Below are 69,148 nucleotides of genomic sequence, written 5' to 3'. Positions count from 1 at the left end.
CCCCCGAAGCGCGACGGGCGGCGTATTGGGAGACGCGCTCCGAGACGGAGAGCGGAGGAACACGGAGGGGGACGGAGCTGAGCGGCCCCTCCCCCGGGCAGCCCCCGCCGGGTGCTGTGACCCCCGATGTCACTCCCGTCAAGTTTGGGTAGGGGTGCATTTATGGGGGATGTTGGGTGGGGGTCCAGCCGTTGCATGGGGTTCAGGATCCCACATTACGGTGTGGAACTCCAAATTGTGCATGGGGGAAAAGGGAAGAGGGCTGGAAGAAAGAGGTCGCCATTCCACTGCCAGGGGGTTGAGGACATGGGAGGGGACAGGGGCAGCGTGGGGGATGGGGGGGGGGGAGGACAGTCCCTGGAGGTGACACAGGTCCTTAAGGGGAGGACGCCAATAGGGCCAGATGGGAAGTCACCACATTTTGTTCTATTCCTTTTTGGGAACGGTTTGAGGGAGAGTGGGGGCTGCTGGTGGCTGTCAGCCTTCCCCCTTCCCCCCCCCTTATAATAAAACTCCTCCATCACCACCTTTAGTGACACCCTACTCCCTTGGGTCCCATCGTGGTGGGGGGCAGACAGGGGATGGGGCAGGGACTGAGGTGGCCCCCAATGTCCCCTCAGCTCTGAGAGCACCCGCTCGTACCGGCGCATCAGCGGCGTGGTGGGCAAAGCCACCCCCCCCCAGAGCCCCGAGGACCCCACACCCAGCAAGGTGCCCCCCGTGCCCATGCCTCGACGCTTTGCTCCGGTAGGTGTCACAACTTGTGGGGGAGGGAAGGGGATCACAGGGGGTACAATAGACGGGGAGCATCCTTGCTGCTCTCTTTCGTGGATGGAGGGATTGGGGGGGGTCTCATCTAATGTGGATGTAGGGTGGGGGTGCTGCTGCCCCCTCCCCCTCACTGACTCCGTTCCTGGTGCAGGCCAAGGGGAGGCAGAAGAGGGTGAAGGCAATGGTGGACTGCAAGGGGGACAAGGCACGGGAGCTGACCTTCTCCAAAGGGGAGGTGATCGTGGTGACACGGGAGGAGGATGAGCAGAGCTGGGTGAGCACTGTGTGCCACGGCCCCCCCACCCCGCTGTCCTTGCATTCCCTTCCTTCTGGAGCATGCTGCTGGGTGATGCCCCATCTAGGGGGTCACCTGGATGATGGCTCTCTCCCTGTGATGCACAACGTGACCCCCACCCTCCGTCCCCCCCTCTCTGCGCCCCCAGGTTGGCTTCATTGAAGGTGACGGCTCCCGCACCGGTGTCTTCCCCGCCAGCTTCGTGCACCTCCTGCAGGACTGACTGCATCCCCATTGCCTTCTCCATCCCCGCAGGGTTGGTGGCACACAGGGTGGGCTGTGGCCATCCTCAGTCCCCTCTCTGCTGCCATCCTCTCCTCTTGGCATCGGGTCCATGACATGGCACCGTGCTGGATGCTGCCCTCCAGGGGGACTTGGGGACCCCTGTGTTGGGAAGACCCCTCTGGATGGCGGTTTTGGAGAGCCCGAGGGCTGCCACCCCCCCTGTGGCTGTCGGGCAGAGAATGGAGAGGCTTGCTGCACTGGTGGCATAAGGTTTGTGGGCTCGGCCCATCCCAGGGCTGCAGGGATTTGGGGCTGGGGGCTGCCCTTCACCCTCCTTTCCCTGAGGGGGGAGATGGAATGCGGCCCCCACTCCCCATCCTACAGGGGGCAGCTGCCGTGTGCCACCTCTGCCATAACTGTGAAGTGGTTGCAATTGGTAGGAAACAAGATAAGGCTTTTCTCCATCATTTTAGGGATTTGAGGGGGGGGTGAGGGGGGGTTGCAGCTACAGCCTGCCTCCATCCCCTGTCTCTGAGAGCCCTCCAGAGCAGCAGGGCTGGAAGTGCCTTAACACCTCTCCAAAACCCCCACCAACCGTCCTTTAGGTGGGTGCTGGTCACCGCCTGGCTGTGGGGATGTCAAGGTTGGGGGGAAATGAGGGGTGCTCCATGGGGGCCCAGCTGCAGCTGCTTTCTGGGACCAACATTCCCCCATCCCTGTGATTTATCCTCATCCCCCGGACGTTTCATCTCAAAGAAAGAAAACTTCCTGTGTTTGTTTGTTTGTTTTTCATGTTTGCTCTCTCTCATTTCTAATAAAACCATCATTTTTTAATAAGTGCCCTGTGTGCAGCCCCCTGCCCCCCCCCCCCCCATTGATGATGTCCTTCCATCCTGATGCTGGGGTCCCTATTAGGACAGCAGGGGTGGCAGCAGGGAGCCGGGGTGCGCAAGCAGCACCAATGGCTGGCCGTGTGTCTCCATTGCAGCAGCATCCTTCCCTCCCAGCTCCCTGCTCTGCCTTTGCTCGGTGGATGGACTCTGGGCTGCGGAAACACCAACAGCACCTCAGCGCGGTGCTGCGCCATCCCTGCAGCTCAGCCCCAGCCGTGCTTCCTTGGGGCCGTCGGTGCCTCAGGGCAGCGCTGCCACGGGCTGAAGTCCAGGCTCTCCGCACGGCGCAATGTTTGCAGCAAGTTGCATCAAGCCTGCGTGGCTCCGGGCGGCACAGAGGCCACGTCCCAGCACCCTCCCAACGCCAACCCTGTGCTCCGGCACCTCCTGGAGCCCCCTGAACCTCCCGGCCCCAAAGGGCGCAGCGTCCCCATCGCATCGCCTCCCCCAGCACGGCAATCTTTGTCCCGCTTTGCTCTGGGCTATATTTAGCCCTGCCCCGTGCTATTTCGCTTGCCTGGCAGGAGTTTGTAACTGGTCGGGGCAGCCACACCTCCTTTCTGCTTTCCTCCCTTGCTTTCCTTCCTTCTCTTTTCCCCTTTTCCTCTCCTTGCTCCGCTCCGTGCCGCTGCCCCATGCCCTCTGCGCCCACCTCGCACCCGCACCGCGGCCACCAGCTGCAATTTGCTCCTGCAACCACCAAAGCCTGGAACGTTGCGAGCTCCCAGCATGGGGCCTGCTGAGGAGCTGGTCCGGATTGCCAAGAAATTGGATAAGATGGTGGCCAGGAAGAGCACGGTAAGGCAGGCGAGTGCAAGGTTTGCACAAGCGTGCAGCCCTTGTGCGTATTGCAACGGTGTTTGCGCAGGTGTGCAATATTTGCACCTTTGTGCCTGTTTGCACGTGGGTGCAAGATTTGCTTGTCTTGCCTATTGGGACACGTGTGCAATCTTTGCAGGCTTGTGCGAGCGTGTTTGGAGGGTGCAGCAAGGCTTGGGATGAGGAAGGGAGGAAAAGCACAGGTTTCCCCAAGGCGGGGTGGGAGGAGGAGGAGGAGGAGGGAGCTTTGCTCTGCCTCCGCTGCTGTTGCTCACAGCACAGGGAGTGCTGAGCACCCCAGGGTGCTGCCCAGCACAAGCCTGTGGACCTGGAGCAGGCATCCATGGGTGCACCCCATTGCTTGAGGTCATGGGGATGGGGTGTTGGGGGGGGGTGGGGGTCCTGGGTGAGGACTGGTGGCTCTGAGCACCCCTTGGTGTGGGAGCAGTGTGGGTGACAGGTGCTTGGAGCCCAGCCACCAGCACCCAGGGCTGGCACCGCGAGCTCAGCAGTGTGCAAAGAACTGAACAGGGGGTGGGAGCAGCACCTCAAGTGCAGCTGTGCCTTTTGTAACCATGCAAAGGGAGGAGGCTCCCCTGCAGCCCAGGGGGTTTGGTGCCATGACCCAGCCGTGCTCCCTGTGCACCAGGTGAGGACCCAGTGGTGATCCGGTTCCATGGGGGGGGAGGAATGGAGGAGAGCCTAGCCCTCAAGGTTAATATTTGACTGTTCCAACCGGACTTTGCCCTGGCAAGGCACGGGCTGCCCTGTGAGGCTCATGGCAGTGCCATCCCCCCAAACCCTGTGCTTTTGGGGATGCTAAAAATGCAACAACTCAGACTCCTTGGCAGCCACGTGGGCAGTTTGCTCTTCCTTTTGCAATTGCCCTTCTCTGCAGTTTGCCTTGCTGGAAATGACCCCAGTGCTCACAGGTGACCCTGCCCAGCCTCACGCTGTGGTTTCAGCCCCCCAGCCCTCCTGCTTTAGCCCACTTTGGGGACAGGACAGAGCTGGAGGACAGCATGAGGATGTCCCCTGAGCCGGGAGCTCTGAGCAGTACAACTCTGCCATGCTACCTGCACCCTCCATCTGTTCCTGCAGCTCTAAAAATAGCGGGGAGGAAGATGACTCCATGCAGAGCCATGCTGGGATATATATAACCCCACAGGCACCGTGTGCCCGAGGGCCAGGCTGGGAACCTGGTGCCATGTGGCCCTTGGGGGTGCACTGCTATCCCCAGCCTTTCCCATGGGTGCAGGTTTGGGTTTGATGGGAGCGTCGCTGGTGGTGGACACGCAGTCCCAGTCACTCCAGGCACCCCTTCGGTGTCTCCACTTTGATGGTAGGTCCTCTATGGGTCTTGTGTTCCTTCCCCTGCCGTAGGAAGGGGCTCTGGACCTGCTCAAGTCTCTCACCGGTTACACCATGACCATCCAGCTGCTGCAGGTGAGAGGGGTCGGGGGATCCTGGAGGGATGGTGGCGCTCATCCCAGCACTGCCACCTGGGGAAGGTGACCCTAGAATGTCCATCCCCAGACCACGCGCATCGGGGTGGCCGTCAACTCGGTGCGGAAGCACTGCTCGGATGAAGAGGTGGTGGCCTCTGCCAAGATTCTCATCAAGAACTGGAAGAGACTGCTGGGTGAGAGGGGCAGAAAGCCCCCCCCAAATGCCCGTAGTGGGGTCTTGGTGCCCCCAGCCCCACATCCCACACTGGGGTGAGGTTTGGTGTGTGCTGTGCCTGTGACCCCCACTCCATCCCCAGAGTCCTCTGCCCCCCCAAAGAAGGAGAAGGACGCAGATGGGGAGAAGGAGAAGAAGGAGAAAGAGAAGAGGTTGGATGTCCCCAGTCCCAGTGAAGGGATGAACTCCCAGCCAGCAAAGCACCACAAGAACCCGACCGAGAAGCACAGAGAGAAGCACAAGGAGAGGTGTGGGGTTCAGTGCATGGTGCAGTGCCACAGAACCAGGATTTCCCTTTCCTTGTGCCAAAGTGGGGGCTGTTCTGGGGCTGTTTGCTGAGCCACCCCACTCTCTCTGTCTGCAGGAAGCCCAGCAAGTCCAGCTCCCACGCAGCCCCCACAAAGGGCCACCCCTCTGACCCCAACCCAGAGAGGTACCTACCAACCTCCCCCTGATTGTTGGACACTCTGGGGGGGCTGTGGAGCACTTTGCTGATGGGGCTGGGCAGGACCTGGTGACACGGGGGTGCCGGGAGCTGAGAGCATCTCTCAATTTCCTTTTGTGCTTCGCCTTGAAGGGAGCCCAGCGCCGGGCGGAGCCCCACTGCACCCTCGAAGAAATCACCTCTGGATGGCAAGAAGGAGAGGTGGGGGCCCTGGGTTGGGCTGGGGGGGACTCCAGACCCACCACTCGGTCCCTATTGCTGTGCACTGACACTGGGCTGCTCCTGCCAGGAGGGACTCTGCCGACTCGCGGTCCTCAGCCGCATCCTCTTCTTCCTCCCCGCAGAAGAGACCCTCAGGAGAGAGGTACGGAGGGGGCACCCCCAGCTCTGCATCTCCCAGAGATGGGCTCAGGGGTGGGCGCTGTGGCGGTGGTGGCTGCCGGTGCCAACCTCCCCACGCCTGGCACTGCTGGGGGTGCTGTGACCGTGGGACAGGTTTGCACGCACCATTGCTGGTGTTACCGCTGCCGTCCCCCCCATGTCACCCCCAGGAGACCCTCAGTGGGTGCCAACCCCTCGCCAGCTCCCAACGGCTCCCGGCGCAGCTCCAGCGACAGCAATGGAGACAGGTAGGACCCATCCGTCCCCCCATCCAGAGGCTGCCGTGCCCCCAAGCTGTGCGGGATCCCAAAACCTCCCCATGCCTCCACAGAGCCAACAGCAGCAAGGGCAAAGCGGAGACACCACGGACCCCCAGCAGCCCCTCCTTCTCATCCAGTATCTGCCTCCTGCCCCCCTGTTACCTGACCGGGGACTCTGTGCGGGACAAATGCATTGAGATGCTGACGGCCGCGCTGCGCATGGATGGTGAGTGGGATGGGGGGTGAGGGGTGTTTGGCCCCAAAAGGGAGGAAAAGGAGATGCGGGGGATCTTGGTGAGGGGTCTGGATGTGGTCATTGGAAGGGGTTAAGTTTTTGGAAGGACAAAGTCTTGGGCAGAGCCCCCGATAAGTTTCCATTGAGTTTCCATTGACTTTCCCACTGTGTGTCCCATTGGGTGCCTGTTGGGTGCCCTATTGTGTGTCCCATTATGCGCCCCATTGGGTGCCCCATTGAGTTTCCCATTGAGTTTCCACTGGAGGTTCCCCATTGGCTGCTTTGTTGGAGCTCTGTGGGTGCAGGATGAGGCCCTTCTGCTTCCAACCCCATCGTCACCCCCTTCCTCTCCCTACAGATGACTACAAGGAGTTTGGTGTCAACTGTGAGAAGATGGCATCCGAGATAGAAGACCATATCCTTTGTGGTCCCCGGGCTGCTGCTGCTGCGGGGTCCTGGGGTGGGGGACAGGGACAATGTGGTGGAAACAGGGACAGGAATGGAGACAGGGACAAGGACAGGGTGTGAGGAGCGCTGCCAAGGCCTGCCTGGCCCCGCTGCCTGCAGAGGGAGCCCGGAGCCCGTACTAAAGGCTGACGCTGAGCATCCCCAGCCTGCTCCATCCCATATGATCCCACCCTGGTGCTGCACGTCCCAAATCCCTCTGCTTGGGGACCTGTCTTTCTCCTTAGGGAATGAAATAAGCGCCCCTTCCCAAGCCCAAGGCATCCTTACTGCTGTTGGGTGCCGGCTTCTGGTCCAGCGCAGCACCGGGCTGTTCCATTCTACTGGGACAGGGCCACCTCCTGATCACCCCCAACTTCATGCTTTGGGGTCTCCCCCTTGGCCACAATCAACCCCACAGACCATTCCTCCTTCAGAAATTTGCTTCCCTTGACTGGCCCCACATATCTTCCACGAGTTGAAGAGCACGGACATGAAGTATCGCAACCGGGTGCGGAGCAGGATCAGCAACCTGAAGGACCCCAAGAACCCCAACCTGCGGAGGAACGTGCTGTGCGGGGCCATCGCGCCCGCCCTCATTGCCCGTATGACCGCCGAGGTGCACAGAGCTGTAGGGTTGAGGATGGGGTGCTCGATCCCCTGGGTGGGTTTGAGTCCTTCAGCAAGCGCAGAGCACGGGATCGGGTTGGATATTAGGAAAAACCCAACGGCAGTGCACTGGAATAGGATGCTCAGGGAGGTGGTGGGGTCACTCTGGAGTGTTCAAGAGCTGTGGAGACATGGCAGTTGGGGGCATGGGTTCACAGAATCACAGAATTGTAGGGGTTGGAAGGGACCTCCAGAGATCATCGAGTCCAACCCCCCTTGGTTGGGTTGGTTGGGTTGGACTGGGTCATCTGGGAGGTCTTTTCCAACCTGAATGCTTCTACGAGTGGCCACGGTGGGGACGGACTGACGGTTGGACTTTATGACCTTAGAGGTCTTCTCTGATGGCCCTCAGCCCAAATCCCGCAGAGACAGGAGGATGAAGGCCTACAGGGGTTGACACCCGTGGGTGGTGACCAAAAGGTGCTGACCTGGTCCCCTTATGGCAGGAGATGGCCAGCGATGAGCTGAAGGAGCTGCGCAATGCCATGACCCAGGAGGCCATCCGTGAGCACCAGATGGCCAAAACGGGCGGCACCGTCACCGACCTCTTCCAGTGCGGCAAGTGCAAGAAGAAGAACTGCACCTACAACCAGGTGAGCCCTGAGGCTCCTCACACCCAGGGAAACCCAGAGATTTAGGGGAATCGTCAACGTCTGCTGACATGGCTGCCTGCTCCCCCTCCAGGTGCAGACACGCAGTGCTGATGAGCCCATGACGACGTTCGTGCTGTGCAATGAATGCGGGAACCGCTGGAAGGTGCGTAATGGGCTGGAAGGGGGGCTCAGCATCCCCCCCAAACCTCCCCTGTCTCATTGTAGGATGCTGGTCCCCCTCGTTGCCCCCCAAACCCCATTGTGGGCAGTGATGTGGTGCGGCCACCGTGTGCTCACAGGACCCCAAAGCGGGGGTGGCAGCACCTCCCCAGCACCTCCCAGCAATGGGACCGGCTGCCCCCAACCCTGGGCTCTGCTTCCTTTGCAGTTCTGCTGATGACGCCCAGTGGGGCTGGAGGGGGACGCGACATGGATGGGACGTGGTGACAGAACATTGGGGTGGAAATGAGAAGCAATGGGGTGGCCCCAGCCCCCCTCCCCCCCCCCCCCCCCACTCCCCATCCCATTGCACTGCGTTCCCTAGAGCCTCCCACTGGTTTGCTCGGGAAGAACCCAATGAGTTTGAGCCTTTTGTACTGGGAACCTGGATTGGTGTGGTTTGGTTTGGGGGCAGGAGGAATGCTGCCCCATGGATGTAGGGCTGGGAAAGGGCCCCAAGCCTTTCCTTCCCCTTGTCCTATGGAGTGCAATGGGAGGACATGGAGGTTGCTGCATCCCTCTGCTCCGTGCCACATGGACTGTCCACCCTGCACCTTGGGAAAGAAGAAAGGATGGGAGGAGAGGAGTGGAAAGAAAGACTCCAGCTATGGCAATAAAAGCATGAGCTGCCTCTAGCACCGAGTGCTTTCTGAAGGGAAAATCAGTGCCTGTGCCTCAGTTTCCCCCAGTTGCTCCTCTGCCATGGGGAGGAGGTGACGTGGGATTTAGCTCTGCATTGGGTTTGCATGGCCAGGGGCGGGGGGTCTCCATGGGCAGAGTGTTTGTGGGAGGGGAAGCACATCCCCAAAGGCTCAAGGATATTTATTGCCAGATTTGGATGCTGTTACCCCGTTCTCCTGCACCTTGGTGGTTCTGAGAGGAGCCATGAACCTTCACAGCCCTGGGAAAACACCTTGGGCATTGGTACTTGTTAGCATACCAAGGTCATTAGTGAGCCAAGAAGGCAATTAGTTCCACTTGTGAAATGTGGCTGCAATTAAGGAATACGGCGGATGAATAAAACATCGGTGCAACTAAGAGCACTACAGAAAGGTCCAATCCATAGCAGGGAAAGCAAAGCCCCAGCACCCACCTGTGTCTGTCTGTCCCAAAGCAACGTGAGCGTATGTCCTGCCAGCACAGGGAGGTTGGGAACAGGTGATGGATTTATTGCTCTGCTCAGAATTCCTGCGCGGGGCTGTAAATAGCCACGGGCAGCTGCTGTGGGAGCTGAAGGGTGCAGGGGTGTCATTGGGCAGGGGGCAGTGAGAGTCCCTCTGGCCACTTGCAGGGGTTGACGTGGGCTCTGGGCAGCTCTAGGGGTTGAGCCTCCAACCCATCCCATGGGGAGGCTGTGCACACCTGCGTGTGCTGGAAAACCCAGTGCCCAACTGCGGGTTTCCAAAGCAATGGCATTTGGGATCTGATGTTTGGGGTCTGTGTCACCCCCTGAGGCCGTGCAGGTGACATTCCCAGGGCTGTGCCCACACAGCTGGCAGCCCCCTCACCTGCTCAGCGTCCCCCTCCTGCTCAGGAGGTGACTAAAATGTGTTGAGTTCCCCCTCAGGGCTGCACCTGCAACATCTCACTGCTATGTACATCGAGGCCCTGTGGCTCCCAAAAAGTACCTCTACAGCATCTCTCTCTCCTCCCTCCCTCCCTCCCTCCCTCCCTCCCTCCCTCCCTCCCTCCCTCCCTCCCTCCCTCCCTCCCTCCATCCATCCCTCCTTCCATCCCTCCATCCCTCCATCCATCCATCCATCCATCCATCCATCCATCCATCCATCCATCCATCCATCCATCCATCCCTCCACCCCATCCTCCATCCACCCATCTATCCATCCCTCCATCCCTCCATCCATCCATCCATCCATCCATCCATCCATCCATCCATCCATCCATCCATCCATCCATCCCTCCATCCATCCATCCTTCCATCCCTCTATTCATCTCTCCATCCATTTACCCATCCCTCCACTCATCCACCCACCCCTCCATCCACCCACCTATCGTCCATCCATCCCTCCATCCATCTCTCCACCCATCCATTCCTCCATCCATTCCCCCATCCATTCTCCATGCATCCCGGCAGTGATGCTGCCCTTCTCTCCCACTCCTCCATCCTTTTTTTTCCCCCCCAGTCTTGACAAAAATAAGCAAATAAGCAAATAAATAAATAAATAAAATCAGTGCTGGCAGTTCGTTGGTTTCCATGACAACCCCATTTCCTGGTCCTTTCCCCTGCGGTCCCCAAGGCTCTGCAGTGATGGGTGGCCATCACTGGGGGGGGGGGGTTGCACGCTGTGCAGTGCAGGGACACAGCTGCTGTTTACCCACACCTCCATCAGCAGTTTTTCCTCTGTCCTTAAAGGCCGGGAGGCTCTGAATTCGGGGGATGCACGACGTGAAGAGCAGACCCCAAAGCGCCCATCCCCGATCCCAATGCAGCCATGCTCCTTGTCCTCCCGACGAGATTTCCTCCACCTGGAGCTCGCAGGCATCATTTCCACACAGCATCCCCTCTTGCGCCCCCCTCCTCCCCCTCTCCCCATCCCCGTGCTGCACTGCCAGAGAATGGGATTCACACCTCTGGACGGGGACAACAGCACTGCGCCCATCTTTGCAGCACATGATGTCCCTTCTTTGCTCCTGTTTGAAAATCAGGGGGAAAAAAAATAATCGGTTTGTCACCTGCAACCTTTGTGAGGCGCTGGCGGCAGCGGGCTGAGCAGCAGGGATGCCATCCTGCAGTGCCACCCCGTCACCCCCCACCCCTCCCTGGATGATAAAATGCATCTGCTGAGATAACCCCGACCGGGAGCTTTGCTTGGAAGGGTGAAACACATGGAAAATTACAGGATTTACGGGATGACAGAAGGTTTGCTTTCCCAAAAGCAGACCCTGTGTGGTGATTCCCCTGCTTTGCTGACTCCACACAGCCTCCCCAGAATCTCAGCTTCGGCTCTGCCCCCAAATCCACAAAGCAGCCGCCCTCAGTTGGGTTAACCCCCATCCCTGAGCTCTGCATAGGGGTTAGGCGACCTAAATAATGATGGGGGAAAGATTGCAGCAGCGTTGGCTTCCCCACCTGACGCTGTGCTCCTCCCCACCAGGAGCTCTCAGGCACTCAGCAATTAAGAGCAGCAGATTGATCTGTGGTGATCTCATGAAGCACCAGGCAGCTTGAGGGAGCTGTGTGTGCCCCCATTTATTTACTGGGGTTTGCCCTGCTCTGGGCTGAGGGCTCACCCTGAAGTCCAGTCCCTCTGCATCCCATCTGTGCCATGCACACAAAGGGAAAGGATTTGTGCTGCACGAGGGAAACGTTTGCGTGTTTTCCAGCCTGCCCGCATTGCCCCCAAAGCAGCATCTCAGCACACCTTGGCCATGCACAGCCAGCACAGCACGGCCCACGCTGACCCTGCAGCTTTGTTTTGCTCCCTCTGCACCTCGACTCCATTCCCCCGAGCTCCGGATGAGCCCCGACACGGGGCTGCACCGCCCAGCACCCGCCCTGCCTTCCAAACCCAGCTCAGAAACAGCTCGTCCTGCAGCAAACCCGTTACCCGCAGCAGCTCCGAGTCTGGCAGGGTCAGCAAGCGCCAAGGATGCAAACGTTAATTAATTGCACTCTGCAAAGCAGCCTGGCCGTGCAGGGTGCGTAATTAGGGAGCGAACCACAGAGGGCTGTGGAGCTGAGCTCCTGCTTTTGGGGGGGGGGGGGGTGGGGTTGGTTTGCGGCCCCAGTGTCACCTGCTGGGCCGGCACCACCTCGCTGCCCTCCACCTGGCAGCAGGACGTGGCATTTCCCGAGGGCAGAGCGATGAGTGCGTGCGGAGCGGAACTGCTGGCGAAGGGCGATGCGGAGCCGCGGAGCCTCGGGGGGAATCGTGCGCTGATGCTCTTACAGCGCTGCTGCCGCCGCCGTGACTCATCCCGGCCCGCCGAGGATGCGCTTGGATACGGAGGAAAGGAGAAACACCAGGAGAGAGAATAAACGCTCTGCTCAGAAGGCGCCTCCGCTATGGAGAGGGAAAAAAGTCCCCCTGCCGACTGCCCGTGGCTCCAGCCCCATGGCCACGTGCTGCCAGCCCTGGCCACGTCCCCCAGTGCCACCAGCCCTCCTCCAGGCACAGACGCACCGCCCCACAGCGGCATCCAGATCCTGAGCCCTCTGTGTGAAGGCTCTTCCCAGTGCCCACCCTGCAGTCTGCCCCGGTGCAAGTGGAGACAGTTCATCCAGGTGATGGGTTGGTAGAACTGTGCTGCACCCATGGGCACAGCTCTGCACCTACATCTGTGGGTACTGCTCCTGCATCGAGGGGTTTCACCCCTACATCTATGGATACAAATCCTACACCCATGGGTACCACCCCTACATCCCTAGGTATCACTCTTACACCTATAGATACCACTCCTGCACCCATGGGTGCAGCTCTTACATCCATGGGAATCACCCCTACATCTATGGGCATCACTCCTGCATCCGTGGGTATCATTCCTACACCTACAGGCACCACTCCTGCATCTATGGGTACAGCTCCTATATCTATGGGTACCACTCCTGAATCTGTGGGTGCTGCTCCTGCATCACTGGGTGCCACTCCTGCATTGCATCCATTCACCTGCCCACGTTTTGCTGCACATTGGTCATGCAACCTCAGAGCCATGGAATGGGTTGGGCTGGTAGGAACCCAGCTGCCTTTCTGCAGGAGGAAGGGCTAAAAAAAAATGATGAAAACCCTTGAATCAGCATCATTGCAGCTAAGCCCGTGGGTTCCCATGGCTCACCCGTGCTGCTGGGTGCATTGGAGCTACAAGAAGGGCTTTGCACATCCAACACAGCCTCCCCAAACCGCTGCTGCCGTTAAAGCCAGCCGGGACTGCGGGTGCTCCACATTTCTGCCCAAACTCAACTCACAGCCAAACACTCCCATGCTCTGACTTCCCCTTCTCCCCAAGCCAACCCCATCGGTGCAGGGAGAACAGCTGCAGGCACATGAATAAGTAAAGGGGAGAGCCTGGAGTGTGGGGTGGAAAATGGGATGGGAACAGAGCGCAGCTCGACGGGGGAGCAGTGGGGATGGATCTGGGTTAGTGCTGACCTGAATTCCCCACATCAAAGCCCACATTCCTTCCTTCCTCGGGGGAGGTGGGTGCGTGGGCTGAGGCTGCGGGGACCGAGGAGCCACAGCTGAGCATCCTCGTGTCTGGGCATCGGGGTGGGGAGGCAAAAAGAAAAAGGGAATGCTTTGTATGCCTTCCCCTGTGAGCAGGAGAGGGGTGAAGCCGGGGGTCTGACAGGTCCCCCATGCTGGGGGCAACGCACGGACATACAGCCTGTGTGCAGCCAAAGGGAGGCAGACACACAGCTGTGGTGATGGCCTTTGGAAGCTGTGCCTCTGTCCCCCCCCCCCCCCTTGGACGTCTCGCTGCCCGATGACTCACTGCATGTGAATGCTGCAACGCATGGAAGCAGCGCGGGGGGGGGGAGCAGCTCCCCAAATCTGGGCAGCCTCTGCCAGTGTGCAATCAGAGCTTCATTGTCAGCCTGAAAGGGGGGGGGGGGGGAGGGAAGGGGGGTGTGAAAATACCAAAATAAGCGACAATCAGAGAAAAACAAATCCGATGGGTGCGCAGTGCTGGCGGTGCCCTGCGCCCTTCCCTGCTACGGGGCCAGGCACGATGTTGGGAGGGGTGGGGGGAAGGCTTGATAACCCCCACTCTGAAGCAACCGCCTTCATTTCAGGCTGATTCTTAGGTGTTTTTCACGGGGATGGGCTGTTGGCAGAATCACCGATGCATCCTGCATCGGGGCAGGCTGGCGATGCCCACTAGGAGGTGAGAGCACCTCGGGGACACGGGCGGCATCGGTGACACCACCGCCATCTGCAGCAGCAACGCACCGGGCGGGGGGTCCCCGTGCAGCCCCCCGACCCCAAGCAGCTCCGGAGGGCTTTGGATGCCCAAAGATACCGAGCGAGGCAGGGAAGGAGCTCAGCTGCTTTGGTCTCCCCTGACGCCGGGCTTTGTTCTCTCCCAGCAGCTGCCCCGAGAGGTAGGAGAACACTCGGAGCTGTTGACGTAGGAAAACAAACGGCGGAGCTCAGCCCGTGTTCCTCCTCAAGGCTGAGTGCCGGTGTGGGAAGGGCTCAGCGGCTGCGGAGCTCCTCAATGCCTTTCCTGCAAACCCCAAAGCATCCCGAGAGCTGCGGGGTGTGGGGTGGTGTGCTGCTCCCACCCCGGGTCCGACCCACAGCCTGCAGAGCTTTGGGGGGAGCAAATATCCCCACCAAAACGAGCTGCACCCTCAGCTGGGCGGCGTGGGGTGCCTCCATCCCGCTGACCTCTGGGGTTCCTCACACCCCGCGAGAGGAGCACAGGTCCCCCAGCACAACCCATTGGGTTCCCAGACCTGTTGGAGCACCGATCCCATTTGGAGCCCTGATCCCATTCAGAGCTCTGACATCATTTGGAGCCCCGACCCCACGTGCAGCCCCGTTCCCATTTGGAATCCCGATCCCTTTTGCAGCCCCAGTCCCGTTCAGACCTCCAACACCATTTGGAGCCCTGTTCCCATGGGCAGCCCCGGTCCCATATGGGGCCCCCAGCTTCTCTGTGGGGACAGGGGCAGTTTGCCCTCCCCAACTCATTCCATCTCCTCTCCTCCCCCCCCCCCACCCCCCCCCAGCCTTCTTCCAAACAAAAGAAAACCGGATCAGTATCGCAGTTTGCATCGAACCCGATGTCCCCCAGCCCTGAGACCCCCGGGATGTTCGGGGTCCCTCAATGACTTCGGAGGAAGGCAGCAGGGAGTGGGATGGGGCAACAGGGAGCGGGTGTGGGGACTCTACAGGAAGAGGGGGAGATGCAGCAGGAACCGGGGGAGATCCGGGAGGGACGAGGTGATGTAGGGAACCGGGATCGGAGGCAGCAGGGCCACGGTGTGGGGGTGCAGCAGGGATCGAGGTGGGGGCGGCAGGGACCGGGATGGAGCAGGGACCAGGGGGGAGGGGTGGGCTGCGGCAGAGGGCAATAAAGATTCGTGCTGGGAGGGGTCTGGGATGCAGGTAGGGACCAGGAGGGTGCGGGGGGAGGCGGCAGAAGACAGCAGGGCCGCCCCCGGCCCCACGTGGCTCGGAGCACACGGCGGCTCTATAAGGAGACCGCGGGAGGCGGCGGCGCCGGGCGGGAGCGGGACTCGAACCCGCGGCTTTGGGTCTGCGCGGTGCGGGCGCTGCGGGGCATGGAGCTGAACACGGAACTGCCCACGGAGCCGCTCGCGGTGTGGGATAACAGCACAGCATGGGATGCCCTGCCCGGAACCAGCGGCAATGAGACGGGACCGCCGAGAACCAAAAACGCCACTTCCATCCTGATCGCCATCGTCATCACCGCGCTGTACTCGGTGGTGTGCGTGGTGGGGCTGCTGGGCAACGTGTTGGTGATGTACGGCATCGTGCGGTGAGAGCGGGGCTGCGGGAGCGTGTAAAAGGCGTAAGAGTGCGCGGGGTGTGAGAGGGCGATGAGTGCGAGAGCAGCGGGGCTGTGCTGCGCTCGAGGGGACCGCGGGAGCGCGGCTGGGGGCGCGCCGGGTGCGGAGAGCCCCCGGGGGCGCCGAGCTGGGTGTGATGCGGCCACGTGTGAGCACACACGTGTGTGCAAGGCGCGGAGGTGAGAGGGGGTGCAGAGACAGAGCAGCTGTGTGTGTGTGTGAAGTGGGGCTGCGGGAGATGGTATCCGGGGGTCCCGTTCCCCTCCCTCCTGCAGGCGCGCTGTAGGATCCACTTGCTGCCCTTCATGGCTGGGTGGGACCACAGAGCCGTGCGTGTCCCCCCCCCCATCCCTACAGAACGGGGCAGCTCTGTGGAGCGCAGGAGCCCTGCCAGCAGCTGGGGGTTGTGTGGGATTCCCCGTTTTGTCCCGTTTCCCCTCCAATCCCGGCACTTCCATTGCACGGGGTCAGCGGTGTGACCTTCCCACCTGGCTCCCGGGGCCCCCAGAATCGGTGATGTGAGAAGGAACGGCATGCAAAGCCAATGGCAAAGCTCAGAGGAGGGACAGCATCCCCGTGGAACAAAGGCAGCTCCTTCCCTCCCGCAGCCCTGTGCCGGGCGGGGACTCAGACACAGTGCCAGCAGGAGTTTTTCACCCACCCAAAGCAACTGTACAGTTGACCCTGGAGAGAAAAAAAAGCAGAAATCAAGGGGAAGCACGCAGTGAGGGATGCACATGGTCAGCCCCCTCCAGCTGCCTGGAGCAGGGACGGCATTTTGAGATAGAAAAAGCCTGAATGTGCAAACAGCATCCTCGTCAGCAAACTCATATGGTCACCTCATTGCTGCCCGTGCTTAACGAACGCAGCCTGGTGCAGCAGCCAGAGCACATAGCCATGGTTTCAGGCCCCCCACTCCCTGACCCAGACGCTGTATCTCTGGGGGATGGGAGTGCATTGCCCTCTGAGCCCCTCTGATGGTTCTTGGGGGGCTTCTCTGGGGTTTGTTGCATGAGGTGGGGGCTCAGCCTTGCAAAACTGAAGGTCTCAAAGCTTTTGGCATCTGTGTGCATTCGGCAGAATGCAGGCTAAGGACAGAGCAGTTTGCTACATGGGCGGGTTGCTCTGCGTTGGGTAGGATTTATAGGGGGAAAGCTGCAGGGGATGGGGCTGTCAGTGGGATTGCAAGCACAGTCTGGGTCCAGATCCCTCTGCAGGGGGGTCTGTGGCTGAAGTGCACCAGCAGGGCTTGGGGACATGGGGACCCGGGGATGTGGAAACACGGGGGCCCCATTCCCCAGTGTGCTGTGGGTAGCGGTGATGAGCACATGCAGGACCCTGTGCACAGCCCAACACCTCCATCCCTCCACCCTGGAGCCCATCCAAGCCAAAACCCAAAGCCCAGAGCAGCCAAAATGGGAGCCCACATCCAGCACCCAGCCACCATCCAACAGATCGCATTGTCTGCAGTGTTTAAGCCCCCCCTTGGAAGCACTGGTGGCACTGGCAGCCCGGAGGGGAGGCTCACCACCCTGGACCCCCCCACTGGGCTGAATCCTTCCCCAAAACCCTCTGGAGGAGGGGGCACATCTGGCAGCAGCTGCAGAAGCGCTTACCCAGCACTGCGCTGCGCAGCCCAAGTCGCACGTTTGTCCCCTTTGTGCAAAAAGCAGAGACCAGAGAAGTGTGAATCTACCTGGAACGGCTATTTTTAACCTGGGTGAGCCAAAACAAAAACTGACAGCAAACAGAAATCCTCAGCTTTTTGTTTAACCCAGAAGGAGACGTTGCTGAAACGCGCATTCACCAACAGAGCAATGGCACGGGAAAGGGAAATGTCTCAAGGAAATTTCAAATTCATGTTGTGCTTAAAGAGCAAATTCAGATTAGATGTTCTTCCCTCCCTGCCCTTCCCCAGGTGAGGGGCTGCAGCAGGAATGCGCTCACTGCTGTGCAGAGCCCCATTTCTGCAGCTCCATCTCTGACAGCACAAACCTGGGGCTGCATCCCCCCCCCCCGTGGGGTCTGATGGTGGATGGTGGGGAAAGCCAAAGGAAATGGAGCCCTGCCTTGCCCCAATTTGCTCCTTGCATGATGGAGTCATTCTCTAAGCTGAGCCCCAACAGCCCAAGGATCATCTCCCCCCACGTCCCAGAGCCAAATCCGTCATCCACAGTGCAGCACCCTCCCCCAGTTCTCAGCCTGACCCCCTATGGATGCTGCGAGCAGCTTTATCCACGCACAGAGATGCTTTGCTAATCGATTAGGGGGCACCTTAATGAGCTGGGGGCTGCAGAGGATGCTCTGAGATATGGGGGATGCCTGGGAAGGAGCGCATGGAGGGGATGGAGCTGCAAGCACAGTCCTGACCCCAGCGCCCCACAAACAACCCGGTGGCCTCCCAGAGCACTGTGACCTTTGGGGACCTTCAGCTCTCAGCACCGGGTCCAGGCACTGCTCCTATCACGGCGTGATGAGGACCAGAGCTCAGCAGCAGAGCCAACGTCCCCATGTCCCTGTGCCATGCGTGGGGCCAGCCTTCCCCAAGGGCTCCCGTGGAGCAGCTCTGGCCGTGCTGATGATGCTGCTGATGGTGCTGCTGATGGTGCTGATCCCATCTGGCCTCTTTCCGGGGGTAATCGATCCAATTTCTGCAAGGAAACTCGACAGGGAAGCAGGCTGGATAATCACGATTTACTGGGTGGAAAATCAGATAGAGGAGGTTTCAGGAGGTAAAGGACATTGAGCAACAGATTCGGGGAAATGGAGTAAATCGATTTAATTGGAAAAGAGACTGATCTGAAAAGCTCTTTGGAGTTGCTTTGATCTCCAAGTAGAGGCAGGCAGATGAATGAGCGTTGTTTCCCTGGCCAGGCGTGTGGGAGAAGCTCCTTTGGCTTCACCGACACAGCAGCACGTCCCCAGCCCTTCCCCAGATGGGCACATAGAATCGTTACAGTTGGAAAAGACCACTAAGAACATCCAGTCCAATCTCAACCCACCCCCCCTGTGCCCACTCATAGAATCACAGAGTCATTCAGGTTTGAAAAGACCTCCAAGATCCCCGACCCAACCCCACCACCACCCCCTTCAGTGCCACATTTGCTCAGCGATTCTCCCCACCCCACTCAAATTCGATAGGAAACCAAACCAGGAGGATTTCTGGTTCCCTGAGCGCCCACCAGCCCCCACCTCTGCCCTCCCCTTCAGGTACACCAAGATGAAGACAGCCACCAACATCTACATCTTCAACCTGGCGCTGGCCGACGCGTTGGCCACCAGCACGCTGCCCTTCCAGAGCGCCAAGTACCTGATGGAGACCTGGCCTTTTGGGGAGCTGCTCTGCAAGCTCGTGCTCTCCATCGACTACTACAACATGTTCACCAGCATCTTCACCCTCACCATGATGAGTGTGGACCGTTACGTGGCCGTGTGTCACCCGGTCAAGGCGCTGGATTTCCGCACACCGGCCAAGGCCAAGGTCATCAACGTCTGCATCTGGGTGCTCTCCTCTGTCATTGGGGTGCCCATCATGGTCATGGCAGTCACCAAATCAAAAGGCAAGTGAGCTTTTGAGGAAAGGTCCCATCTGTGCTTCCTGGGGTGACACTGCTGAGCCACTCGGTCCTGTCCGTGTTTGTGCTCTGTTGGAGGTCATCCCTCCATCACGACCGTGGTGGAAAACCAGCATGGTGCTGTTTTCCATTTTGGTTGCAGAGGTTGGAAACAGTCCCAGGTGTTCACTGCCGGGGTGCAGATCAGGTGCCAACGCCAGGGCTTGGGGTATGATGGGTATACTGGCTATATAGCGAAATCCCCAGTGAGTCTGCAGCTCCTGTTTGGTGGCTGCTGGGAGAAATCCGGGCATCCTGCAGAAGCAATCAGTTTCAATGGAAGGTGACGGGGGATGCGCTCAATGCAGGGGTTGGGATGCTGCAAAAGGCTCTGCAGAGAACGATCCCCAGTTTGGTGGCACCTCCTGCGTCCCACAGGCACCCCACAGAGCACCAGGGCAGTCTGCAATGAGATGGCACGTGGGCACGCATCTCCTGGTGGTTTTAGCACGGGTGGAGATGCTCTGCCACCACGGAGCAGAAGCATTCAGTTCCCAGCAGACGCTCCATCTGCTCTCCCTTGTTTTCATCCCTCTTCCAGCAGATGGAACAGTGCTGTGCACGCTGCAGTTCCCCGACCCTCCCATCTACTGGGACACGGTGACCAAGATCTGCGTCTTCATCTTCGCCTTCATGGTGCCCATCCTGGTCATCACCATCTGCTATGGGCTGATGATCCTGCGCCTGAAGAGCGTCCGTCTGCTCTCAGGCTCCAAGGAGAAGGACCGCAACCTGCGGCGCATCACTCGCATGGTGCTGGTGGTGGTGGCAGCCTTCATCATCTGCTGGACGCCCATCCACATCTTCGTCATCGTCTGGACGCTGGTGGACATCGACAAGAAGAACCCCTACGTGGTGGCCAGCCTGCACTTCTGCATCGCGCTGGGTTACACCAACAGCAGCCTCAACCCCGTCCTCTACGCTTTCCTGGATGAAAACTTCAAGAGGTGTTTCCGCGAGTTCTGCCTGCCCTTCCGAGCTCGTGTGGAGCAGAACAGCTTCTCCAGAGCTCGGAACACCACGCGGGAGCGCGTCTCCACCTGCGCCCCGTCGGACGGCCGCGGCCAGCCGGCATGACTAGGCGTGGGTGAGCAGCGGGGTGCTGGGGATGAGCCGCGCTCAGAGGTCACCCAGGAGACCACCACAGAGCTTTAGCCCTGCTGGGACTGAATGCAGACAGACTGCGGAGAGTTTTCTTTTTGGTGGGGCTCGTTGAGCCATGAGAGGACGCCCACTGCACGCGTAGGGCTTGGGCTGCCTTTCTGCCTATGGAAAACCCATCGGTGAACCATCCAGTAAACCCATTGGTTTACTGGAGACCTCCAAGCCAACTCTGGCCCCAGAGAGGACTTTTGAGTTGATACTACTGCTGTGTTGTTGGGATCTCACTGGCAACCCTGCCCACGGGTGCAAAGCTGGCAATGCGGGCGCAGCATCCCCAGCCCCACGGCAACGCTGCATTCCTGCATCCCACAGGGCAGCTCCCATCCGTCTGCTGCCAGAGACAGCCAGCCCGAGGAAGATCTCATTACAGAGCAATTGGTGGGGACTTGAGGAGTTTCTCGCAGCGCTAACGCGATTAGGACGGCGCATCCATCCCTCGTCCTCTCCAGCACTGACAGTTTATGCACTCGCAGCCACGCGAGGCAGAGCCCAGCCCAGGGCTGGGGTTTTGTGCTCAGCACCACGCCGATGGAGCCCCGTTCTCCAGCAGCACCTCGATGGGAGTTCATCTGCAGCAGCCATCAGCCCTGGGGCTCTGCACTGCATTACCACCGCTAAACAGGGACAGATGCATCCCTGGTGCCGCTGACCTTCCGTCCCCTCCACCTCCTGCAGCAGCTCTGTGCCCATGAGGGCACACAGCCCACGGAGGATGGGGCTCAGAAGGAGCACTAATGGCTTTTATTGGACAAATTGATGGTGCTGGAGGAAGCAGGCGGGCGCGCGGGTGCACCTGGGGCGCGTGGGCTGGAAGGAGAGGCCGCCTCTTGGCTCTGTTTTTTTTCCAGTTGCATCAATCGAGCCTAATGAAGGTCGTTACCTCTCCACAACGGCCTTACCTTGCTGCAGAGCTGCTGGCGATTGCAGCCTGCCCCTTTGCAAGGCAGAGCTGACGAGGCAACGGAGACCAATTTCTTCTTTGAAGGGCCAAACGGAGCAAAATTTTGGATCTCAAATCAAGGACCACCGGGGCACTTTTACAACCTGTCTGCAGTGCATCCCTCCCAGCTGAGCAACGCCTCAGCGCTGCAAAGCTTCGTCTGCTTGTGCCTCCCACTGGGCTGAGCGTCAGCCCCGTGTGGGGTTTGGGGTGTCCTAAAGGGTCGGGATGTGCCTGTATGATTGGGCTGTCCTTGTATGGTTGGGATGCCCCTGTAGGGTTGGGGTGTCCAAATAGGATTGGGATGTCTCTGTAGGGTTAGAATGTCCCTGTAGGATTGGGGTATTCTACAGGATTGGGGTGTCCTGCAGGGTTGGGGTATCTCTGTAGACCTGGGACGTCCTGTGTGGTTGGGGCATCCTGCAGGCTTGTGATGCCCTGCAGGGTTGGGGTGTCCATGCAGGACTGAGGTGTCTTTGCAGGGTTAGAATGCCCCTGTGGGATTGGGGTGCCCTGTGGGATTGGCATGTCCCTGTAGGGTTGAAGTACCCTGTAGAACTGGGTCTGGTTGGGTTGGGATATCCTGGTGTGGTTGGGGTGTCCCTGAAGGATTGGGATGTCCCATAGGGTTGGGATGTCTTTGTAGGTTTGGGATGTCCTGTGGGGTCGAAGTGACACAGGACTGGGGTGTCCCTGCAGGGTTGGAATGTCCATATAGGATTGGTGTGCTCCTGAAGTGATGGAATGTCCCTGCAGAGTTGGAATGTCCCTGTGGGATTGAGATGCCCTGTATGATTGGGGTGTCCCTGTGTGGTTGAGCTGCCTGGGGGCTCTGTGTACTGCAGCACAAGGGACACGTGGGGGAGGTGACCCCACCACCACAGCTCCATCCATGAGGCCACAGTGCTGAGGACCATTTCCCACCCCGCAGGGCCCCGCCGCTCTCTCAGCCTGCTGGAAAATGTGCTGCAGTGCCCTTAAAGTGGGTTAAAAGGCTCTTGGTCATTATTTTTTAAACTCACCCACGCTCCGGCAGATGCAGGAGGGGAAAGAGAAAGCAGAGGAAAAACTTAACCCTGCTTCCACTCCAGTCAGGATGCTGACGGGGAGGGCGCCCTGCACGCTTATACATACCTTTATATAGATGTACATGGCTCTATCTACAGGCAGACCCCGCGTCCCCATCCCTGTCCCCTCTGCTGTGTCCCAGGGATGGCACTGCTGCCCCCAGCCCTCGTCCCTCGGTGCCATTGCTGTACAGGAGCTGCACCTGCTGGGAAAGAAAAGAGAGCCGAGAGCTTCCAGCGCCGCTTCCATTCCCCACAGCCGAAAACGAGATGGGATGCTTTGAGGGGGGGGGGGGGGATGCGAGGGTCTGTGCCCCCCCAGGGCCGCCGTAAGGGGGATCTGAGCGCACAGCGGCACCGATGGGTCCTTCTGTGCTCATTATTGCAGCGGCACAGCACCCAGCCCGAGTAATCTAAATGCAAATGAGGATTTAGAGCAGGAGCGAATGGAAACGGGCGTCGGAGCCCGCGCTGAACGAGACGTCGGGGTTTTTTTTTCAAGCCTTTATCGCTTTCTGTCACCTCAATGGGCTCAGAGATGGGGAGCAGCAGAACCCGGAGCGCTCGGGGGGGGTCCGGGGGTGTTGATGGAGGAGCAGAGGCTGAAGGATGCAGCGATGGCACGGCACTGAACGGTGCTTCCCCACGTGCACCCAGCTCCAGAGGACAGCATCTGCAAATCTGCAACCCGAGGAGACGTTTGCTATTTTTTTTTTTTTTCTGTTTTGCTAATTAATCCATTAAATAATGAGCCCTCATGCAGCACACTTGATTCCAACGTGTGTGATTGATGACGCGGCCGCTGGGTTCTTTGTCTGCAGCAATGCCATAATTGCATTATTACGCACATGGCCATGACTTCGCCATGCAGATGCAGAGCTCTCCCACCCCCCACAGCAGCCCAGGCTGCATCCCTGCTCTCAGAGACAATCCTGGCTTCACTTCGAAACCCAAATGGTCGTGAACAATGACTGAGGCTTTCCGTTTTGTCTCCCTTTCTTTTCCCAGCTGCAAACCCTGCACAGCAGCAGCGCACGATGGCACAGCCGTGTGCTGGATGCGGTGGCTGCCTTCTCCCCCCGGTGCCACGCAGGGGGCTCAGGGAGGCGATGCTGGCTGTGCCAAGGCTGAACCCCACGGTGCAATGGATGCACGTTTCTGCCTCTGCTTTTGGGTGCAAGCCCCAGCTGTGCTCCAAACCCAGACCCCATATCTGCTATAGGGCAGAGGCTCATCCCCCCTCTATCCTACCCCAGTGCCCAAATTCCTCCTTCTTCATCCCCCCACACAGCAAAGCCACGCTAATGAGACGTTTCCCTTTCCTCAGTTACGCTGTTTTCCTCCACCCTCCCCATCCTTGGAGGCCCATCCTTCCCCAAATCCCGCACGGCATCCCACTGAAGCATCACTCCTGCTCCCAAGACAACGCGAGTTGATTCATCGCTGCTGATAAATTTAAACTCTTTTGTTTGTGCCGTTGTTCTCCCCATCCGTGTTTTCCTCTCTTTCTCCATAAAGCCCCCTCACTCTGATGAGCTGCAGGCTCCTCGCTGGCTGGGGACGTTCCCTGCCAGGAACAGGATGGGAAATGCTGGGGTTTGTTCCCAAATGACTGCAGCAGCTCTGGACTTGGGGTCCATGTAGGGCAGTGGCACCAGCCCAGTGCTGCACGTGCTGCAATCTGCCCCCAAACAGGGGCTTGGGGTGTCCAAGATGCCGAGCTCAAGCCCTCACCTCTCGTCCTTCCTAAGAACATTTGCCACCTTGTCAAGAGGACAGCACTTCAGAGGCATTATCCTCTTTGGGAGGCATTCACACCACCAAGGAATGCGTCAGGAATCCAAACCCAGGTTTATCGGTGACTTAACCCAACCCAATCCCATCCAATCCCAAACCAAATCCCATCCGACCCCATTCTGTCCCAACCCCAACCCAAATCCCACCAGACCCCGTTCCAATCCCAATCTCAACCCCAACCTCCTCCCATCCCAACACAAATTCCATTCAACCCCATCCCAATCCCACCCCCAACCCAAATCCCGTCTGATCCCATCCCAATTCCAACCCCAATCCGTTCAGACTCCATCCCATCCCCACCCTAAATCCCAACCCCAATCTCATCCCATCAAACCCAAATCCCATTCAACCCCATCCCAATCTCACCCCCAAACCCATCCCAATCTCCAACCTAAATCCCATCCCATCCCAATCCTAACTCAAATCCCATCCAATCCCATCTGATCCCATCCCAATTCCAACCCCAACCCACCCAGACTCCATCCTACCCCCAACCTAAATTGCACCCTAACTCAATCCCAACCCCAATCTCATCCCATTCAACCCAAATCCCATTCAAACTCATCCCAATCCCATCCCCATCTCAATCTCCAACCTGAATCTCATGCTATCCCACCCTAATCCCAACTCAAATCCCATCTGACCCAATTCCAACCCCAACCCCATCAGACTGGAGCTGCCTCCTTCACCCCCTGCTTCCACGCACCCTCCTTCCCAGCACAGCCCTGGAGGATCCCCACGTCTCCCTCGATTACATCCCTCCACATCTCTGAGCTATTAATAGGGGCAGTGAGGTGACGCAGGCAGACGCACACGGGAAGGAGCCACCCAGCCCTGTGTCACAGCAGCGTTAGCGGGCGCAGAGAAGGGCTGCAAAGCACAAAGGGGGAGGGGGGGAGGGTTGCTATTTTTGCTGGAAAGGGTATAAAAATAACAGTGCTGTTCCCCCACCGGGTCACGCTGGGTGATGGAGGAGCACTGAATGGAGGGTGATGGGTCCCCAGGAGCAGCCTTAGGTTGGGGTGAGCGCTGCTGGCTCAGCCTGTGTTGGTGGTGATTTGAGATGATGCGTGGGTCAGACAAAAACCTGCTCTGTGATGGTGGGAGAGGAGCAGAGCTTCGTGCTCAGCCCCTCATTGCACCTCCAGGCTCATCCTTCCCAGCCCAAAACGTGCAGAGCAAATGGGCAGCGAGCATGGGGACAGCATCCCACCAAACTCCCACCCCCAACTGGAGCCTCATTAAGGAACCTGCTCCCTAATGAACACCCAACAGACACCAGAGGTTGGGGCCACGCCGCGATGCCACCCATCACCTTCGACACCTCAACTCCAGCCCCTACCAGGATCCGTTCTGCCCCAGCTCCCAGTGGCGTCAGGGACAGCGTGGGGTCAGCAGGACCCCCTGGGGACCCTGCCCTCCTCACTGCCATCCCCGCTGCTCCTCGCACTGCTGCCATCCAGCGGCAGAACCCCACAGCTGCACACAACAAGTGCACTGCCACGCACTGCGCCCTGCCCTGCCCAACGCAGAGGGAAACCCAGCACTTATCAAAACTCCATTTATTCCAAACGTTTAGAGGTTTTCTTCTTTTCCCCCTCCCTCTCTTCCTCAATCGACCAAAATACTTTACATTTTCTTTAAAAAAATTCAACGTTAGCCACTGTACAGCTCCCAGGCTCCTGACCAGCCCCAAGCACACACAGCTTCCCTCCCCCTATTGCTATAACTTAAATGTATAAAATCCACCCTCGCAGTGCCTCCCTTCCCAGTGCAGCTACCTGGAAGGCAACACGGAAACAGAAGACGGGGCACCTGAGAAGGCTCTGGGAGCCCTCTGCCTTCCCTCGCCGTGGTTTGGGAGACAGCAGAGCAGGGAAGCAGCTGCCCAATGTGGGGCTGGTGGCAGGAGGAGACGCCCGTGGGCCGCGCGATCCCACTGCGCCCCAACGGAGTGATCAGCTCCGTGCCTTGTCCTTGACCAGCAGCACTGTGTGTTGGCCTCCGCTGGACACAGCCAGGACCAGGCGGTTCTCCAGCTGTTTCCCTGTCATCTCCACGGGGCTCCAGACATCCTCCTCTTCGCCCGTTCCCAGCTGGTGGTTGGTGCCCATTCCCCATGCGAATGCCCGTCCTGCAAAGGAGGTGATGTGAGTTTGGGCTTTGGGTAAAAACAGCATCTGGAGCTGGGCAAAGGGGGGAAGCAAAGGGTTCCAGAGGGGCAGGCGGGGGGGGGAGAGAAGGGAGGAGGCATTTGGGCTTCCCATGGAGCAGCGTTTCATTGCATGGACTGCCTTAAAGCCAGCACTTTGCCCCCAAGGAGCAATGCAAACACACCAAGCCTGTTCTCACGCCACAGCAAATCCTTCCTGCAGCTGCAGATGCTGCACACAGCCCACAAAGAGCTCCCAAGTTCACAGCTCGGTTCTCTGACCAGCCCCGCTGGGTCAGCACGCTCTGACAAACCCCTCTGTCAAGTGCCCACAAAAACATGTGAGCAGCTGCTGCCCCTGGGCTGCAAAACCGTGGGGAATGGGCTGAGTCCCAACCCAGTGTGTGATGGAGCTCCTGGAAGGGATGGGCTGGGCAGAGCCCCGCAGGGGTGGATGAGGGTAGAGGGCAGCTCCTGAGCCCCCCATGGCAGGGAGGCCGCAGCACTCACCATCACTGCTGACAGCATAGCCGACCGACGCGCCGCATGCGACGGAAGAGATGCTGGGGAGGTCTGGGATGACAGTGGGTGTGCTCTTCTCTTCTGCCCCTTCCCCGAGGCCCAGCCGGCCGTACTCAGCCCTGCCCAGGCTGTAAGCCTTACCTAGGGCACAACAGAGAGCAGGAGAGGTGAAGTGAGGAGGGCAGAGACCACAGAAAGCTGGAGCCAGACCCTTCCTGCCCCAGGTCTGACCCTGGAGGAGCTGGGAGCATCACTCCTCCCCACCACATCCCTCAGCAAACCCTCGATCTGACCCTGGGCTCCCCAGTGGGATACAGGACTCTAGGAGGGGGGTTTCTGTCATCATCCCTGCTCTTTGTTTCAAATTTGAGCCACCTTTTCAACAAGAGTACATTTCTGCAAAAGCCAAACAGCCCCTCCAACAGCTCATCACAGACACAATCGCCATGCTGCCTCAAACACCGAGGACTCGGCGCGTTTCAGCCTTTCACCCTCACCCCAAAATCTCCCCCAAAGGACTGGGATCCCTGGGAGCCCCGCTCTGCTCGGCAGCCCCTCCATCCCACTGGTGCTCACCCTCTGAGTCCACGCACACGGTGTGGTGCTGCCCGCCAGAGAACCCGACCCAGGACTTGGTGGAGTTCTTGAAGGATGTCAGGTTCTGTGGGGAGAAGCAGGGCTCGGTGCTCTGGGTCCCTGCAGGGCGAGATGCACAAAGCCCAGCACATCAGGCACAGCACTGAGCCATCCTCACAGGGCTGACCCCGCTGATGGCAGCCCAGCCCAGCCCTGCTCCCCCAGTCCCAGTTATCATATTTCTCCTCACATCCAGCAGCTGAAGGGGCTGGGAATTAAACCCAGAGCCCCAAGCGCAATTTCCAGCTCCCACATGTCCTGCAATGGGCACTGGGTGTGCAGGGTGGGCTCAGGGCATTTTGGAGCTCCAGTAAAGGCAGGAGGTCTGCAGGGACACAAACAAATCTCACCCAGCTGGTGGTAGTTGGAGAGGCCGAACCCATAGATGTGTCCTTCCCGTGTGATGGCAAAGGTGAAGTAAGCCCCACAGAAGGCATCCTGGAAGCGCATCTTGCCTTTGCCTCTGACAGGGACACGCTGGGGGACCAGCAGGCGCTCTGGGCACAAGAAACAAGGCATCATATGAGAGCTTATGATTTACACTCTTTTCCCCTCCTCTCAGTTGCAAATCATCAGATTTAAGCGACCGATTTACAAACAAGCCCTCGAGTTGCCAAGGAAGAGACAGAGAGCCTCTGCTCCTCAGCAAAGCTGTGCACAGAGCCCAAGTTCACAGCCTGCCTGCCACAGCCCCGAATGTCTCTGAGCACCAAAGCCACTCACGCAGCCCCTTCCGTCCTCCTCTGTTGGAAAAGAGTGCAGGCACCCTGCCCAGCTGGCCCTGCTCGCCGCAGCCACACGTGAACAGGTCGCCATCCACCGTCAGCATCACCAGATGGTCGTTCCCTGCAAAGAGGCACGGGAGGTGAGCGCGGCTGATCCCACTGGGGGGGGCATCCCGCCCTGAAGTCCCATCTGTCCAAGCTTTCCAGGATTCTGTGGCCTTTGGCAGCTTCAGGATCGCTTGACACACCTAAGATCTCTTCTTGGCAGAGGTTCCCCATTGGAAAGTTTCACTGCATGGTTCAGAGGCACAGGAGGCCCCCAACCTCACCTGGATCCTGGACAAACTCCCTGGCTGCTCTGCTTGGCTTCCCCGTATCTAGAAAGGGCGAGTGCCCTCACCCTGTGGAGTGACAGGGCACGAACTGCAAAGCATTTTCAATCAACTATTAAGCTAAACTGTAGAATAACTCTTAACTAACTGTAAAACATGTTACTATTTGACCCAATCTGAGTTTAAACTAACACTAGGGCTAGATGACCCAGTGAAGCCCATCCTTGCACCCAGCTCAGTGCAGCGAAAAGAGGAAATAGGAAAGGAACTCTCTGGGTTGATAACAGCAGAACAAGGGGAAATGGTTTGAAGTTGAGGGAGGGCAGATTGAGGTTGGATGTCAGGGGGAAGTTCTGTGCTATGAGAGCAGTGAGGTGCTGGAACAGCTGCCCAGAGAGGCTGTGATGCCCCGTCCATCCCTGGAGGTGTTCAAGGCCAGGTTGGATGGGGCCCTGGGCAGCCTGGGCTGCTGTGAAATGTGGAGGTTGGTGGCCCTGCGTGTGGCAGGGGGTTGGAGCTTCGTGATCCTCGAGGTCCCTTCCAACCTTGCGATTCTGTGTGACCTTCACCCCTTGCCCAAGGCTGAACAGCCTGCCCTCTGAGTGCCCTTTGCTGACCTGAGACAATTTTAACAACAGGTACGTTGAGCTGAAGCAGCGCAGGAACGGTGCTCTTCTTCATGGGCTCCAGCAGCCCGATCACTCCGTTGTTATCCTGGGTGGACAGACGGGTGCACAGAAATGAGTCACAGACGCCGCCCAGCCACCACCAGCAGAGCTTCCAGTGATTTTCCAAACAGCCAACGTACCCGGAAGGAGCCCCAGATGAAAACCCTGCCGTCATCCGTCAGCGCGGCCGTGTGGCTGTCCCCTGCAGAGACCTGCACCACCTTCTCCTGCAGCTGCACAGGTCCTGGGGTGCACTCCGACCCTTCCTCCGAGGTGTCGCGCCCGAGGGCGCCTTCGTCATTGCAGCCAAAGGTGTAGATCTGTAAAGAGAGGGCTGCGGTCAGGATGGGACACAGGAGCTCCACAGGATGCTCACGGAGCCACGGGACAGAGACCCACCAGGCTGAATTATCCCTCCACACCCCAAAAATTCCCAGGTCCACGGCACCATCTGGGAGCCGGGGGAGGGAGACTGCAGCCCCAGCACCAGCACCAGCACCAGCCACAGACGAGCAGAGCAAGGCGTGATTCAAACCCCGCTCCAGGACACAGCCGAGCTCCCTATGCTTGCAGGGGCAGCTCAACCCCCCACCCAGCTCCCCCCAGCCCCCAGTGCTCACTCACTTTGCCCGTCTCGCTGAGGCACACGGTGTGCATCCCTCCTGCCTCCACTTGCACTATCAGCTCCGGCAGCTGCACCAGGGCCGGCTTCTTCCTCTCCATCACGTCCTGCCCCAGGCCCAGCTGCCCGACGTCCCCCTGGCCCAACACGAGCACCAGGCCGGGCTGCGTGCGGTGCGACGGGTGGCTGACTGAGGGCAGAAAGGACAGATGGAGCCGGAGGGAAAAGCACAGGGAATTACGAACCTGCCCAGGGAGTTCTCTTACTTTTAAGCTTCTTCCTTTCAGGTGACTGCTCCAACACGGGGCTTTTCTTGGCAGCACGTTTTCCAGACATGTTGGTTGTGATCTGAGCAATGAAAGCTGCTCTGTTCAGGCCTGGCCCAGCCGGCAGAGCGCTGCAGTGCTGCGGTGCAGCTGTTGGTTGGCCTTCCTGGAGACAATCCCTGCGTGTCCCCTCTGCTGCAGTCTGGATCTCACTGAAGGCACTGCTTTAGGACTCAGACACCGATCTGTCCTCCCGCTTTGAGAAAACACAGGTCACTTTTTCACGTTTTATCCCATTGCACTCGTGCAGAAATGAACCCCCTGCACTCTGCACCACAGAAAGCTTGCAGAGCCAGGCTGCGCCCCAAGCTTTGGGACTTTGAGCGCCCTGCCCCCAGCACACAGCATCCCACCCGGCCCCACCGCACGGCTCGGGAGGCGGAACGACCCCCCGGGGGGCCCCGCACCCCGTTCCCATCAACCACACCGCCCACATCACACGGGCTGCCGAAGGGGCCGGGGGGCCGCGCGGCTTTTTGCTGCCAACCACGCCGTGCCCGCACCGCGGGAAGCACCGAGGGCTCCGCTCCCAGCCCAGGAACGCGCGCGGAGCCGCGGATTCGAACTTCCCGCTCGCCCTCCCCCCACCCCAAACTCCACCACTTCCCCTCCCCACGTGGGGCAGCGCAGGCCCGGCCTTTCCCGAGCACGAGCGGACGGACCGAGCGGCTCCGGGAGCGGCACGGCCACGCGGACCCCTCTCCACCCCCACCCCGTTCCAACCCCCTCCTCCAGCCCCGCTCCGTGCTCCCCCCCTCCCCGCCCCATAGCCGCGCACCCACCTCCGCCGCTCCGCCGCCGCCGCTCCCGGCCCCGCGCTCCCCGCCCGGAGCATGCGCCGGGGCACGGCGGGCGTCACAGCGCCCCCTGGCGGCCGCGGAGGTCCGGGACCGCCTCCGCAGGGCACGGGAGGCTCCGTCCCTCCCATCCCGGGCCGATCTTCGCAGGAGGAGCCTAAAAATCCCCCAACACCTCGCGCTAAGACGGCGAACGTCCGTACGGCGCTTCTCCCGGCTCTCACCTGATCTCGCTTTTTGCCCCCGGAACGATCCGGAGAACCGCAGCGCACCGCCGGGATCGGCTCCCCATCCTCCCCCACCCAAACCCTTCGGCAAGAAGCCCTTCGGGTCTTTCTCCCCACCCCCCCGGCTCAGCCGTCCTCCCCTCCTACCAATTTCCCTTTCCAGAAGCCCACCACATCCCCCTTTCCCAGCACCACAGCCGGGCTGTTGCTCCCCGAACCACGTGCAAGCGTTCCCATAAAGCGAAGCTACTTACAGTCCGATTCCAAACGTTCAAAGGTCCGATAAAAGCAGCCAACGGGTATAAAAGCAGCCTTTAAGTCCTTCACTTAACAGAGGGAAACAACACCTAAGTATGCTTACCAGCAATGACAACTTCCATCCCTAAAACAGGTCCAACGCTCCCCTCCCATCCCCAACGACCCACTCAGCCCTACACCAGCAAGCAGTTCTGGTCGCAAAGGGCACAGAATCACTGCCTGCTGGTACCGGAACACACGGAGCATCAACGACCGCAGAGCTGCGAGCTCCTGCGCCAGCTCCGAGTGCCTCCCGAAGAGGGGTGGGCAACCCAACCCCACAGAGCTCTGAAATCTTAAAGGCTTTGTTGGTTTCTTGAGCTCCAGATGACCCAGCAGCTCGCAGCCACACCACAGAAAATAACCACACAGCGGCGTTTCAGAAGTCGTTTATTTGTCAGGCACTGATGCAGATACATCTCACAATGCTCACAGAGCAAATTCAGACCTCCCCAAACGGACACGCAGCACCTGCTGCGCCCATCTTGCACAGCATTCCCACTGCAGCCCTCCTCCCCAGCACCGGTTCTTCCTCAGCAGCTGCCTCTGCTTCTCAGCCTCCTCGTTGGGTGGAGGAGCACACGGTGCTGCTCAAAGATCTGCTTCTCCCAGCCGGTGTAACGAGGCACCCACCGAGCCCAGCGGCTCCTGCACACTCTGCTCACACACAGCTCGCTCACTCGGGCTCAGACCCCGCTGTGTTGGACCACGCAAACCCCAGGTGCAACAAGGGGCACCTCTGTATCAGCACTGCTTGAGGTGGGGGCGAGGAGCAGCGTGAAGCACGTGGTCTGATACCCCCCAACAGCCCCTTCCACGCTGCTCCAAACTCCACAGCCCAGGCTGGATCGCACACCTCAGACACATTCATCTTTTTGCCACCACTCACACCGCTGTGCTCAATACTCACCGTCACTGCAGACACAGCTGCTGACATTCAACTACAAACCTTCAGCGTCTGCAACAACAAAAGCATCAAGGAAACTTAATTACTTAAGTCGCAAATGGATTTTACTACTTTTTTTTTTTTTTGCGTGGCAGGAAGCACACGCTCCATTCTGCTATCCCAGAGATGTGCTCATCGGTTACAGCACAGCCACGGGCTCCCAAGTGCGTGCCCACCATCCCCCCGCCCCTGCTCAGCCCCGATATCCCAGCACTACGCTCCATACAGAGCGCGCAGCGCTGCGGGGCTCACCCACAACCAGCGCTGTCCTTATTCCTATCAGCAGATGAGCTCTGCAGACCCCAAAACTGCTCGGCAAGGATGTGTTTCCTGCATGGTTTATCTCCTCTGTCATTGCCCGAGGGCTCAGAGAAGCAGTAGGAATATGCAGGCTGCAGGCACGAGGCCCGGCTTGTTCTCCAACGACGTGGAAGGGGAATATACGTCTCGGGCCCGAAGGCCTACGCTCCCATGCGCCACACGGACAGAGCCGAGAGAGAGCTACTTCTCCGGGTATCCTCGTTGGGTCATGGCCGTGTGCCTCCCCCCCTCCGGACAAATGGAGTGCAGCGATACTCACAGCGGCAGCGGGTGGGGCTAGGCCGCGAGGCAGCACGACAGGCCTAGGGGAGAGGAGAAACGCTTGTGAGAGCTGGCGGGACCCGGAGCGTTGGCCCCAGCAACCCTTAAAGCCTCCATAGCACACACAAGTAGAAAACAAAGCAGAAAATACAAACTACAAAAGCAAGACCAGAGCCAACAAGACCAGGCCGCGCCTTTCCCACCCCCCACCCCCTCACCTGCTCACTGCGCCGCTCGCCGCGAAAAAAGAGCGAGCGCTGGTCCGCGCCGGTATTTATAGAACCAGTGGGGGCGGAGCCTGATCGCGCAGGCGCAGTGAGCAGAACGCAGAGGACCGTGTGCAAAGCGGCACGGCGGAACGGAACGGGCGGATTGCGCGTGCGCAGTGGGAAGGCGGGAACGGCAGGCGCGCATGCGCAGTATGAAGGCGGGAACTGCGGGCTCCTCCGTGAGGGGCGGTAGCGTTCCTGAGGCAGCCCCAGAGACACACGTACACAAAGGTCATCCGTAAACGCAACCGCGGCAGCAGTTTAAAAAAAAAAAAAAAGAAAAAAAAAAAAATCCTAAAATACTTTTATTCAATAATTAAAATCTGTTGAGGAGACAGATATACAACGCAAATGATTGTAGGCTACAGCCGTGCTGTACGTAGGGAAGCTGTGAGGGCTCAGCAGGGGCTGAGCCAGGCCAGGCCTTCCCCTCCCCACAGCCCTGCAGTGCTGTGATCCTCCCTTCACGTCAGTGCCATCACGTTTATGTTGTGCACGATAACTATTTTTAAGGTCACTTTTCAAACCTCCTGCCTGCACAGTGATATCATCAAGTTTCCAGTAGGTTTTGCTGTAAAAATGAGACAAGGCAAGTTCAACCCTGATTTGGGAAAGGAAGCAGCAGTAAAAAGCACTGGCTGCAATCACAGCTTCCTCAAATTAAAGAGTTTGTAAAAGGCAACAGTCATTTCCCGGTTCTGTCACTTGTTAAATGAGCACAGTGATCTCAATACGATCCATTAGCATCACAGCGAGTGTGAGAGAGTGGGGAGGGAATGTTTTGTATCTTTGTGTTTTCATTTTGCTTGGGTTTTTTTTTTTTTGTAGATTTTTTGTGTTTTTTACCAAAAAAAAAAAAAAAAAAAGACGCAGCATATGTTAATATCTATACAATTCCCTTCCAGGACAACAAACCGTTGGTCAGTAGTGATTCAGAACATGAAAGGTAACGACAGACGTAAGCAAAGCCAAAAAACAATGAGTCTGATGTCAGTTGTTTGCCAGGACAGCGTCTGCACACAGCAAACACACACACGTGTCTCCTAGCACATCTCCATTCCTCAGCTCTCCAGCACCAGAGCTGTTTTTTCTCCTCTTGCTAAGGAGGAGGACACAAAGGGGCTGCTCCTAAAAGGAGGATGTGCAGCCGAGAGCTGGGCCTGGCACCGCAGCAAGGCAGCTGGGGAAGGAACCGTTTGCTCATGTGTGCACGGTCTGGCAGGGATGCTGGAGCCAGAAGAGAGGCGTATTGCTGAGCTGCACGAGGTATAGTGTTCAGTTCCAGCCTGATGGCACTCGAGACGTGTTTGTTCCAGTGAAATGCTACATTCAGACAGGATCCCCCTTCCCTGGCTGAAAGCCCTTTTCTGGATTCGTTTGGAAGGCAAATCTTGGAAGGGTCGAGGTTCTGCCCTCGCTGTATTGCCCAGGAGAGGGATGCAGAGAACTTCCAGTCCTCTTGGCTCTCTTGTTCCCCTTTGGAAGGTTAAGGTCGGTGGTACCTAAAAGCCAAGTGAAAAAGCCAAGTGTCATCCTTGGAACTTTGGGTTAAGCAGTTACTGAAGCACTATAGATCACTGATAAGAATAAACTGAATTATCTGTGAACTTTCAGCCGTCGGTGAAGCTGTTAACATCCAAGTTTTCATCTCTGCCTTAGAAAGCTCTCATGCTCTGCAAACACAGCTCAGCCACGAGGGGCCACGATACACAGGTTACTTCTGTCTAGGGAATATTGTTTTTCCTAGATAAGCAGGCAACATGGAGCCTAGAAGCAGAAACTCAGCACTCCGTGAACCTTGAGGTACAGTGCACCCTGCTAGGGTTGATACCATAGGCACCACAAGGGTTTGTGCTCACTCACCGTGTGAACTGCTTGCTCTCCTCGTGGACTTCCATTTCACAGCTCTTAAACTCATTTAGCTCCTTCCGGATGGCAGCCTGCATGAGAAGAGAGAGAGCTGTTACCTCCTGCTAGAGCACACCACCCTCTATCCCCATTTTAAGTGAGCTTTAGGCATGGGAAGAAGGCACTGTGGCCCTGCTCTGGGCTGATACCATCTTTTAGTGGTAAAGTGAAGAGTAACAGCAGATGTTAAACATAAGCCCGAATCCCTCAGCATCTTTAGGTAGAGGAAGAAGCTCGAATTGCAGCAGCCACCCCACCTTTCGCAGTCACTTCACAGCTGTTTAAGCTGCCCCACCTCCTCCGCACCCAGGGCTGGGCAGTCCCCACAGGAGGCCAGGGAAGGTGACAACAATCTTCCCTGCCAGCTTGCCTAAGCCTGCTTCAGCCTGCGAGGAACCGCACTCCTCCAACCAACACCCAGTACCCTGCATCCTCTTACATCATCACTCAGAAACCACTACAGGGCAGACGTGCAGGCTTGTGTCCCCTTGGAGGGGACAGGAAGCAGGGCTGAGGCCAGCATACAAGGGCGAACGTGCGCTGCTGGCAGTGGGTGGGTGCCAGAGGAGGAAGGAACAGAGCAGTTCACCTTGGCTCTCACCCTTTGTTTGGGACATCCGACTCCCCCCCCTCACTGGGGCCAGGTCCCTGTTACCTTGTCAGCAGGTGTCAGCTTTGTCCATGGCTTATCTGCTCTCCGGTCGTAGTCCTGAGCATCTGTTACTTCCACATACTCGTTAAACCTCAGGATCTTCCTGGCCTGCAGCTCTGCCACTGTAGGCCTTTGGCTAAGCTGAACACAAGAACGACAACAGTTTGTGCCTTGTCCCCGGAGCAGCTCAGGACCATCACACAGCAAAGAGCAGTTCCCTCACTGGTCCTGAACCACAGACACTGAGTGACACTGGATGGATGGGAAGCTTTTCCCCAGCACAGCACTGTGTGACCCGGGCGCCACAGCTACAGCAGCCGCTGCTCTGCACAACTTCTCTCCAGCTGTTGTTACTTTGGAAATGGATTTCGAGGAGCCTGATGTGGACATCGCAGCCACTGAATTATGGTTCTACAGGCAGGCCGCTTTCAAGTGCCAGCTGCCAAATTTAGATCCCATCTAGCCTGTTACACTTGACACCAGCTCCGATCTGTCCGTGCCAAACCTGTTTGCGGTGCCAAGAGCTCTGACAACCCACATTCCAAAGTCGCCGCGGTCAGAGGGCGCTGGGGACAATTACACAACAGCCCCGTGACTTCAGCCACAGCCAGGCACCTCACGGCCACCACCGACCCCCACAGCCCTGCCAGATGGCCATCGCGGCACGGCAGCCTGCAGTACCTTTCTGGTGAGCCGGCGTTTGATCTCTCGCTTCTCAGCCTGACGGTCAGCTTCATTTTTCGCTGCCAAGTGGAAAAAACAAACAAACGTGGGGTTTTTTTTCCCCCCGTAAGCATCACAAGCTTTGAGAAGTGCCTTCTGTCCATACCCTTCCTCACCAGCAGCCCACTGAATGCCAGTGGTCTTGTGGGCCTTAACACGGTGTGAATGAGTCATTCTCTCCAGCTTTCTGTGTATTTAAGATTAACGGCCATTCCCTCAAAACCACTTTGCGGACTGCTCCTCCCCCAAGCTATTATAGTAATAGTTGTGAAGAGAAAAGCAGTGCGGATAAATATTTAAAACTTCCTGAACTAACGTTTCCCTTTCCCCAATGTGTTTATTTAAAACTTTTGCAGAACAAGGTATGGCCAAAAGAAACAGCACTCGCTGAACGATGACCTTTTTGGATCGTGCAGTACAATGCTGTAACGTCTGGGCCACAAAGAGAAGGCCAGCCCAAACAAAAACTCTGCTGTGCAACTTCAGAGCAGCCTTAACCAAATCTGCACACCTTTCCCTGAGCTGTCAGGCAGAGGATGGGCCTCTCCATAATGCAGTGCTTTGAACTGCAATGTGTTTTATCCCTGCCTCGGTCTGATTTTCACCAGTCAGTAGAAATCAGCAGAACGGCTCTGCTACAGTGATACAACCAAAGCACAGGCCTCTGTTGCTACGTTTCAAGCAGACTCCACACACACTTGGACTAAAATGTCAGATGAAAGACAAGGCAGCTTTTATTTTCCTACTCAGAGCCACTAAGAAGCGCTACTCACGCTGAAGTATGTTCCTCTGCTCCAGTTCTTCTGCTGTGGGCCTCTGACTCAGTCGCCTAAAGGAAAGCATGGCAAGAGCATTGTGTGTTATCTGCTCATCAGTGGGGCACAAAGACCAGCAGCCACTGCTGTCCTGCCTGGGGCTCTCCTCCCCACCACTCCATCAGCAGCTCAGCCACAGGCCCAAGCCAGGAAGGCACTACAGAAGCTCATGGATAACTTGTCAGTGCTGTCAAGCAGATAGGCTGGAATATCAACAGCCTGAGCGTCAGCACGCAGCCTGCAGCTGTTCACATCTTTATATGCCAACTGGATTTTATAGCTTCTGTAGTCCTTGAGATTCTCCCCTCCCAACACATCTAACATCTGTAAGCAGCATTGTTAGGAGACACTGCTCAAGTGCTCCGCTCCAGGGGAGACTTCCAGCCTTGGTAACTGAGGGGAAAGCAACACTGAGCCTGCAGCCCAGACCCAGAAGCCCCGCCCAACCTGCCCAGAAGACCTGCCATGCTGCAGCAGAGGCTGCCTGGACAAGCAGCAGGTTTGCCCACGGTTCAGGCACACCAGCCTCCTCCGTTCCTTTACCTGATCAGCGTCGTCCCGATCTGCTGCCGAATTTCATTCCACTCCTCTTTGCTTTTCCGAGGGAAGACAATCTTTTCTTCCTGCACCGTGGTGGCGTTTCCCAGCTTTATAGCCAGCGTGTCTTTCCTCTTCACTTTGTTAGCCAGTGTGCCTGCGGGGAGGGAGAGGGATGAGATGGGACTGAAGACTGCAGTGCCTGAGAGCAGCAAAATGAGCCACTGGCAGCTGTGCTTCCCCTAGGCCTTGCTCTCCCACTCACTACAGCTCCCAACTTGCTGGGTCTGATCACTACAGCAACAGCCAGCATCCCTGTGCGATGCCCCTCCAGCTGACGGGGTGGGACAGCACAGGCTGCCTGCAGCTGGAGAGGGATCAGCAACCTGCAGCCAGAGGGGCAGCATCTTATCAGATGAGCACAAAGGTTTGGCTGCTATAGCCTTTGAAAAGGTAGGGGAGAGGACACGCGGTGCATCAGAAACCAGGAGCAGCTGCTTCGAAGCTGTGTGAGCTGCTCGCTGATACCGAGCTCAACACAGCCGGGCAGAAGCTCAGCAGAGAAAGAAAAGGCCAGCTGCAATGTCAAAGCCTTACTGTTATGGCTTTCATCTTCTTCCTCATCCTCCTCCTCGTCTTTGTACAGGATGGGCCCCTCTGAGTCAGAGTCACTCATCCCTTCCTCTCCCTCCTGCTCCTCCGGCAGGACCTGGGGCACCAGCATTGGGATGACGGTGATGGACGGCGCCTCCCCGATGTACACACGTGGGCCTGAATTCTGCTCCTCTTCCTGGTCCTCCTCTTCCTCTTCCTCATCGTCTGGACTAACGAGAAGCACACTATTACATCTCTTTGCACACCCCACAGATGATGCCCTGTTGGCTCCGCTCTGAAGGCTGGACGGTGAGGAGCCCAGGAACCCGAGCAGGAAGAGCAGCCCAGCCTCGCGATGCCCCACCATCCCCTCTCTCTCCAAAGCACAGAGTAAAGGCCAGAGACACTGCAGAAAAACTGCCCTCTCACTACCCAGCCTCGAGACTTCCGAGTTCAGCTCTGTTATAACGCATGACAGTCCTCCTCCCATTTCTGTTTTGCAAAGAACAGACTAAGCAGGCCACAAATGGGCGAAATCCAGGATCTTGTTTTGTCTCAGCGCAATTAAAGCCAGGCCAGACCCCTGGCACCAGCCCACATTTGTACTCTGCAATACATTTCCCTTTGCGAGTGATGAAATTCCAGGATCAGGGTTCATTTCCTGAGAAGACATATCAGGTTCCTAAGAGGCTGAAACGCATTCAGCCAACGGGCGAAAGGGCTGCAAAAACGCAGCACCCAGCCCAGCGCACGGCCTCTCACCATCACGGCCCAGCGCTGTGCCTTGCTGAGAACCACCACCACGCGCTGCAGCTACTCACACTTTCAGCATCTCGATGGTGACCGGCAGGGATCTCGTCCTGCCCATCGTGCCGCTGTCCTCCCCAAGGCCGTCGTTCTCAAAGAGCAGGGAGTGAGCTCTGTGCGAGCCCTCGGCAGGGGGGGTGACGGGCAGGGGACTGGCCAAGGCCTGCTGGATCCGGATGTGCAGAGGGATCTGGGGCAGACGGGGCAGCCCGGGAGGTTCAGCAAAGCCTTGCTCTGCCGTCCGCTTCGACGCCTCCAGGGCCCTGAAGTCCTTGGGAGGAGGGGGGGTGTCCTTGGGCAGGTCCAGGGAGCGCGGGGCGTCCAAGATAGGGGTGGAGTTGGGCAAGGGCATGCGTGGAGGCTCCGGAGGGATGTGTGTGGGCAGCGGTGGGGATGGCGAGGGCGGTGGGTAGGCGGGCGCCGCGTGCAGCGGGAGCAGTGCGGGACGGCTTGTTGACACTGTCCAGTCACCTGGGGGCTTGGAGGGGAGGGCTGCCTCCGGTGGGTTGGTAGGCAGGAGGCCTCTCTTCGGTGGGAGAGGAGGGGAAGGCTTGGACAAGCCTGTGCCACTGTTTATTGCTTGAGAAAGTTCCGCTGAAAACAAACAAAAAAACACAACACAAAGGGTGTTTGCCAGATTCCCTTTGCTAGCGTGGAACAAGCACAGGAAAGTACTCAGGTGCCAGAAATAAGCAGATTGCAAGCCTCTAGTTTGTTCTTCCTCCAGCAAAGGTGAGACTTGGGAGAGCAGCCAGAACCAAGCAGGCTGGGAGAGGTCTGGGCATCCTGATGCTTCGGAGAGAACAGCAGCAGCCCTCCAGTGACAGCAGATGGAGCTCGACCTGATCCAGCCCTGCCTCAGCCAAGGTACGCAGAGCACTTTGTGGCTGCATTCACAGCTCTGTTCGCAAAGGGATCAGAGACAACCACGGCAACCCGGACTCCAGCTGTGTCAACAACTCCCTCGCACATTCAACAGCTTTGGGGAAATCTCACCTGAAGGCAACAGTCAGCAGAACTGCAGGCAGCAAGATGCTCTCCACCTTTTCCCTCCCCTGCCGGACCCAGCCCACGGACACCGTGCCACCGGCAGGCGGCGGACAGAGCGGCGGCCCTAAGCAGGGGCTGGAGGAACCTGCAGCCCCCGGCACCACGAGAGGGTGCTGCGAGCCGGGAGAGCTGCGCTGAGATAAGGCTGCATAGCTGCAGAGAGGTGAGCGCATTTTTGGGATGTTTTGCATTTTTAGACTTCCCTCTTGTAGATTAAGAGTCAGATTGTGCAAAACACCGAATGCCCTCAGCTCCTATCAGCCTCAGCCCGGAGAGTTTCAGGATGCCCTCAGCAGCGCTCCAAGCCTGGTGGGGCCAGGCTCGAGTCACTGTTAGGAAAAGGCAGACAGATTTTGAAAGGGATCGGGCGGTTGGCAGAAGGAAGAGGAGACGGAGAAAGGTCAGGTGCCACTCAAACATCCCCTCCGTGAGAGGGGGGTCCCTCAGTACCGACTGGCACAGCTGCTGCCCCAGCCCTGAGCCTTGCTTTCAGCTCCTGCATGCCTGGAGTCAGAGAGCGCATCAGAGACCGGCAGAGAGCTCACAAAGCCAATTCCACTGCTGCTGCTTATCCACAGCAACAAAACGAGGCTTGCACGGCAGTGACAGCACGCATGCTGCAGTTACAGCCCATCGTGCAGGGAACGCACAGCCCTGCAGAGAGAAGCAAAACCTCTCTGCATCTGCATTTGCACCCAGGGAAGATTGCAGGGCCGGCTGCTCCCCTCCGCATCCCTGCAGCCCTGTGTGGGAGGGGGCTGGGGCTGAGCACAGGTTTGACAGACTGCTGTCTTCAGCCATGTTTTCTGTACCACAATTCCTCCTGCAATTAGCACCGGGCATTTCAAACACCACCTCTGATGTGTGCAAGCAGCTTAAAGAAAACAAGAAAGTATTTCATCAAGCGCTCAGGCACGGTCAGACTAATCAAGCTGGTCTGGCATACAGGAGTGTTTAATGCCATACCAAGGCTGCTTGCAAAACCTGCTAGAGCAAGAAGCCCCAAACAGAACGGAGCGATGCAGCCCGTGCTCCAAGCAGTGGCTCGGGCTGCTTCACACAATGCAGGCTCCCAGCCTCCCCAACCACACCTGGGTCACGCCTCCAGTTTCTGTGATAACAGCGCAGATGTGTCTCACTGATTGGCTCAGGAACCTCCCTAAGTGACCCAACCCAGAGGTCAGCAGGGCTGTGACACGCAGCAGCTGAACACATGGACTGAAGTTGTCTCATTTATCCCAGCAGTGCTGCACCTTTAAGGCCTATAAACATCCCGAACAGAGCAGGACCTCGCTCTGCTTTCAGAAGCTCTCCCCAAATCACCTCCTTGGAAAGCTGAAGAATTAAGTATCTCCAAGTGTGAAGATTAAGTGTGAGGATTCAGCTCGAATTACACAAGAGCATTCACCTGTGGGACGGTCATAGGACTCGTGACTAAGATGGCAGTGCTCTGTCACAGAGCTCAGAGGAGGTGCCTGACTATAACCAGGAAGTGTGAACCACCCCTGCCAGCACGTGGCACACCAGCCATAGCACACCAGCCATAGCACACACTGCTCAGCACGACGTGGATTTTTGTTTAACTGATGCTAAAAGCATTGATTCTCACTGCACAGCTCTGCACAGCAAAAACGTCACATGCCATCTACCACTCCCAGCTGTTCACAGATGAATCCCAGCTCTGAGCGAAGCATCAGCTTTAAAGACAATCTTAAAACGCCTCTCCTTGCACCGCTCCAAAGCAGGCAGGGGTTCCCTCCTGCAGGTAATGCTGGAGGCGTGCATGTCTGACACACTGGATGGCTTATGGCAGGATGCTCTGATAATGACACCGTCCCAGCACACGTGTGCCCAGGTTAAAACCTTTCAAGTGGAGGCTGGGCTGCTTTGGAGAAAAGCTGCCCCAAATCCACACCATAATAAAGGAAGAGATTCTCAGAGGCATGAGAACGCCCACTGCAGCAACTCTGGAGGCACTTACCTATGACGGAGCTGCTGTTCCTGTTGGTGGGTTTGGGTGGGGGGACGGGAGGCTGTTTGGCAGGGGCTGTGCTGGTGGAACTCATAGGAGCAGTAGTGTTGGCACTGGTGAGAACGGGGGGCAGAGTCCTGGGGGCTGAGGAGGGGGCAGCTGTGGAAACGACTGTCTTTGCCACAGCGGGGGCTGCGGTGGAGGGGTCAGTTTTTGCAGCGCTGCTGGCGGGTGGGGGCTCCTTTCCTTGCAGCTCATTTGCCTCCTGGGAAGTGGAGGGAGGTCTTTTGGGAGGAAGCAGAGGCTGGCGGGGCTGTGGCTCCTGGGGCGGCTCTGATTCGGAACCAGGATGGCTGCTGGATGAACCTGCAAAGAGATACAGTATAAGAGACCAGAAGGCAGCGAGGAGGCGAGAAGAATCAGATGAGAATTCAAAGCCAGCGCTACAAGAATCCCATCTGGCATGCAGCCGGTTTCTCACCGTGTCTTTTCTTCGGTTCCTCGACCAGAACTGACTTCCTAAGGCTGGAGGACCTCGTGGCCTCCTCTTCCTGGCTGTGCAGGTTACCGACCCCAGGACCACCGATGGGCACCGTGTGGCCATTCTTCAGTGCAGACGGATTCACCTTGTCTGGTTCGTCACCATCTGCAAGGGGTGGGAGGGGAGAAGCAGACAGAAAACATTCAGGAAGCGCAAGGCAGAGGAGACACAGCTGAGCTGAGCTGTTATCGACCCACACCGGTTTCTCCCTGGTTTCAGGAACAGACCTTCAGTCTGCCTTCTGCAGAGGAGAGCACAGCGGCAGCAGCTGGAGTTGGGCTGAGAGCTCTTTGTTTCACTAGCAGCAAGCAGAATAGTGCAGTACTGTACCCCAGCAAGCAGGGCTTTCTTCAGCAGCTCCTTAATCTCCCACCTTATTTAGAAAGAATGCCACCACACTTAAAAACCAATGCAGTAGGAAGCTGCAATCACAGCTAACCTCCAGCAGCTTCCACACCAACCCACCTCAGGAGCAGTCACACATCCTGTGCTGCAGTACAAAATCCAGCACTAGCCAAGTCACTGCACACGAAACAGCAGATGCTGACAGTGCCTTAACGTGTGTTGAAGCACCTCCTCTTTCCTTACGATTCCAACCCCGCATTCGGCACAAAGATCACGTTCTGCTCTTTGCAAAACATCCCACCTCCACTCTGACGGGGCAGTGCCTGTTCTGACTGTTGGATGCCTGTCTGGGCGTTGTAGTGAGGGATGTGGGGTAGTGAGGGAATATTGGTGGTAGGTGGACGATTGGATGGGACGATCTTGGAGGTCCTTTCCGACCTTGGTCTTCTATGATTCTGTGACTACTTTCCTTCTCAAGAAAACTTGAGTAAAAATGAGTTTGATTAAAGAACCTTGGCGTTTTCAGCCTGCCATCTCTCAGACAATTACAGCTCAGCATCAAGTGCCTGCCAGGTGCCAGACCTAGTATGTGCCATTCCAGCTTTGCACTGATTCCCCAGACCTCCTTCCCCACACCAAGGTGTTACGCAGGAGCTGAAAGCTGAAAGCTCGCCAGGTTTTCTTTTCTGCAACAAAACAGCGCTGGTTCCTGCAAGGAGATGCAGAGCAGCTCTGCCCTGAAATGCAGGAAGCGCAGACAGCAGCAAGAGGGAGTTTCCTCCCCAGCCGGGGCTGAAACTCAAGAGATGAGCTGCAGCTTTTTATAGCAGTAATTGCCTCTGGCAAAGCCGAAGCTTTCAGCAGGGGAGGCAGACCAGCAGGATCTTGCTTCCCCTTAGTCATTCACACCTGGCGTGCCCTTCTCAAGCAGAGCAGGGTGCTCCTGCTGCCCTCCTCACACCATTTCACCCTGCACTCCCAGGGCCTCCACCAGGCTCAGGAGCAGCAGCAGCACAAGTCTCCTCCCTAAAGGTTTCTGGATTTCTTGTCACTACCAACCTGCCTAAGAAAATTAACCGACCTCATATGAGCAGGTTTTGAAACTGCAAATAGCATAACCTACCTCCATCATCTTAGGACTGCCCTGCTGTCTAAAAAGCATGGAAGTGAGGGATTAAGATAACGCGCTTCCTAATCTCGCCCTCCTGACAATATCGATTGCTCCCTCGTACCTTGGCTTTATGCTTTATTCAGATTATAATCATCTTCTGTTTCTTAAGCCCGACCAGACGACTGAAAGCAGAAAGTTGCCCCCCCTTGCAGCCACGCTTCTGTTACACCCTCACAGTTTGGAAGACCTCTCTTCTGCCACCACTGGCTGGAAGTTTGTTGCACAAAGCCTTTGATCTCTCTTCCAGTTTCACCCCATGACCTCACATGCTTTTGCACCACAGCGAATCCTTCCTGCAGCCCATCACTTACACCCTCGGGTTGCTGTAGGTGGCTCTTATTAGAGGGCAGCTGCAAGCAACCCTGTCAGTTTTAACTCCAGCGTTCCGTAGCTCGGACTGAAAACCACTTTTTCACTTCCACTTTTGTATCTTCCTTAGAAGAACCCTAACATTTGCATCAGGTTAACTCTGCAGCGTGGCTTTCGAGGCAGTTATGCACTGCTCTGCTCCACAGGCCACGCTGCCACCCAAAGCAGTGCCCAACACCTCCCAGCACAGCCAGGTGAGCAGATCTGCTTGAAAAGGTATCCTGACGGTGTGGCCCCAGCTCAGCCATCGAGGATGGCAGAAAGCAGGGAAGGTTTCTCTGAAGGCAGGGAAATCTTAGCTGTGATCAGCTGTACCACCGCACCACAAAGGTTCCCATCTTCAGCCCCTGGAGGAAACTCCCCTGCCCAGGCAGCCCAAAGACATCAGCTGGTTTCTTTTTCCAAACCTGGAGCCTGCAAACCTGAACTCTGAGGTTTGTCTCTCCTGCAGTGGACGGAGTGCAGCTTGGAGCACGGTCAGAACAAACCAGAGAGGCTGAGCCCGTGGTGATGGGGGCTGGGCAGGAAGGGACAGAGCAGCTGGAGCAGGACAGGCACGAGAGGGACAGGATGGGGTGACACAAGGGACGGCCCTGCCCTCCCCACTGGCAGCAGGACGGGTGCTGCACTCCCTCAGGAACGTCCTCCTAACTGAGCACACTGCCTTCCTGACCAGCACAGTCAGATGAGAGAGGTATTGAAAAGGGTGAGACGGACAGACAGGAACCAGACCAGCACAGAGCCCTCAGATTCACCTCTCAGAAGGGCTGAACGGTGAGGTTTTGCCAGAGGAAGGTGAGCTACACAGAACACAGACAGGTGAGGATAAGTTGGTTTGCACACTCACCCTGCTCAGGGTCTTCCAATAGAACCCCTCTTTTTACCAGCTCCTCTCTTGGCTTTCGCATTGAAATCTTTCGTTCTAAAACTGGTATTAAATTAAAAGAAAAAAAAAAGCACTCAGAAAACAGGGCAGGAGAGAAGTTCAAGAAGATACGGCTTTTTTTTCTTTTTTTTTTTTAAAGATAGGTCCTGCAGAGGAAATAAAAGGGCTTCAGGTTTCATTGTATGGTACAGATTAATGAGAGGGCGGGGGGACTGCGCGCTCAGGCCTGAGCAATGCCTCCCTCCCCACAGCAGCCTGGGGAGGTTCCTTCCAGGAAGGAATTTGTTTGTCTGAAACTACATGGCAAGGTGTTCAGGAGAGGCTGCAGGTGCCGGCCCACCACCGATCCCTGCTCTGCTTCTCACACGTGCCAGCCCTCAGGCCTCCTCGCTAGCTGCAGGTCTCCCAGGTGGAAAAGGGACCCTCCCACCCCCCCTTTACCTTCTGAAGTCTCTTTAAATTTATCACTGCTTTTCTTTTTCCTCCACTTCCAAGGTTTGAAGATCTTGCCGAAGCCTGAGAACTTGCTTTTCCTCTTGGTAGGAGGTGTGGTGTCGCCCGATTCCAGCACGTCGACCCCCATACCCGCATCACTCGGGGGGTGATCCACCTCTTCAGCTGCAGGGAGAGGAGCACAGCGGTTACCCAGTGCTGCACACAGCTGCTGCCAGCTCCCAGCCCTTGCGCAGGGGGCAACGGCGACGTACGCTCATGCAGAGAAGGTAGCGAGATTCCATGCCTTCACATAACCATCAGCAATTGGCATTCGCTCGGGGAGACAAGGGGGGTTTCCCAAGTTAACAGCACAAGGGTGGCTGACAGGCAGCTTCCTCCCGAACCAAGGACCCGTGTCAGTCAGCGGTGTGACAGCTTCGCCCAGGAGCACGCATGGCTTTGCTGCAGTTGCAAACCTGGTGCGAGACACACCGAGCAACACGAGCACGGACACCTCGAGGCCCATCTCCATCTGCACACATGGAAGCTAGCAGCCCCGCTGCACCAGCTGCTGGTGTTGGACTGAGCCTCGCTGCTTTTTCTTCTAGAAACACAGCCAGCATCGCTGGCCAAAAGCAACAGCTCCACAGGAAAGCAGCACAATGCAGCCTGCGCTCCACCTACGGCGCGCGAGGTCTCTGGAGAGCAGCACGAGAAGGACACACAGGCAGGAAGGGATGCACACAAAGGAAAAGTCCAACTCGCTGCAGCAGAAAGCTGCTAAAGAAACAGCCTGCAAAGCAGAACCGGAGCACAAAACCCTGCGCTGGTGGCTGTTCATGGGGTGTTCGATGCACCGTAAGGGACTGCTTGCCATCAGCAGAACCCGGGGCTGCCTGCAGCAGACATCACAGTGCCCACAAGCAAAGCGACGCCAGCTGGTGGCCTCAGTTTGCAGAGTGAGAACCCCACAGCTTCAGCACTGCAGAAGCACCACGCTCCATCCAGGAGCGCTCATGGTGTGCAGAACAGGCTGGGACTGACTGCACTTGTGCATCTCGTTTCGGAGCCTTCCAGCCAAATGCTCTGCAGTTTGCAAGCCTTCTGGGATCACAAAAGCCCTTTCAGTCGGTCTCAGGCAAAGCCTGCACGGAGTGCTGCAGAAAAGACAACACCCCCTGGGCCACACGGTGAGGTCAGCCAAGAATCCCTTCTCCCAGGGCTAAGAGATCGGGAAAGGAATTCTAGGGGAAAGCCGTGCTGCATGCAGAACAAAGAGCTAGAAATGTATTGTTGTATCACATAAATATCCACCGTGGAGATAGGCTCCAGTGTGAAAAGGCAGCTCCCTGTCAGCACAGGGAAGAGCAGGCCAAGGACAGGAAAGAAACCAGGAAAGCCCCAGTGCTGACATTTGCTGGAGCCCTGCGTGCAGCTCTGCCCGATGTGGGATTTTGGGCTTGGAGCAGACCCTATGCACAGCATGCTCCGAGCACAGCTGAAAATGAAGATGGGGAACAGAGGAGCAGCACAAGGAAAACCAGAGGGAATTTCAACGCTGGGATCCAGATCCTGCGTGAGCAGCACAGCGCTGAACCAAACGATGGAGCAGAAGAGGAAATCCAGCCCAGGATGCAGGTTGGCAAGGAAGGGATCCACTGCTGTGCAGACTGGAGGGGAAGAACGACCTTCGGAGCCAACTGCGGCCATTTCAGACTTGACCTACGGCGCTCAATGCTGCCCAGCTTCCTCTGCCCCCAGCTCCACATTTCCCACAGCCGAGGGCACCTGGGGGAGAACTTTTCCTTCTCTAATTTTTTCTCCCCTTTTATTATGTTGTTTTATTTTTCCCCAACCAACCCCTAGCAGAGCTCACCCAGAGGCGGCAAAAAACCAACGCCAGCCAACTTTTCCTAAAAGAAAGGTCACCAACACGATGCCTTAAGTGAGAATTGAGATGGGAAGCAGCGTGCACAATGTCAGCCCCAATCCAGGACGTTCTGCAGCTCTACCCTGCGATTCTTCTGCCAGGACAGAGGGAGGGAAGGAGGAAGGACACACAAAACACACCCAAGAGGAACCGTCGGATGCTCAGAGGCCCAAGTACCACCCAGGAGGCTGCTGAGCCTCCAGCCTGCGCCCCAAACCTCCCCAAAACGCAGAAGACACAAATTCCTGCACCAGGAGCAGCTGAACAGAGGGGAAAAGCCCCCGAGTAAGATTAATCCCAACGGGAGGAACCTGCTGCTGGATGCCCTCTCAGGGTGGAGCTTCATGCCAGGTGCACAGGTGGATCCACCAGCCAGGTTTTGCTGCGATGCTCAGCGCTGACATCCAATGCAGCTCTGCCTGCCTGCCATGCTGCCCCACCAGCCTGCAGGACTGCACTCAGAACAGCTCTCAAACAACGTGAAAACAGCAAGTTTTGGTGCTTTGTGCTCAGCTCTGTGCCCGACAGCAGCAGTGAGGAGGAGCAGAGGGGCAGACGCTGTGCCAGCGTAAGGCCACAACCATTGTTTTCAGCATCCCCTTCACCCTGGGCAGAATGGAGCCCAGCACAGCGTGCCCACCTTATGGCACCTCCAGCCCCTGGGTGACACTGATGTCCCCAAACCCATCCCCCTAAGGCTGTATGGATGCATTCTGCCCCGTGCCAGGGCCAGGCTGCTTCCAGGAGGACCCACAACCCACCATCCCTTCCACTCTTCCTTCCACCATCCCTTAATTACCACGCTGACACGGGCGTTTAAAATAGTCTGTTATGATGCAATTATGAATTAACATTCGCTGCTAATTAGCAGGCAGATCAGCTGCTGTAGGTGTGCTTTTAGCCATCTGCGTTTTAAATACCCTCATTGTTCAGTGATTGCTCATGATAGCACTCACACTGCCCTGGAAAAGGACTTTTGTGCCAGCCACGGCCCATTCCCAGCTCAAATTGCCACCAAGGGATGTGGTGGGCCTGGCTCTGCTCAGCACCCAGGCTGAAGGAACCTGCCCCACTGCTGTCCCAGGCTGGTAAACCTGTTTCAAATTTCTTACAAAGGTTAAATGAGGTCTTGGAGGCCTGGGCGAAGCTGGCAGTCCTCATTAGAAGGTCAAGAGCTTTCCAATAAGCGGGTCTCAGCGCGTCCCCGTGCTGCAGAACAGCCCGGTTTAGCCTTTCTGCAAAATGCCCACTGCAGGAACACAGCCCTGGAGCTGGGGGAGCCCCCCAGGCACCCCGTCCTGCACAGGAAAGCCTTGGAGTAAAGCCTGCTGCAGTGGTGCATCAGGCCCAGCACTGCCAGGGAGCGAGAGGAGGGGGCTGCTCACTGCTTTCAGCCATCGGTGGTGCTGTGTGGGGCAGGCGTTGGGCTTGGTGGCCCATGGGGGTCCTTTCCAAGCTGGGGAAGCCTGCGGTTCCACGCCTGCCCCAACCCACGCCTCACAACCCAGCAGGTGGAGGAGGCTGGGGGCTGTGCCCTGTCCCCCTACCCGAAAACACCCTGCCTGTATCTTCTCCCACCACAAGGACCGGGTGAATGGGAGCTGTCCAAGCAGCAGATTGGCGTTAAGCAAAATGCTCAGACTGAAGCAAGCTTGGGATCCATCCCCAAAAATGGGCACTGCTGCAGCTTTCTGCCTCTTCCTGCATCCTCAGGCCGTACCAACAAGGAGGGATGCGGCTCTCAGGCACGGAGCCACCGGGTGCCAACCCCCCTCCTGCAAAGTGCCACGCGTTTGTGCTCCACTCCCGCAATTAAAATGCCATCAGAGAAGAGCTCTCCTCCTGCTGCACCCCCAGCTAGGTGTGAGCTCTTGTGCAAGGCCACTCTGCTGCAATGTTTTTCCTGTGTCAGCGGGAGCAGCTGGAGCCTCGCAGGTGGGCTGCAACACGTCATGGTCAGCAAGGGGCTGCGTGCCGTCCCTTCCCAAAGCTGCCATCAGGCGTGGGGCTGCGTCACCGCTGAGCTGAGCGAAGCTTTTCCTCCTGCCACGGCACAGTCAGCTCTCGTTGGGTCAGAGTGGCAGAGCTGTGATCTGTGGGGCAGCTGGAAACACTGCAAGCAGTGATGGGGCCAGCCTTTAGGAAACATGAACTCTGTTTGATGGTTCGATGGCCTCACCGCCGTCCCAGGCAGAAGGAGCTGCTGGCAGCAGGCAGAGCTGACCCTCACCTTTCAAATCAAGCTCCAGAAGAATCTTTGGTACAGTGCTGAGCCCAGCACAAGGCACGGCACCAACCGCAGGCCGCCCCTCTGGGAAGGGCTGCAGCTCAGAGGGAAGGGACCTGCAGCTCTGGTGGAGAGCATAAGAGCAGTTACAATTAGAACCAAGCTGTGCTGAAGGGCGGCCAGCATGGAGTGGGTGCTGGGGAGCTTTCAAACTGCTTTAATTTGGGCCACACACCACCACGAGCAGCACAGCCAGGGAGGAGTCGGTGTTGTTTTCGGCTGGCACACCACGACATGAGCTGAAAATCACTTCAAGACCCGATCAAAGCACAGCTGAAGGATGGGAAGAAACCAAAGCATCCCTAAACAGATGCTGACAATTCATCCTGACAATTCATCCGACATTTCCAAACGGCCCAGGGGGAAGCTGCTCATTTCACAAACAAAGTGGCACAATCCTCCTTCAAGGAAGGCAAGGCCTGGGACAGAGCTGCAGAATGAAGCTGGTAGGAGGAGGCTGAGGACACACTGCTTTCCTTCCCCAAGCCTCCGCAGATGCTCTGCCCCCATCATCTCAGCACACATTTCTGATGGAAATACCATCTAGGCTGAGGTATAAGGAAGCTCTTTGGACAGATGCTGCTAGCTTCTGAGAGCAGCCTGAAAAGCTTTGTGTCCACTGCCTGAACGGCCCAGGGAAGAGGAGAACCTCGACCTTAAACCACTACAACTGCACTCACAGAGCAGCTTCAGGCAGCCCATGAGCAGCAGCAGAACCCCAAACCCACAGACCTGCACCAGGAGAGCCCCTTCCCCTGAGAATCACCAATATCTGGTGCTTGGGGTGGGAGAAAGAGCAGAAGGGGCTCCTGAGAGCCCCCAGACCCAAGGGGATGCTGCTGATGGCTCCTGACCGTACAGAGGAGGCTGAAGTCCTATTTCTCCCTTCCACTCTCCCTCAGCACCACTTATTTTTAGCAGCTCTTGAACACGACCGGCCGGAGCGACCCGGGGGTGGCAAAGAAAAGCCACCAGTTTCATCTGTGCCCTAACAACACCTGGGAGGTTCAAAGTTCCAAAAGTGAAAAAGAAATAAAGCAGTCCCTTTTGGGGGGGGGGGGGTCAGCTGTTTCAGTACAAATATCAGCAAATTCCACGTTAGGGAACAGAGAGAGCAAGCAGCTCAGTGCGAGGTGACAGCATCGTCCTCGTTTCTGTGCATCACAGCCCTGGGCACTGGTCAGCAATCCCCGTCCACCAGACCTCATCCCCTCAAACTCTGAGATGCAGAAAGCAGCAGGCGGGTGGCTGTCGAGGCCTTTCTCCCCCCAGCACCACTGCAGCTGCCCCCCAAGTGCTGGGACAGCCTGCACCGAAGGAAGCAGCCCTCGGAAGCCCCCGGGGCCGATTCCCAGCACGGCACTGGGGGAGTTTCACCGCAGCACCAGCGCTGGACGAACCCTGAGCCACGCAGGTAAGGGATGAGCGATCCCAAAAACGCAGCCTGCAGCCCAGCGCCGGGGGAGAGAAGCGGAAGGAAGCGGAGCCGTTGCCGTGGGCTCTTCCCGGCCCCGCATCCCCCCAGCTCCCACCACCCCGACCCACCTGCAGCCTTCCTGCCCCACGTCTCCGCCGTTCCCTCGCCCTCCATTACTCACCCGCAGCAGCTGGATGGACCGGTCTGGAGAAGCGCGGCTGCCCCATGAGATCCCTTCCCAAGCCGCTCTCCGGGAGGCGGCGGGAGGAGAAAGGAAGGAATCCAAACCCTGGGAGAGCACCGGGGTCCTCCAAACGGGTCACTCCACACCCGAGGGGTCCAACACGGCCTGAGCGGAGCTGCCTGAGGAGAAGCAGCCGCGGGGCGGCCCGTGGGCCACGCGGGTCCGGCTCCCTGTTCCCCAGGCACTTGATTCTCATAAATAGGCGCCCATGCCAGCTCCCCTGGCGCAGGAATGCCTGTCATTCCAGAGCTGTGCTGGCTGGGGCTGAAGCTCAGGAAGGGGAGGAGACAGCCACGCTCCAGCCACTGAGCTGCACAACCCAAAGCATCAACACCCCTCGCTCCTTCCTCACCGGGAGCGAGGAGAGCTGGGGCTTCATACGGCACAAACCCGAACCCAAACCGCACCATCCTGAGTGAGAAAGCTTGGCACGCTGAGCAACGAGAGCTTGCGCTGCGAGCTTGCGCTGCTCTGAGATGAAAGGGGATCTCAAAAGGAGCGCCGGTGCTGACGCGCATCGAGGCAGACGTGCAATAAAACGCGGTTTAGTGTCAGTTCTCTCTCTGCTAAAGTTAAAGGGAGGAAGGCAGGAGCAGGGAGGGCACTTTCTCGTTTCCATCTCGCCAAGGAGAACTGCTCTTTAAAAAGGAAAATAGGAGAGTTTCTTTTTAATTCGTGTCCCGTCTCGACAGCTCCAGCTGCAAGCATCCCCCGACCCTTCGCGTCGCAGCACAGTTCAAGCACATCCACTTGGATTCTCTTTGGTTTGCCATCAGAATTCATTAGGATCCTGGTGACTTACAGCTGGGAACAAGCAGAGGAACCCAAAGGAGCACCTGACCCACGTGTGGGGTGGGAGCTGGTCCCAAAAGGAAGAAGGGACAGCTGTGACATCTGAGATCCCCACCTGAGGGACAAACACACCTGGGAAACACCGGCGCCTTCAGCCCCTCTGCTGCCACGCCACGTGCCAGCACACGGCCTGCTGCACTCCCTGCTGAAGCACAGCTGCAACCACATGGGAGGACGGAGTGCCCCACATCTCCGTCAGCAGCAGGGCAGCAGCAGCAGGTGGAGGAGCGATGGATCAGCGCACAGAGGTGGGTGGACCAGCAAATTCCACCGCCTCCATCAGCTTCCCAGCACGGCTGCTCTTCTCACCCACCCACCTCCGGCCCCATCTCTGTGCTCAGATAGCAGCCCGTCTTCCTGCCCCGTCCTGGCAGCCCGATGAGGACAGATGGACTCGCATGCTCTCTCCACCTCATTTCAAGGCTCTCTGCTTTGACACTAAGGAAAAAAGCCATTTTAAGGCCATTTAAATCCACAGCCAGCCGGCGAAGGCCCATAAAGCTCAGACATCAGAGGCTGGATGCCTTCTCCAAACTGTGCATCAGCTGCACACCCTGGGAGGAGATGGGAAGAGCCTCCCTGCTGCAGAGCAGCACACTCACTGCCATCAGAATTTGCCAAACTTCCAAACTTCACTGCCCAACTTCCAGAGAGCCTCAGTGCAGTTTACGCTGCATTCGTAGCAACCAAAGAGCGCACAGCTCGCTAAAGCACAGCAGCATATCAACACCCAGCCCTTTCTTCAACACCAGTAAAACGCCCTTAGGTTTCAATGGAAGGTTTCCATTTGCAGTGGGGCAGCCCACAAGCTGGCACAGCCACAGAGATTCAGTGCTTCAGTGACTCTCAGGGCTGTGAGCGCACAGAAGCGGGCAGCAAACCACTGCCACGTCCCTGCATCGCTGATGAGGTCTCATGAGCCATCGGTGAGGCTTCACCAATGTTGTTGCTCGCTGATGCTTGCAGAGCTGTGCTGCTCGAGGAGCAAAGATCTGCAGATCTGCAGCTTTGGTTTGGGCTTCAGACACTCGAAGAACAGCAGCTGCAACTCTTCTTTCAGAGGGAGGAACACCGGGAGGAGGACAGCAGAGCAACGGAACAGCAGAAATTCGACCCAAAAGCAACATCAGCTGTTAATGTGGACACCTGCCTCAGCACAGCATGGGAGCAGCCCACTGCTCCCCATAGGGCACGGGGCAAATCTGTGGCTGCCCACAGCCAGAACCCCGCCGGGGCTGCACAGCTCAGCCCCCAGCCAAGCACATCCAGGTGAAAGAAGAGCCACGCGTGGTGCAAGGGTGCGTCACACAGGTGCTCCCCTCTCAAGTTTCCCTTCCTCTGCACCCAGAGCAGCATCCCAGTAAGACCCAGCACTGCAGCACTCCCAACCTGCACGCTGCAGGAGGAACTCTTCCTGATTGTTTCACTTTAAAAATCGAATGAAACCCGTAATGAGCACAAGTATTATTAGCTGCTCTATTAGAGACACTGTTGTTCACATTTCAGTTCGCACCGACGTGAAACACCGCATTCATCTCCAGTGACTCAGGCACTGACATCCCATGATTCAGCCATGGGCACATTAAGGACTTTTGCATTACCCAACCCTGCAGATGGAGCCGGTGGTGTGAGCCCAGCAATGCTGGGCGTTTTCCTTCCCAGCCCATCGGCAGTCACTGCAGGAAGCCCAAAAATGCTCCCCCTTGAAACCCCAATGGGGATTCCCAATGCCCACGGGAGCATCGCGCCGGGGCTGAAGGGAGGAGAAGAGGGGACAGCCAGCTCTGGATGTCCTCCATTGCAGTCTGTTCAGCAGCCAAGCTCAGCGGGTTGGCAGAATGAGAAACGAGTGTGAAAACAAGACGTGGCTGCCCACGGAGGTGCCCATTTCTGGACTGTGCTCAGAAGGAGATGCGGAGGAGTTAGAGTCACCCGTTACAGCCCGGTGGTTCGGGCTCAAAGGTCACAAGCCAACAACGTGACGCTCTTCCTTTCCCCTCATGTGGTATGAAAGCCATCCTGGTGTGGAAACGGAAGCACCTTTATTTATAAGCCAGCTGGCACTGCATTGTTCGGGTCCTGCATGCTTTGATGAAAGCTGCTGCGTTGGATGAGACGGAGCAGTGAGGTAAGTGCTCCCAAGCCACGTGATTTCCTCCGTGCTTCCTGAGACTTTTCCAAATGGGAAACTCCCATGTCGCAGAGCGTTCCCGTCCCCTCGCCCCCACCAGTGGGTCAGTGAGGCGGCGATGGGGCTGGCACACCAGGCAGCACCCTGATGCCACGTGCTCCCTGCTAGGGATGTCAGCAGCCCACAGCCAACGTGGTCCTGTGCAGCCCAGGAGCCGAGCTGCGCTGAGCGTGGCCATGTCATGCTGGAGAAGGAGAAGCCCGGCTGGAATCCTCAGGTGCAGAGGAACAAAAGGAGCACTCACCTGTCCCAGGGAGCAGAGCAATGCTCTGTAACAGCTCTAGGACAAGGATGTGAGGTCAAGGCAGCCCCTAGCCTTGTTTCCCAATGGAAGACGTGGGACTTGCAATGGGAGCACTGAAAAAACATACCTTCAATGCCTCCTCACCATTCGCCCTAATTACTTACCGCATATGCTAAATATTTTCCTGTTTACAGATGAGGGAATGCTAAGGAATGTAATCCTGAAAATTAAAGATTCGCTCCCATCTCAGCCAACTCGAGGGCTGCGGTGATTCACAGCCAGGCTGTCCTTCAGCAAGGGAACCTCCAAAGCCAACAAATGACTTTTTGGAGCACCTTGAAGCAGCATGAACAGGAGTGTTGGTCAGAAGCCAGAGGAAGCACAGATACAGGATGCATTCCAGCAAAGCATCAGGCATCAGCAAAGCAACAGCATATTCCCAACAGCGAAGCGCTCGGAGGCGAGATGCCCATCTGTCACTTGCAGCTATATTATTAGGAAAACGTGAAGCAGAGACATGGAGAACATTACATTAATTATTCTGTTGCTTAGGGAAGAAACAGCATTGAGCTTAACTCCTATTTTACCCATTGAAACCCTCAGACAACAAAAACAAAGAGAAGAACCCACCAAGCATCATCACCCAAGGCTTCCTATTGCACAGCACTGGAAGCAAAGCCAGACAGAACGCCCCAGCTCCAGCACAAACCCAGCACACCCCTCTCCTTCCAGAGGTTGCACGGGGTCTGCTCTGGCTCAGCATCTCTCCCACTGACCCGGATGAGTGCACACACTCAGCTGCTTGCCCTCCTGGGCAAACCCAGCACGCTCAGCATGCCCTGCTCCAACACCCCGTGGCTTTACACTGATGTTATGGCAGGCAACCCAGCCCTCTGCCAAAGGGTCACCTGTAAGGCAATGGGGCAGGACAGGCCCTGCAAAGCACTGCAGGCTGCAAATGAACAGCAGGAGGGAGCTCTGCCCACGTTCATCGCCAGACCATCCCATCCCAAAGCTCTTCTCCTACCCGCAGTCCTTGCAGATGTGCCATGAGCAGGGCAGAGGATCACCAGCAGCCTCATTTCACAGAATCACAGAATCACCCGGGTTGGAAGGGACCTCAAGGATCATGTAGTTCCAACTCCCCTGCCTAGCAGGGCCACCAAACATCCACATTTAGATCAGGTTGCCCAGGACCCCGTCCAACCTGGCCTTGAACACGTCCAAGGACGGGGCATCCACAACCTCCCTGGGCAGCCCGTTCCAGGGCCCAACCACTCTCCTTGTAAAGAACTTCCCCCTAATATCCAACCTCAATCTTCCCTCCTTCAACTTGGATCCATTTCCTCCTTTTAAGGCCTGGCAGAAGCCCCAGAAAGCACACACGCCCCTCATCCCCAAAACCCCAAACTGCAGCACGGCATTTCAGCACGTCCTCCGCCTCACGGCGCTCGCTGCAGGCCCCAAGAAGCCCAATTACCCTTCAACACCTCCAAGCCACGCTCTGAAGTCACATTTTTTCCCAATTACCAGCAGGCAGCACCGGTGCCAGGGCATCCCACCGCCCCGCGCTTGGCTCTGCCCAGGGAGGCTCACAAAAGCCCCATGGTTCTGCTGCTGGGGAACACCCAACTTCCACCGCACCTGCTCTGCCCTCATTATCGACCAGGCCAGAAACTCCTCATTAAAATGCAAGGCGAGTTTGGCACACAATCTCAGCTTCTGATCATCTCGAGCAGATTCGGTTGGAAGAGAAAACCAAGTTTCCTGCCACGGCGCAGGAACTGGAGGGCACAGCACACGGATTTGGCTTCGCTCCCTTCGAGCCAACAAGAAAAATACCACTTCTTTTTCTTTTTCTTTTGCACCCATGCAGCTCGGATCTCACCCACAGTTGGCATTTCTTTCTAACTGCTGCTTTAGATGCACACACCAGGCACAGCAGCTCCTTCCAAGCACGCCGTGCCTTGTAACGACAGGCCTGACCTCCGACTTGCACAAATCTGCCTTCTGAAACAATGCGGATAAATATTTGCCCCATACAAGAAGACAGCTCTGAGGAACCATTCCAGTTTATCAACTTTGTGATTCACGTTGATACAAGCTTCGTCCTCTATTTAAGCACCAAGATAACGACGGGGAGCTCAGTCCCATGGGGCTCCCAGGAGCTGCTCCGAGCAGTGGCACAGGGCAGCAGTGCCACCCTGCCAGCACCCAGCAGAACCCCCAACCCAGCCCCACACATCGCTGTCACGCAGCACGCAGGTGTCAGCACACAGCAGCGAGGCCGAAGGTTGAACCGCGCCACGCAAATGCTGTGGTGCCAGCAGGACTGCAGCGTGGTTCAGCGCTGCGGATCATCCCCTTCCTCACCCCTTTGGAACCCGATTGCCTGGGAGAGGGCAATGAAACTGCCCAGATGTGAAGCTGGATGTGAGCCCTGCGTGCCCTCCAGCAGCACAGCCCCACAGCCTCAGCTTTGTGCCAGGAGCAGCCGTGAGCGCGGAGCACCCAGCCCCCCCGGAGCACCCAGCCCCCCCCCGGTCCCCAAACCTAACACTGGTCATGCGTCATCTTTGACTCACAGCTCTGCACAGACAATGCCATGGCAATTGTTTACAGTGTCAAGGACATTTCATATAATTAAAGGAAACGGCCCAGGATTAGATAATACCAACAGCCTGGGAGGCACGGCTCGTCATCACCTTGCAGCAAGCTCTCTGCCTGAGGTTGTTGCCTACTGCAACCCCTCACATCTCCCACACCGACTCCTCTGCCCTGGTGCTGCTCTTGGGGGCCAACGCAGCCACCTTGCCTGGCAACAAGCATCACGATCCCAAAACAGCACCTAAAAATCCCAAACTGAGACCAGCAGACAGCACTCCTGCACTGCTGGTGGGACATATGGATGTTTGTCACAGCCCACTGGGAGCGCCTGTGGTACAGCCAGCTGCAACTGCAGCCTGAGCCACGAGCTCTGCAAATATTTGCTCACCTTCTCAACTCGTGCAGCCTAAGAGTTACAGCGTGCTGCAATTCCAGGTATGTGAGCTAGCAAGCTCACAGCCAAGCCAGGCAGGCTCGCTCCTTAGGCCTTCCTCTCCTTGCTGCCGGATGCCCTTGGTTCTTGTGCTCTCCTGCACTGCTGACACAGCAGTGGATCACACAGATGGCTTAAGGACCCCCGGGACAACGCTTCTGAAGACCCCCAGCAACTGGTGCTCAGCACATCCCCACCTCCTGCAGCCCCTCCCCATAGCAGAGGGCTCCATCCTCACAGCATCCTCAGGACCCGCTGCAGTGCGAACCTCTCACACTGCGACCCGATGCTTTGGGGACACGGCGCCAGGAAGGCGAGGCGAACGGATGCCTCGTCTCATCCTCGTCCTTCAGCTCTCTGCCTTAGAGATGGGCTCCAGGGATCTCTGCTGCAGAGGACGGAACGCTTCTCAAGATGAGAGGCTGCTCAGCGTCAAAGCTGCTTTTTCCTCCAACAGAAACACTGCAGTGCCCCACAGCCCCCCCCAGCAAAGCACCCACGGGAAGGCTGCTCAGTGCTGATCAATGCTTCACCCCGAGCAGACAGGGAATGTCAGGGGTGCCACTCGCTGCAATAATCCCATTACAGAGCTATCCGGAGCAAGCAGTTTCCTCCATATTTGCAAGATAACGGGATTAGCTTCGTGTTCAACATCATTTCAGCCTAATAATTGCAGCATCACTCCTTAGGCCCCGCTGCCATCGACTCAACGGGGGATTCCCCCCCCCACCCCAAACAGCCCCAGCTTTGAAAGCCCTTCATTAGCATCGGCATCTTAAGTTAATTACTTGGAGAGATTTTCCATCCCTCCCCGAAGTGAAATGCAACTTAACCCCTGCAACACACTGCGCTCAGACAGAGCCAGCTGCTGTGCTCCTCGCAAGAAGACACGCTGCATCCCCTAAAACCTCCCCTTATTATTCCCGACCTCCCCAGCTCCTCGCAGCCCCATTTCCCCCATTATTTCCCCCATTATTTCCCCCATTATTTCCCCCATTATTTCCCCCATTATTTCCCCCATTATTTCCCCCATTATTTCCCCGAGCTCCGCCGGCCGCCCCCCCCCCCGGCCGACTCGCGATCGCCCCCCGGCGGCCGCGCCGCAGCACTGCAGCGCTCAGTCGGAAGGAACGGCGCTGTGCCACCCGCAGGAGGCAGACGGGAGCGGAGGCACTCAAGGCACTCATCATTTGTAAGGCACAGGAATGAAACATCCCCAAAAACCAGCTGCCGAGTCCTTTAGAAAGCCAGCAAGGACAGCCAGGGTGGAGGGCTGCTTTTCCCAAGCTCTCCTCACACCCGTTAACCTGTGGTTATCACCTGCCCGTCACGGCTGGCTCAGCCCCACACCAGCACAAAGCCACTCCAGGACGTGGGTTTCATGCTGTGTTTGAGGAGACAAAAGCCACCTCCAGAAAACAGCTGGGCTCCTTCCCAACACTGTGCAGAGAGCAGCTTTGTTCAGTCAACCCCACTGTTATGGCAGCAGCATCAGCAGCAGCATCCAACCCAAGGGCTGGGTTTGCCATTCATCCACAGGCATTGCTGCTGTGTGACCCAAAAAAATGCTATCAACAATGGCTCCATTTAAAACAAGCATTCGTACCTCTGCTCCCGGAGAGGCTTCTCTCTCGGTCCCAATGAGATCCACTACTGAAATCAGGTGGCAAATGACAGAAAGCAGCACTGCAGAGGGCGATGTGAGCGTCAGGTCTGGGCTGAGGCCCTCCAGGAGTGCCCTACTTACCCAGCGAGTCGGCTCGGATTGATTACACGTCCTATAGAGCCTTATCTCTCAATACAAGGAAACTGTTCAACTCAATCTGAGCACTGCAGGTGCAACACCTCTCCCTCAGTGCCAACCTCCGCCCCACCTGGCTCCTGGCAGCCCATCACGCCAGGTATTTCATTCCCACACACCTGCAGCAGAGCCACCAGGGCACGACGAGCTCTGCTCTCCTCCAGGCAGAGAAAGCTGCACAAACTGAGCACCCACAGCTTTACCACAGCCCAGAATGGGGTGCTACAGCGCCAAGGTCACCTGCAGAGGCAGAGCAGTGCAGGCATCCCATTAACCACCCCACGCACCCTGGGAACTGCAAGCTGAAGAACAAAAGAACATCAGGATTGTGTCCCAAAGGGTTTTGCTAACCTGCCAAATGCTCTCACCTACTTACAGCAATGCTTTCAGGCAGGTTAGCCAGCGTTCTGTGCTGCACCTCGTTTAAAAGTCAAATGGTCCCAGATGAGCTCAGCACAACCCTGCAGTAAATGTGTCTCCGGCACATTTGGCCTCTCGCAGCACAGCGCACTTCAGCCATAATTAAACGTCTAATCGCAGGCACTCTGGCCACTTTGGCTCTTCTATTGTACTGCACAGAACAGTTATACTGCTGTATAATATATTGCATGAGGGAACTGTGGCTCGTGCCTTCCTGGAGGACAAACCTTCCCTGCAGGGCATTACCCAAAGGAGCAGCGTGGCTGTGCTTTGAATCAGAGGTGATCTGCAAATCCATCTGCTCGTGCAATGATCACGCACTCATTTCCCAAACTCTGGAGCATCTGCTGGCCCTTGTTCAGCCACACATCCTGCTGGGAGCAAGGAGCAATGCTGGTGGCACGGCAGCGCTCCCATTCCCAGCCCCTTCCTCCCCTCAGACTCCATTTGGAGTCCCAGTGTCCAAAAGCGCAGATCCATATCACGCTGGTTTCCTTACGAGGCTCGCAGCCCAGCAGCCAGCACAGATGATGAAACAAACTGCTGCTTTGTCTACACAGAGCTTAAGAACTCAAGGAGTATTTCCTTTCTTCAGTTGGAAAAGAACTGGCAAAAAAGTAGCACAGCAGGAGACCAAGGGGATGAAAGTCGGTCGTGAATACAGAAATAACTACAGAATATTCTTCAAGCATCCATAAACTCCAAGTGTTATTCTAGAACAGTGTGTGCAAGAGGCTGCTCACGTTTCCCAGTTCTCTCAGCAGTTGCCTGCAGTTGCCCACAGGGTCATCCCAGTGCCACCAGCAGAACTGTAAGCAGAGCACTGAAGGTGGAAGGAGAGCAAAGCCTTCCTTGGAGGAAGGCTCAGAGCCTGCTGGACCAGCAAGCTGCTTGCTCTGGAGCTCTTGGCCTGCGTCCTCGTTAGGTCACAGCACCACCCCTGCATCGGCCTGCGTCCTCGTTAGGTCACAGCACCACCCCTGCATCGCCCCCACGAGGGAAAGGGCTGAAAGCAGTTCGAGAGGGGAGCAGCAGAGGAGAGGGAGAGGGCAGCAAACACAGTGCAAACACCCTGAAAACAGAAGGTGATGCTGAGCCTCCCTGCAGCAACAGGAGGATCCGAACGGGGTGAGATGCTGCAGTGCCACTGCGCTTCAGATCAACAGCTGTGCAGGTGGGACCCCGGGATGAAGGGGAGCTCAGCCCTGCACAGCTGTGTATTCAGAACCCATGTGCTGCTCTCACCACCTCCATCCTCACGCCGATGGCTCAACTCGGGCACTGCTCAGCTTCACACAGACCCCAAATCGCTGCCAGCTCACAGTGCCATCACACAGCACAGCCTGCTTTGCTCAGTCCATCCACCCCAGAGAACAGCAGCCATCCCACGCTGCCGTGGCTGCAACACACGCACGTCCGGATCAGCTGCAAGCACCTACAGACACTCACTCAGGCCCACAGCCCAAGAAGCTCCTGTATGCTCCTCTCTGTACTTGGAAAAATAACCCAGGGTAAACTTGAGAGCAAATTTTCAGCTGCATACCTGCTCTAAAATGTGCACCAACAAGCTTTGAAGCCTCCCTGCAGCCGCATGGAGACCGTGCTTCCACCAGCCCTGGGGGGCGAGCACAAATTAAAGTCTGAAGACAACAGCACGCTTCATTTTTAATTAGCTGGGGCACCCAGCCAAGAGGAGCTCCCCCACCCACTGTGGCCAGCGAAGCCTGACAGCTAAAAAGGATTTCTGCTCGGCTGTGCAGTCCCAGTGGCCATTCGAAGCACACCAGCTCTGAACACGCGCCAATGCGGTTAAAACAAAAGCCAGCCATGCAGCATTGGGAGGGCAGTTAATATACAACCAGGTTAAGGACAGCATCAAAAAGCACCAGGCTCTGCAGGAGCAAAGGGCACGGGCTTCAGCTCCTGCACGCAGCTCTGCCTTACCTCATCTCCAGCCCCAGTGCCCGGAGCAACCCGGAGTCCTGAGCTTAGCAGCACCTGCAGAATGAGCGTCCTTAAAAGCAAAGTAATTAAAAAAAATAGCAATAAGAGACCCATTTGTTTACTCTGCTTTGAGTACGGGGCTCTCAGCTCCCAGCACTGAGGACACAAAGCTTCACGGTCAGCTCTGGGGGCGCTGAGCGTGCAAAGGTTGAGCCCAGGTTCTCCATCCTGAAGGGGAAGCAGCTCTACTTCACCTGATGAGACGTGAGCAGAATGTGAGGCCTTTCACATCCCGCGCCCCAGCACTGCTCCCATCAGCAAACAGAGCTCCTGGCAGCCCGACAGGCTCCAGCACACCAACACAAGGAGCAGGGAGGGACGTGAAGCTTTGTGACAGAACGCAGCCGGCCACGGGCAGCCCCAGCAGAGCCCACAGTGCTGCTCGAAGCCACGCCGTGAAGGCTGGAGGGATGGAACAACTCGCCCTGCTGCTGCCTGCACCCCAGGGCCGAGCAGGGAGCTGCCATCTGCACGGCCACTGCTCCCACCTCCATCGGAAGGCTTCATCTGGGATCAGTTTTGCCACAAGCAAACTGCGGGGGAAACGCCACCGCCAATTAAACGGGCACCTTGCACCAACAATTAGAGGGCACAGCAGCAGCGCTCGCCACCAGGATTATAAGGCTGGTGTGACTGCAGGAATGTGCGCTTGGCTCTCTCCAAGCAGGCCACCGGGCTCCAGCCAAGCAGCTCTGCACGAAGGCAAGACCTGGCAGCCCCAGCTCCCCATGCTGCTGTCACACACGCTGCTCCTCGAGCTTCAAGGGTGGCATCACCTGATTGCACAGGAAGAGGCTGGAAATCACATTGGTGGTCACAGAGCTGCACAGGGTGGGAGCCATCGGCTGCCACAGCGCGGACATGGGCTGCCCACCATGCAAACCCCATCTCAATGGCGATGAAAAAAAGGGTAATGGAAGGCAGTGATTTTTCCAGCACCCTTTTGGCACGTGGTTGGAACACTCATTCATAACACTGGGTCAAAAACCTGCTAGTTTTAGAGGAAACCAAATTCTTGCATTGCTTAAAGCTGAAAGGAAGGAGCTCGCTCGCCTCAGGGCAAGTGGTAAGCTGTGCCTAAAGCAAGAGCTTTAAAGCCAAATTTCAATTAAAAACTTCACATCTTCTGCAAGACAGAGCAGCCCAGGGAAATTAATACAGCAAAATCAGGAGCTAGCAGCTGATTCCTCCTTCCGACTTATCACTGCCTTGCTCCAATCACACACCAGCTCAATGCTCCTGGCCTCCTCCCTATCAAGAAAAGGGATGTTGCTTGCTTCCAAGAGCTTGGGGTATTCAAGAGCCCAATTCCAGCTCGCAGGGAAGGGAGATTTCAGAAGAGATCCATCGGCTCCAGCCCACACCATTTGTGCAGCAGAGTTGCAGCAGATGCAAACCACCTCATTTGCAATCATCTGCCTCAAATTAAAGACGTGAGGCTCAAAATAACGAGGTTCACTGCAGTGCTTATCCAAGGAAGAAGGAACAGGTTCACAGCCTGTGCTACAGCATCACGGTACTCACCAGAGCTCTCCTCCATTCCTCCCAACCACCGATGCTCTGAGCAATTCCTACGAAAACAGGAAACAAAAGTGACACACAGATTAGAATTCCAAGTGTGACCAAAGCCCACGTTTAATTTTACTTCTTCACCAGCACAGCACAGCCGTCGTGCAGAGAACAGCGAGCACAAATCCTCCCCAGAACACGCAGACAAGAGAGCAGCGCCGTCCCTCTGCCTCAGAGCTGCACACGGTGCTTGGGGAGGAAAAGTGAGACAAAGCAGAGGTGCAGCACTCACAAAGCTTTGGTCCTTCACATCTCCAGCAGGGCACCACACGCCTGCTGCAAGGGAACAGCAGTGCACATGGAGCAATGAGAGCAGCACGTGCACAGCTCTCACACACGGCAGCGCTGAACGTCTGGGGAAAGGGGACCACAAGGAGGAACTGGGATCTCAGTAGGAAGCCCAGCTGTTGTCTGGGGAGAGTTCTGCAATGAGGTGTGAGAGGAACTGAGTTTGGGGAAATGGGGACGCGCCTGGATTCCAACAGAAACACACTCAGCAGTTTGGAAATGCTTTGCATGGACCGGCCAGGAACAACACAGGCTGCTCCTGCTGCAGGACTCCCAGACAGGGAGAACTCCCAGATAAAGACATCAGTGCTCAGAGCACGGCTGGGAACCACAGCTTGTAAACACCTCAGCAAGGGGAAGCGTGATCTGTGAGGACTGCACAGCAAATCACCACGCAGAGCATCCCGCGGTGCTCGTTTCAGAGGCAGCTCATCCTGAAGTCACTTGAGAAACACCCCAAGAACCCCCCACTTTAATCCATGAATACAGCTGAAACACACACGTGCTTCAGGGCTGTGATTTTAGCACATGCATTCAACAAAACCTGCTCTAAACGCTTCCATGAGCAAGGATACCACGTGCAGAAGCCACGAGTGCTCCTTGTCGAGGGCTCTGTATCTCCAGGCACCACCTCAGCACCTGCACACAAACCCCCCTTAGCAGCAGCCCCACAGCACAGCACGCCTGCAGCTCACATCTTTTGGGAGAGGGAAGCAGAAGAGCAGCAAAATCAGACACCTCAAAACCTACTTCATCCTTAGCAGAGATGACAGCAGCCCTGCTGCTCCCCAAAGCCACCGGCGAGTTTGGCTTAATTTGCCTTTCAAGGGCATTCCTGCACAGTGCTGAGCTCTGCGTGTCACCAGGGCTCTGCTTGTGCCTGGAATACTGATGCAGGCAGCACGCTCAGGGCCAGACAGCAGCTTTGTGCACCAAGATGCATCACCAGGGGACAGCACGGCTGCAAGCATCTCCACCCCAACCAGAAGGGATCCCTCCAGCACCCAGTTATTAACCAGCTTAGAGCAGAGGGAGCAACATCAGCACTGCTGGTGCTCCCACCAGGATGCCAAAGCAGGCACACACGTCCCTGCCTCGCTCAGCAAGGCAACGGCTGATGCAGTGCACACAGTGCTGCAGCACCAGCTGGACAACGGACAATGGATAACGTGCCCTGCAGGATGGGATCTTACTGCCACCCCCACTGCCAGATGCTCCCTCCCTGCAGCCAGCAGGCCTGAGAAAACCTGGATGTCACTCCTTTTAGCACAGCACACGCTGCACATCACACGTCCCCGTACCACCATTCAGACGTGGGATCTGTCTGCACCATGAGCCACGTGCCAGCACTGCCCCGGGATGCTCACAGCCCTCCGCTGTGCCACCACCCATCCCTGCTGCTGCCATCACAGCCTTGGCCCACCGCGTTCAAACGGTGCTTTTTTGCACTTTTTTCAGCTTTCTGTACCAATCTAAGAATACATCTTTTTCCACTGACCCCGCTCTGATCTCGTGATGAGGTGACGCCTTTTTTCCAGCTCTGCAGCAGAAATGAGGCACTGCCACGCTGCGTTCTCACCACTATTCTTGCAGCTCAGAGCCTGCAGCAGCCAGACACAGCACAGCACAGCCCTGCACTCCTGCCTGGTGCAGCCCTGCAGCAGCACAGGATGGGCTGCAGCTTTCCTCCTCGCTCCTGCAGCACTCAGGATGAGCCAGGTGCGCAGCAAGCGGTTGCAAGAGGCACAGTGTGGGCTGGGGAGGACAGGACCTGGTCTTGGTGCTTCTTTCCCCCCGCCCCAGGCTTTGCTGTACCACCTTCATTGCTTTTTCACAGCCCCATTTGCAGCAGCCCATGCCTGGAGCACTCGGATGTTCCATAGGCCATCACAGTGCAGCTCATTAGCTGTGCCACTCTGCCCTCATGCTGCTTCTGATCTCAGGCTGCTCGCCTCAGCTCCAACACCAAACAGCATCTTTCAAAAGACTGAGGGATGCTTCCAAGTGCAGCCAGAAGCAAAGCAGTGCAGGGCTCGTTTTTATTCTCAGCTGATGTACAGCTGTGACACCCCCAGGTGGGAGTGGGGCATCACCTGCACCCCCAGCTGCCCTCCTGTCCCCATTCCCAACATTCCTGACAGCATGGCAAGGCTGTCCTGCAGCGAGCCAAAAGCTTCTTCCTGCTTTAGGAGAAAAGCACACAGGGGAGAGCCAGGATGTCCTTACAATGGCCCCAAACTACACCTGCTGCGTCCTCACAGCAAGGCAGAGGACTGACCCACACCCAGCAGCCCAAGGAACAGAGTCCAGCTCTGATGCGCACCATCAGCACCCACAACATGAAAGAAAACAACTCGAGGCACAGAGCGGCTCCTGAGGGCAGCTCAGAGCTCAGCTGCAGATAAGAGCTTAAACCCCACGAGAGAAACCCCTCTGGGCTGCAGTCGCTGCAGTTTGCTTTGCTCACATCCTTCGCTTATCACCGTTCCGTCACCATTTGCTGCACTGTGGTGGAACTGCCTCCACCCAGGACAGGGTTTGCAGCTCTGCAGCTGCTGAGCTGGAAGGGCTTTGTGGAAGAAAGGACAAACACAGAAACAGAGCTGCAAATGACAACTGCACGTACAACCTGCACAGTCAACAACAGGGTGGGAGAAATCCTCATAGAGCAGCTAAGGAAACCAGCAGCTCCTCGTTGCAGATGCAGCGTTTGATAATGGGCTCCCTGAGAAAGCAGCAGAAATCTCTCGGTGCTGTGGCAGCTGCCTGGGGGTGGCACAGCGATCCAACGCTGCCAGCATGGAGTTGGGGAACCTTTTAGATTAGAGGAAGACTTAGGTGAGTAATTGCAATGGAGTGAATGAGGTAACTTGCTTGCAGAGACCAGAGACGAAGCAAAGCAAAAGATGAAAACAACGCCAGGGATGACAGCTGATAGAATTAAAACAGGACGTTAACGAGGTTCTGGTCATCCATAGAATGAGAACACAGCACTTTATGAACACATACACATCACCAGGACGTGTGCTAATGAATTGAGATAGCAGAGTGTGATTCCACGCTGTTACCCCAACAAACCAACCTGCCCACCCCCCGTAGCCCCAGCAGGCAGCACAGCACCAACACAACCCGTAACGTTTCTGCATGAGAACTTCCCCTGCAAAAAAAACCCAACCCTTTGCCGTTTCCATTGCAGCACACCAAGCACTGATGCTGTGCACAGCTCGGACCCAACCTGCACTGCTGGGCCTTCCGTGGGGCTTCAGCACAAGCAGATGGCACTGCGAGCTCTGACTTTCTGCTCAGCTCTCCCCTGTTCCACTGCTGTGTCCTTGGACAGGAGAGCAGGTTTGCTGACCTCCCCCTCCCCCCCAGCACATCAAAGCTGGTGTTCTGCTTGGCACAGGCGGCCTCTGATAGGTGCCAGCACCACTTACAGATGAGCCCACCCCCCGCCCACAGCGCCGATCCCAGCCAGCAGCACACTGAGAGGCTCCTGGATGTGGCAGCCAAATCCAGCAGGACCCCAATGCACAGCAACGAGAACCAGAAACAAAGGGAAAGCACTGCACTTGCTCAGATCCAGAGGCAGCTCTGCGTCCATCCCAGCAGGCAGAACCCAGAGCTGCCTCCATTGGGAACACAGGGCTGCGTGCTGGGAGCTGTGGCTCTCCATGCCCTGGGAGGGGGCAGAGCTCAGGGCGCCCAGCTGCAGCACTTCCACTGCTCCATCTGCATGCCTGCAACCAAGGGGAACAAAGCAACCGCTTCTTCACCTGGCTCCCTGTCACTAAGGCTCCCTGCAGGCTGGGCTAGCTCTGGGCATGGCTTATCTTACTGCAGACAGAGCAGCAGGGGGCTTTTATCACAGCCTTAACTAACGAGGTCTGCGTCCCTCCTGCACGCACAGCAAAGAGCTGCGGCAGGAATCAAAGCACCCCACTTCTCTGCTGCCTTGCAATAACATCACGCTCATAAATCTGGGACAGCGTGAGCTTTGTGATGCCTCCACCTGGGTGAGCCAAAGCAAGGAGCAGCTTCCTGTAAGAATCAAGAGGTGAAGAAGAGCCCCATAGCAATACAAGGGACAGCACACAGCCCAAAGCCAGAGCCAAGGAACCCCAGAGCCTTGCTCAGAAGGAAGCAGAGCCACGGGATCCCTGAGCCCTTCCACAGGCAGCCCAGGGCAGCAGCAGCAGCAGCTGGTTTCAATCCAGTCCAGTTCCTCAATCTGTTGGCCACGTGGCCATGAACGAACACTTGCTCAGTGTATGGGAAGGGAGCGAAGGCACCCAGGGCTCCTCCAGCACACGCAGTGCTTGGAGGCGTTGCACAGAGCCCTGCACTGGAGCAGCACCATCTGCAGCCACGCTGGGTTACCAGGCCAGGAGGGCTCTGCTCTGCTCCCCAGCCCACAGCCTCACCTCTGCCTGAGCTGCTCCAAGATCCCCCAGCATCCAAGATTTGGGTGAGACAGGGCTTCCTTCCTTCCTCACGTCGACAGGATGATTTCAGGTCTCCGCTTCCAAACTGTTATTTAAACCCCTCCAATGTGCTCAGGAGCAAAACCTGCAGCGTCAACAAACGCCAGCCCAGCTCCGTGCACCCCCCGCAGCCTGGCATTCCAGTTCTACCAGTTCCCTCTGCCCCTCATTGCTCCCATTCCCTGAGAACCAACAGCTCCGTGAGCCGTGCCATGGCAAACCACCTGCTCCCTGCACAATTAAAAGCACTTCCAAACTGCAGCTCCCAGCAGTGGCGCAGGCAGATGGGCACGCAGAGCAGCTCTGCTCCCAGCTGCTTTTGTGCTGCAGGGCCGGGGATGCGGAGCACAGCCTGCCTGCACAACAGCTGAGCTGCCAAGGGACCGCAGCACCAACTGCAGCCACCAGAACTGCTGCAGCCCACTCACAGACCAGCTGAACTCACAGTGTGCTAAAGCACAC

The 69,148-nt window shown here is 57.2% G+C and overlaps 5 protein-coding genes across 5 annotated transcripts in view; 3 read left to right on the top strand and 2 right to left on the bottom strand.

Annotated features, from left to right (window-relative positions):
- The window catches only part of ASAP3 (ArfGAP with SH3 domain, ankyrin repeat and PH domain 3), a gene marked incomplete at both ends in the record, with an annotated part of 14,356 nt that extends 13,067 nt beyond the window's left edge, over positions 1 to 1,289 (top strand). The window contains 4 exon segments of the mRNA XM_079546112.1: positions 1 to 148; positions 621 to 747; positions 923 to 1,045; positions 1,215 to 1,289. The exon segment at positions 1 to 148 is cut by the window's left edge and continues 162 nt beyond it. Coding sequence (XP_079402238.1) covers positions 1 to 148; positions 621 to 747; positions 923 to 1,045; positions 1,215 to 1,289 — 473 coding nt within the window.
- A 1,624-nt stretch (positions 1,290 to 2,913) lies between these two features.
- On the top strand, positions 2,914 to 12,500 carry LOC306954939 (transcription elongation factor A protein 3-like; the record flags this gene model as incomplete). The annotated part of the gene is made up of 14 exons (XM_079546147.1): positions 2,914 to 2,982; positions 4,387 to 4,449; positions 4,540 to 4,645; positions 4,769 to 4,934; positions 5,051 to 5,119; positions 5,264 to 5,332; positions 5,421 to 5,495; positions 5,683 to 5,760; positions 5,844 to 5,998; positions 6,366 to 6,431; positions 6,925 to 7,070; positions 7,567 to 7,713; positions 7,805 to 7,876; positions 12,216 to 12,500. 14 exons carry the CDS (start codon positions 2,914 to 2,916, stop codon positions 12,498 to 12,500), a joined length of 1,566 nt encoding a protein of 521 aa, XP_079402273.1.
- Positions 12,501 to 15,178: 2,678 nt separating this feature from the next.
- On the top strand, positions 15,179 to 20,118 carry OPRD1 (opioid receptor delta 1; the record flags this gene model as incomplete). The annotated part of the gene is made up of 3 exons (XM_079546146.1): positions 15,179 to 15,396; positions 18,638 to 18,987; positions 19,586 to 20,118. 3 exons carry the CDS (start codon positions 15,179 to 15,181, stop codon positions 20,116 to 20,118), a joined length of 1,101 nt encoding a protein of 366 aa, XP_079402272.1.
- Positions 20,119 to 25,967: 5,849 nt separating this feature from the next.
- Positions 25,968 to 30,002, bottom strand: RCC1 (regulator of chromosome condensation 1; the record flags this gene model as incomplete). Its single annotated transcript, XM_079546114.1, has 9 exons — positions 25,968 to 26,143; positions 26,672 to 26,824; positions 27,260 to 27,379; positions 27,670 to 27,816; positions 28,043 to 28,165; positions 28,994 to 29,090; positions 29,185 to 29,364; positions 29,669 to 29,856; positions 29,933 to 30,002. 9 exons carry the CDS (start codon positions 30,000 to 30,002, stop codon positions 25,968 to 25,970), a joined length of 1,254 nt encoding a protein of 417 aa, XP_079402240.1.
- A 4,967-nt stretch (positions 30,003 to 34,969) lies between these two features.
- Positions 34,970 to 51,776, bottom strand: PHACTR4 (phosphatase and actin regulator 4; the record flags this gene model as incomplete). Its single annotated transcript, XM_079545976.1, has 12 exons — positions 34,970 to 35,050; positions 35,674 to 35,811; positions 36,352 to 36,413; positions 37,167 to 37,222; positions 37,752 to 37,902; positions 38,343 to 38,569; positions 39,161 to 39,740; positions 42,178 to 42,534; positions 42,650 to 42,814; positions 45,442 to 45,522; positions 45,922 to 46,098; positions 51,731 to 51,776. The coding sequence occupies 12 exons, from the start codon at positions 51,774 to 51,776 to the stop codon at positions 34,970 to 34,972; spliced, it is 2,121 nt and encodes a 706-aa protein (XP_079402102.1).
- Positions 51,777 to 69,148: the final 17,372 nt, after the last annotated feature.

The sequence above is a fragment of the Tetrao urogallus genome (genome assembly GCF_951394365.1).
Source record: "Tetrao urogallus genome assembly, chromosome: 23".
Lineage (NCBI taxonomy): Eukaryota > Metazoa > Chordata > Aves > Galliformes > Phasianidae > Tetrao > Tetrao urogallus.
The sequence above is the reverse complement of the archived record's forward strand: the minus strand, read 5'-3'. Positions and strand labels throughout refer to the sequence as shown.